The 72,089-nt window shown below is 37.8% G+C and overlaps 5 protein-coding genes across 12 annotated transcripts; 3 read left to right on the top strand and 2 right to left on the bottom strand.

The window, feature by feature from the left end:
- Nucleotides 1-4,280: 4,280 nt before the first annotated feature.
- Nucleotides 4,281-4,727, top strand: LOC142165240 (putative mitochondrial protein AtMg00860). Its single transcript, XM_075223837.1, has one exon. It carries the CDS (start codon nt 4,281-4,283, stop codon nt 4,725-4,727), a length of 447 nt encoding a protein of 148 aa, XP_075079938.1.
- Nucleotides 4,728-9,748: 5,021 nt separating this feature from the next.
- Nucleotides 9,749-17,071, top strand: LOC107801416 (DEK domain-containing chromatin-associated protein 4). Its single transcript, XM_016624746.2, has 12 exons — nt 9,749-9,909; nt 10,328-11,083; nt 11,204-11,237; nt 11,555-11,634; nt 13,647-13,706; nt 13,907-14,017; nt 14,287-14,367; nt 14,455-14,535; nt 15,305-15,773; nt 15,891-16,003; nt 16,360-16,390; nt 16,595-17,071. Exons 2-12 carry the CDS (start codon nt 10,343-10,345, stop codon nt 16,753-16,755), a joined length of 1,962 nt encoding a protein of 653 aa, XP_016480232.1. The 5' UTR covers nt 9,749-9,909; nt 10,328-10,342; the 3' UTR covers nt 16,756-17,071.
- Nucleotides 17,072-18,090: 1,019 nt separating this feature from the next.
- Nucleotides 18,091-19,330, bottom strand: LOC107801440 (nuclear transcription factor Y subunit B-3). The gene has a single exon (XM_016624768.2). The coding sequence runs from the start codon at nt 18,981-18,983 to the stop codon at nt 18,435-18,437; it is 549 nt and encodes a 182-aa protein (XP_016480254.1). The 5' UTR covers nt 18,984-19,330; the 3' UTR covers nt 18,091-18,434.
- Nucleotides 19,331-20,457: 1,127 nt separating this feature from the next.
- LOC107801425 (uncharacterized) lies at nt 20,458-24,499 on the bottom strand. Of its 2 annotated transcripts, none has more exons than XM_016624753.2 (3): nt 24,357-24,499; nt 21,961-24,213; nt 20,458-20,844 (listed from the first exon to the last, which is right to left on the bottom strand). In XM_016624753.2, the coding sequence occupies exon 2, from the start codon at nt 24,202-24,204 to the stop codon at nt 22,162-22,164; it is 2,043 nt and encodes a 680-aa protein (XP_016480239.1). In that variant the 5' UTR covers nt 24,205-24,213; nt 24,357-24,499; the 3' UTR covers nt 20,458-20,844; nt 21,961-22,161. The 2 variants fall into 2 exon arrangements, with proteins under 2 accessions (XP_016480239.1, XP_016480246.1); XM_016624760.2 differs by having other exon boundaries at nt 21,961-24,217; nt 24,357-24,494.
- Nucleotides 24,500-40,022: 15,523 nt separating this feature from the next.
- Nucleotides 40,023-68,097, top strand: LOC142164705 (uncharacterized). 7 transcript variants are annotated; one of them, XR_012695629.1, is made up of 3 exons: nt 40,023-40,579; nt 60,612-60,692; nt 67,915-68,097. XR_012695629.1 is itself a non-coding variant. In XM_075223117.1 (2 exons), the coding sequence occupies exon 2, from the start codon at nt 49,192-49,194 to the stop codon at nt 50,092-50,094; it is 903 nt and encodes a 300-aa protein (XP_075079218.1). In that variant the 5' UTR covers nt 40,023-40,579; nt 47,810-49,191; the 3' UTR covers nt 50,095-50,757. The 7 variants fall into 7 exon arrangements, 2 of the variants coding, with proteins under 2 accessions (XP_075079218.1, XP_075079219.1); XR_012695627.1 differs by having other exon boundaries at nt 58,941-60,692; nt 67,915-68,071; XR_012695630.1 differs by lacking the exon at nt 67,915-68,097 and having other exon boundaries at nt 60,612-60,760.
- The last annotated feature ends 3,992 nt before the right edge of the window (nt 68,098-72,089 follow it).

Raw genomic sequence — 72,089 nt, 5'->3', positions numbered from 1 at the left:
AACAAGTTTAAGGGGTAGTGTATGTATTTGGCCATATAGTTATGTCATATAGTTATGTCATATGTAAGATAGTTATTTTTAATCATGAAATTTTGTACCAACACACGTTAATCTTAGCATTAGCATGTATGTAATACTTATATGAATGTTTTGCACTTTAAATGCTCAATATTCTCTCACCATATTTTATAACTTTGCTAGTCCTATAATTATGTCTTGTAATTTTTTTTTTTAAACTTTAGCAGGTATTCTTCATGTAATGAACGCAACTGAATTAGGAAAGGGGAGTGGAAATATCTAGAAGAAATGGGAAAGAGGCGTGTATATTAGGGTTAGCTGGGGTAAATCACGTGAGTTACACATGACTACTAGAAGAAACGGATGGGTCCGGTCGGGCTAGCCCAGCCCAGTCCACGTGGGCTTTAGCAATTGACGAGTTGGGTTGGGCTGGGCTAGCCCACCATTTTGATGGGTCTTATAATGGTCAGCCCACCCCAGCCCTATGTGGGCCATGGGCCCCCACGGGCCGACACATCATTTTTAAAAATATAATTTTATATTTTTTCTTTAAGTTCTAACCTAAAAAAAAGATAATTATTTAAAAGTTAAAAAATATCTTATTGGAAAAAAATCGCAAAACTTAATAACTTTTTATATTATTCCAATATATCACAATAAATACTAAAAAAAAGTAAAAGACATGACTATATTACATTCACTAAAAGTCAAAACTTAAAACAAACTATTCAAGAGAACGTTCGTGATGCTTATGAGATATCCAACACATCATCTTCATCAAACACATTTGAATCCGCTTGTGACAAGGTTGTCTTAACATCTTCACTTTCATCTACAATATAACGTAAAAATGGCGTTATTGAATCAGTTAGGCAAAAATTGACTAAGTTCCTTATTCATAAGGTTTTTCGTCAATGATAAGTTAATCGGAATCATGTAGTTAATTTCAGTTAAAACATGAATTAGTTTACGAACAAGTATTAGGACATGATGTGAATTAAAACAAAGTTAGTTAAGGTTAAATTGTTTAAATTTTTTAGAAATATGGTTTAGTAATCATATGCAATATTAATTAGTTAAATATTAAAAATAATTAAATTTTAAAAATTAATAATATTTAAATTCACATAAAAAAATATTACCAATTTGAGTTCGGGAAAATCTGTACAGCCAATTTCAAGTAGTAACAAGTGTTTGGACATTGTCATAATAAATGCAACTTCTGTACTTTGTAAGAACACACCACTAATGCTAAATGTTGATTCCAATGGTACAATGGTAATAAGAATGTTAAGTACATCATGCACCATCATTGAAAAATCGGGATTTCTAGAATGGTTCTTCCAATACATGACAACATCATCTCTTGAAACTTCTCAAGATCAAGTTTTCCTCTTAGTAAAGATCCAATTCTGACTTTCCATCTCTAAAGGCAGTATACTTTTTTATTTTTTATATATTTTAAATAAATATTTTATTAGGCCCACGGCCCGGCCCGGACCAGCCTCAATCAAGGCTCACGGACCACAGGTTTACTCGGGTCGGGTTTAAAAGCCTCGTTTTTAAACGGGCTCTAAAAACTCTAGCCCAGTCCTACTAAATCACGGGTTGGGCTAGGCTGGCCCAAAGGGCCAAGCCCATATTGACGGCTCTACGTCGTTGCATTCAATAAAGGTAACGGTCGAGATTTAAAGCTATAGTTACAATCCAAGGGCTGAGATTAGACTTCAACACATCAAATAAGTCGTTGAAGGAATCCCAGAGGCAGTTATGATTTTGGTAAATTCCTAACTACCTCTCTCACTCTCTCTTCTCACTTCTCACTTCTCTTTCTCTCTCTCTCTTCTTCCTTCTCTACTTTCAGGTAAACCGCCATTGGAGCAGTTGATTAGGGATCCATAGTTTAGCTGCCATATTACATTCTTTTGTACAATTTGAGTGTAATTTGGTTTCTTCATATCAATAACACAAATTATTGTTGCCTCTATAATTTTCCTATTCTAGTATATTACAACTTGGTATCAGAGCATAATCCTGGCCAAATGACAATACCAGAAACTCGTTCAAAAGCTACAGAAGAAACAGTTAAGAAGATCGAGAATCAGCTTCAAAATTACATTGAGTCTAATACTCAAAAATGGAGGAACTGTGCAGAAAATTGGACTTGTTAATGGAGAAAATGGTTCAACACCATGATGGGATTCTGGGCAGTGCATCCAGGGATGGACTTCAGTTGGATAATTCAATGAGTTGACCATATAAAGGGGAGTACAATGAGCAGGGCAGACCTCAGAGCAGCAATCATCGTGCTAACTATGAATTTCCCTATTTTGATGGAGATGATCCCTGTTCATGGCTGAGAAAAGGTGAAATGTACTTCCACTATCATCACATCCTTGATCCAGAAGAAAATTTGGAAGTGGCAGCTATTTATTTGACGCGTAAGGCTGAATCCTGGTTTTTCTCCTATCAAATTAACCAAGGTACAATCAAATGGCATGCGTTCACTGAAGAAATTTGTAAAAGATTTAAGGGAGCTAATAATAGTAAATTCAATCTAATGGGAGAATTTGAAAATATTGAACATAAGGGGTCAATTGTTGAGTATTTGAATAAATTTGAAGACCTTAAGGCATGACTACTGATTAGGAATCCTATTATTCCTGAAGATTTTTTTTAGAATTCTTTGTGGAAGGGCTAAAAGAGGAAATTAGGCATACTGTTAAAATGCTAAATCCATTCTCTTTAAGCCAAGCTCTGGATAAGGCTAGACACCAAGAAAATTTACTAAGTGCATTGAGTTGGGAAGAAAAAGAGTTGTGGAACAAATCCACTACTTCAAACTACCAACAGAATACTAGAGGAAGAGGGTTGTCAATAGGAAATACTAGAAACAGATTGTTTGAAACTAGGAGAGCTCATGGATTATGCTATAAATATAGGGATAAATATCAGCCAGGACATCAATGCAAGCATAAACTGAATGTCATATCTGCTACAACTGAACAACATGAGATGGTGCCAATTGGAGAAACTGAAGTGGATATTATGAATTATGATGTAGAACCAGTTGAAGAACCAATTGATGAGGCCATTTGCTTAAATGCCCTATCAGGGACTGAGGTTCCTAATACTATCTTACTAAGAGGGGAGGCTAAAAGGAATGGGATTACTATTCCCTTAAACTCAAGAAGCACTCATAGCTTCTTGGACTTAGAGACTGCTCAAAAGTTAGGGTGCACCATTAATGATGCATTCCCTATGAGAGTTATTGTGGCTAGTGGAATTATATTTTTAGTATCCACACTTGTCCAAAGTTAAAATGGAAAATTCAAGGAGTAGAATTTGAAGACTCAGTAAGATTGGTGAGACTACGAGGCAATGACATGATATTAGAAAGAAATTGGATGAAGGGACACAACTTTGTACTCTTAGATTTTGTAGAGTATAAGGTGCAGGTTACTCAAAAGGGTAAAAGGGTGGAGTTGAAGGGAATCTACAGTCAAGCAGAACAGAAGAGTATGACAGTTACAGAAGTTAAACAAATGTTGAAAAAGGGTCAAGCTGTATGGGCTCATTTGTTTACCATAACATCCCAACCAGAACCAGGGAGTGTAGACAAAGAAAGGATACCTGCAGCAATCTCTGAAGTCATTGTTGAATTTCCAGATGTTTTGCTGAACCCAAAGGACTGCCTCCTAGAAGAGCTCATAATCATCACATACCCCTGAAGAACAATGTCAACCCAGTCAGCTTGAGACCTTACAGGTACAATTACTTTCAAAAGAATGAAATAGAGAAACAAGTTAATGAGATACTAAGTAATCAAATCATACAACCTAGCCATTCCCCATTTTCTCCCCAGTTTTATTGGTTAAAAAAAGGATGGTAGTTGGAGAGTTTGCATTGACTATAGAGAATTGAATAAGTTGACTATTAAAGAAAAATTTCCTATTCCACTGGTAGATGACTTAATGGATGAACTGAGTGACTCTTCCATTTATTCTAAGATTGACCTTAGGGCTGGTTACCATCAAATCAGAATGAAGGAGACTGATATCTATAAGATTGCGTTCAGAACCCATCTAGGTCACTATGAGTTCAAAGTCATGCCCTTTGGCCTAACTAATGCTCCTGCTACATTTTAGAGTCTTATGAATGATGTGTTTAAGCCATTTCTCAGGAAATTTATTTTGGTTTTCTTTGATAACATATTGTTCTATAGTCACACAGTCTATAACCATATAGTACACTTAAGGAGAATGCTGGAAATTCTGAGGCAAGAGCAACTCTTTGCCAAGCTATCTAAATGTTCATTTGGACAGGATAAGGTAGAGTATTTGGGGCACATTATATCGGGAAGTGTGGTAGCTTCAGATTTTTCCAAAATTGAGGCCATGACCAATTGGCCAAGGCCTAAATCTGTCAAGGAATTGAGGGGTTTCCTAGGGCTTATAGGGTACTACAGGAGGTTTGTAAGGGCCTATGGCACTATTAGTAGGCCTCTTACTTATCTCTTGAAGAAGAATTCATTTCAGTGGTCTGATGAAGCAGAAGCAGCCTTCCAGGAGCTTAAAACAGCTATGTCAACAGCCCATGTGTTAGCATTAGCTGACTTTACTAAAAACCTTCATTATAGAGACAGATGCTTGCTCCACATGAATGGGAGCAGTTCTATTACAGGAAGGCAGGCCTATTGCTTACTTTAGCGAGGCATTATCACCTAGGAATAGAGGCTTATCCACCTATGAGAAGGAATATTTGGCTATACTAACTGCAGTTGAGAGGTGGAGACACTATCTAATGGAGGGAGGCATTTCATTATAAGAACTGATCATCAAAGCCTCAAATACCTATTGGAGCAGAAGATTACTACATCACTACAGCAGAAAGGTCTAACCAAGTTACCGGGCCTAGATTATGAGGTTCATTATAAAAGGGGAACAAAAAATAGAGTAGCAGATGCTCTATCAAGAAGACAGGAAGGTGACTCTACTTTGTGTGCCATCACCTCATCAGATCCTACATGGATGCAAAAAGTATACCAAATCTATGAAAGTGACCCTAATGTACTACAACTGATAGCTGAGTTGATAGCAGACCCTTATGGTAAACCTAAACTCAGTCTACAATGGGGTATTATCAGGTTTGACAAGAGAATTTGGGTGGGCAAAGGAACTAATCTGAGAGCCAAGATATTTGAAGCACTCTATCAATTTCCCTTGGGAGGACACTCTGGTAAATTAGGAACCTACAAGAGAGTTGGGATGGTATTCTACTGGCCAAACATAAAGGCTGATATTTGCACATGGGTATCTGAATGTGACATATATCAGAGGATGAAGAATGAGAATGTCCATTCTCCTAGTTTGCTCCAGCCATTGCCCATACCTGAGCTACCATGGCAAGACATAGCTATGGACTTTGTAAAATGTTTACCTTCTTCTAACCATAAGGATGTAATCTTAGTGGTGGTGGATAGGTTGACCAAATATAGTCATTTATTGGCTTTAAAACATCCTTACATAGCTAAGGAAGTAGCTGAGGTATTCCTACAAGAGGTTTACAAATTGCATGGGTTGCCTAAGTCTATAGTCACTGACAGAGATGCTGTCTTCACCAGTCAATTTTGGCAGCAACTTTTCAAAACTATGGGTACCAAGTTGAACATGTCAATAGCCTACCACCCTCAATCAGATGGTCAAACAGAACGACTCAACCATTGCCTAGAAACCTACATACAATCTATGGGTTTTGCCAATCCTAAGAAGTGGCTAAAATGGTTACCTTTGGCTAAATGGTGATATAACACCAATTATCACAGTTCTCTACGAACTACTCCCTTCCAGACACTCTATGGGTTCCCTCCTACACAAGTACCCCTAGGGTCACTGCGTCATCCAACCCAGACAACAATTGGAGCTAATTTAGCTCTAAGGCAGCAGATGTTACTCAGCCTCAAAGACAACTTGGTACAAGCCCATGCTCGCATGAAGTTTGATGCTGACAAGAATAAGTCTGCGAGGGTCTTAGAAGTGGGAGACTGGGTCTATCTCAAACTACAACCATATAGACAGTTGTCTATTGCAGTTCGAAATAATCTAAAGCTTAGTGCGAGATTCTTTGGGCCTTACAAGATTCTACAAAAGATAGGCAGTGTTGCTTACCGTTTGGAGCTACCAACGACTTCCCAGATTCACCCTGTTTTTCACGTCTCACAGTTGAAGAAACGAGTAGTCCCAGAGGTGGATCCCCAACTTCACCCTCCGATTTGTGATGTGCATGGCAGGATACTGGTCCAACAATTAGCAATTCTTGAACACCGTATGGTTAAAGTCAATAATGTTGTCCAGGTTAATGTGTCAGTCCAGTGGATGAATCTCATCCCAGAAGAATCCACATGAGAGGATTGAGGTTATATATAAAAAGTCAATTTCCTGACTTTATAGCTCAGCTTCGACCTTGAGGACAAAGTCAGTCTCTATGGGGGAGGTATTGTAATGAACGCAGCTGAATTAGGAAAGGGGAGTGGAAATATCTAGAAAAAATGGGAAAGAGGCGTGTATATTAGGGTTAGCCGGGGTAAGTCACGTAAGTTACACATGACTACTAGAAGAAACGGCGTTGTTGCGTTCAATAAAGGGAATACTCGAGATTTAAAGCTATAGTTACAATCCAAGTGATGAGATTAGACTTCAACACATTAAATAAGTCGTTGAAGGAATCCCAGAGGCAGTTATGATTCTGGTAAATTCCTAACTACCTCTCTCACTCTCTCTTCTCACCTCTCACTTCTCTCTCTCTCTCTTACCTTCCTCACTCGTCTTTTTCCTTCTCTACTTTCAGGTAAATCACCATTGGAGCAGCTGATTAGAGATCCATAGTTTAGCTACCATATTACATGCTTCTGTACAATTTGAGTGTAATTTGGATTCTTCGTATCACTAACACAAATAATTGTTGCCTCTATAGTTTTCCTATTCTAGTATATTACATTTTAATCACATGAGTATGATGTATTCTTGTAGCAGATTTTAGAGAGTTTTCTAATGTTAATGAATTAAATTAATTTACCATAAAAATATATTAATAGATCAAGTTTACACATGGCTTCACTAATTTTATCACCTCGGGTGAAATGACAAATTCTAGAGTTAGCATGTCCAATTAAGAAACACATTGAAAACTAAACTTAAAAATACGATCTCCATAAGTCCTATAGCACAAGTGTCTTCATAAACCCATAGTTAATATGTTCATTAATATCAATAAATAGATATCAAAAAGTTACAATTTCATTATCTTCTTTTGGGAATCAAGAACTAATATAGTTAGAGTTTTTGGCGAAAAACGTCCTTTAACTATACCCGTAACCTAAACTACATCCTTCACATATCATTGTAAATAGAAAATATCTTTGTTATATCCCATAATTGACAAGTTGCATCCTTCCGTTACTCTAAAGTTATAAAACTAACAGAATAAAGCTATTCACATGAGTTGCACGTGACGTCCCACACCACCCAAAGTATTTCGTCGCTCTCCCTTTGTCCTACCTTTCCACTACAAAGAAATCCAAACCATCATTAGACCTTTGCACAGTATTTCTTTTATGTTCTTTGCAACCAAAAGATGGTACAAGTAAATGGTAGTAATATCCAGTGATCCACCAACCAAATACAGTCAAAACGCACATGCAAGTTGAGTTCACGATAGCGAAGTCTGCAATCTCACCATTATAATACACTCAACATTACATCAAATGAAGTAGCGTACTGCTACAACTATGGAGCTTTAAACGTTAGAAGATATAATTGCACTTACAAAAAGTAAATCTTGGTAATTGTGTACGCGTAAAACCGGGCATAAAGCTACCCCGATTTTCCGGTAAAGAAATGAGAGGATAGCCCGATCCAATATGACCTCGGATAAAGTCGAGGGCTCTTATGGATCTGAGCCCGGAAAGGATGAATGATGCGCTAAAATCCGGACACGGCCAAATATGGGAAGAATCGGTTCGAGCAAAATAAAGAATCGAGACTAAAGGAAAGCCGGTTGGAAAGGACAAACAAGGAGACGTCATATCCGCCCTTAACCGAATATTATGGCGCAAATCTCGCCAAGTATCAACAATGTATCACGGTTTACCAGAGAAAAAAAAAGATTTTTAACTTATTTAAACTTCTACTAAGATTGAAACTCACCTATTATATAAAGAAATAACCTTTTTATTTTTAAGACCACGGTTGGCACACATATCAAAACATTAAAGTCAATTTTTGTTCGTTAATTACTGTTCAAAGTGTTCTTCCGTTGCTTATTTGTTTAATTGCAATCGAGCCCGTTTCCCGATTTAATCTAAACCAACTTTCAGTGTTCGCCATAAGTGAGGCTTAATCATCCATTGTGTTTGATTTGATTGTTTTATCTTCCTTTAATTCAATGATTTACCATTCTTAGGTCATTCGTGTTAAATTAAATCACATATACTTTAAACCGTGTATAAATTCAATTGTTATTCATTTTAAGGGTAAACACTAATGTAACTATATAATTGTAGTAGTAATTTTTTCATCATTATTAGGCTGAGAAATATTAACAATAATGAAAATGACAAAGCTTATAGAGTATGTTCCTATTCCGATCAAAGAGAGTCACGAGGAGCCTAGTGACAAGATAATAAGTTGTATTGCATTCCATATATTTTGCAGCTAAAGCTTGACTGGTTGTCTCTATCATCTGAGTGATTGTAAGTTGTATTTGGTTTGGCACATACGTGACAATTACCTGGTTGCGTCGTTATTTCCTTTTGATTTCTTTGGTGCAAAGTAGTTTGATTTCCATTTTTAATTCTTTTTAATTTGTTTGCAGAGTGCTGTAATGCAAGCCCTTTCTGAGACTTAGTTTTGACTTCTGAAAAGAAGAGAGGCTCAGTTAGTTGAGAAGACTTTGAAATTTGCAGACGGCAATGGTCGTTGAAGCAGACTTGGTATCTCACGTGAATAACTTTATTCCGTTAGTTTTATAACTTTTGAGTAACGGAAGGATGCAGCTTGTTAATTCTGGGATATAACAAAGATGTTTTCTGCTTACAATGATATGTGAAGGATGTAGTTTAGGTTATGAGTATAGTTAAAGGACGTTTTTCGCCAAAAACTCAATATAGTTATGTCATATGTAATATTTAAGGGGTTGTTTGGTTCAAAATCACATTTATCCTAGGATTATCTGGGATTATAACCAGAGTAACTAGATGTTTACATAAGATAGTTAATCTTATGATTTTGGTATATATTTTATTTTAATTTTGAATAATTCACACAATCAAATATTATATAAATTTGATCTTAAATTTTATACAGAATAACCCCCTTAATCCCTATAACCAAACAGCCCCTTGTGTTTGTGAAATGTGTTAAAAAATCAAGAGTGTTTTTGGAGGGAAAGTGTCGCGGGAAAAGACCAAAAGTGAGAGATAAAAAAGAAAAAAAGAAAAAAAGAAAGAGGAAAAGAGGGAAGGTAGTTTGTTAGTCAACGATAATTAAAGCAATGTAGCGTAGAAAGACATTTGCAGGTCCAAAACGAATATGCAATCTCCACCGTTCACCACAAGATGCCATCTACAAACCGATCATACACCGTTAAATTAAAAGTCCAGCGATAGAACAGTGGCTCTGTCACAGTTATCCGACATGGCATTTAACCGGTTTTAAATCCGGAATTGGAGTCCGCAACGCATTTTAGTACACAAAACACAAAAAGTGCTCCCTACTGTGTGTGTGTGTGTGAGCGTTGAAACGAAGAGAGAGAAAAAGAAGAGAAACTCAGTTAATGAGAGTGTAACTCGGCGAGGTGAGCACTAAAATCCCCAATTAGAGCTCGCAAATCTCTGTAAGTACTCTTTAATTGTACATCAATTTTATGCATATTTCACAAAAAATCGTGCTTTTGTTCTGTATTTGTACCTCGCTATGTTTTATTTGTGTTAAGAGATTTAGTTTTTGCAGCTTAGGGTTTCGCAGATTTCATAAAAAAATTGGATCTTTATTCTTTTTCCTTTTTCTTTTTCGCTTCAGTGTGCTAAATACTTCGAAGATATAATTTGCACTTAATTCTAGACAATGTTGCTTTGTGTTTTCTAGCTTAATATTAAGCTGCACTAGTTATGCCAATTGCTGCAAATTACGACAAAAATACTGCCAATTGCTGCAAAAACATTGCTTATATGTTTTGCCTGTTACAATTTTGCATATTCATATGCAGTTTGTTCCTGCTACTTGCTAAAAGTTTTAATCTTTTCGATTATTAGAGTTGAATATTAGTTATGGGAGAAGGGGACGCAGTGACTGAGGTAGCGGAGGCGCCTGCTAATGGGAATGTGGCAGTGGAAGATAAGGGTGACGCTATTACCAAGGACTCGAATGTGGAAAAGGATGGAAGTAAGGAAGTGCAAGCAGAGAGCAATGAGACCGATAAAGACGATGCTGAAAAGATGGATATAGACAGAAAAGAGGCAAAAGAAACCAACGTAGAAAAAGAGGTGAAAGAAAGCAAAGAAGAAAAAGAGGCAGAAGAAAGAAAAGAAGAAGAGGAAGAGGTGAACAAAAGCAACAAAGCTGAAGAAGATGAGAAAGCTGACCAGGAAATTGAAATGGAGGAAGAGGTGAACGAAAGCAATAAAGTTGAAGAAGAGAAAGCTGACCAGGAAGTTAAAGGGGAGGAAGAGAAGCAGGAACCCAGGAGCGACACAATGGAAGAAGATATAGCTGAAGAGCCAGATAATAAGGATGATGAGGAGGTTAAAAAGGAGGCAGGTGGAGAGAAAAAGGATAAAGAAAGCAGTGAAGAGCGTAAGGATGAAGAAGGGTCTAAGAAGAGTGTTAAGTCGAAGGGGAAGAAAGACAGGAAAAGGAAACGAGAGGTTGTAAAGAAGAAGGAGAAGGAAATAGAGCCAAAAACTCCTGCACCCTCAACAATTGACCGTCCTGTACGTGAACGCAAATCTGTTGAAAGGCTGGTTGCATCTATTGACAGAGAATCCAACAAGGAATTCCGTATTGAAAAGGTATGTTATACTGTTAATGGCATTTATTGTGTCTTCCTTTTTTGCTTATCCAGATTTTAGGCTCATGCTTCACGTTTATTGTTGGTTGTGAGATGAATTCCTGTTTTCTGTGTTCTGCAGGGTCGTGGAACTGCACTGAAAGATATTCCTAATGGTATTTTACTTGCTAATTCCCTTGGTTTTAATTGGCTCTGAATGAGTTACTTGATGTTATTTCAGGCTTGCTTTCTTTTCTTTGTGCCCAGATTATCCTAATCTATTTCTTGGGATTTTCACATGTAGATGGTCTGTGAGGAAAACCTTATATGTAATAAACTTTGATAATGGTCAATGATATTATCTTTTAATTCTAGTGTGATATCTCTATTGTAAAATCTCAGTTTGGTCCCTGACCTCACTCGATTTCATATAGCTGCAAATTAACATTGTCAGCGGCTCAACATCTTTACTTTTTTTTTTTTAAAACTTCAGTTGCATACAAATTATCCAAAAGGAAGACTGAAGAAACATTCAAATTGCTGCACACAATTCTCTTTGGAAGGCGCGGAAAGGTAACGTCCTGACTTAGTTCCTTTCTTTGTAAGATTTGTCTCTGAATTGTATTCTTTATCTTACCCTTGGTCTTCCTAGTGAAGAACTAGTCATTTCCCTTAAATTCTCTGCTTGACAATGAATATGTATCTTTACCAGTTCTATTTAACTTTTATCTTATGAGTACATTAAAGAAAGCCTTATAAGTTTTTCAGCGTATATTTTGATTACTCTATTCTTCAAATATGTTAAACATGAGCTATTTTACCAATTGCATCTTTCTAACTTCCATTTTTTCTCCTCAATCTATGCAATTATTAAACTTGTTCCTAACACTAAACCTTGCTATACACTAATATCTATTATTGTAGCTTTGCTATTTGTAAAAGAAACAAAATGTTACAAGTGACTAAAAGTAGAGGCTTCTTGGCTTTAAGCACCTCTCTCCTGTTGGCGGATACGCTCCATCCTCCTAGCTATCTCTACAACCTACTAAAAGTAGTCCTGTCTCGATCTCTTGTGCCATCCCAAATCTATCACCATAATTAAGGCCTCGAAGAACCTTCTTTGTCTCGGTAGGAGTCAAGAAAGCTGCACGACGAGACAACCTTAAAAATCTCATTTAGAATTTCCTTGTAGCTTTTGGTTGGTCAAAGTACCCAAATTGATTGACCAGATGCAATATGTATTCCACACCTACACCAGTGTCGATGTCGTGTCGACACGGGTGGGTATCGAAAGTGAAAAGTGTGAGCAACTTTGATATAAACTTGTCTGTGACATTTTACTTACTGGATAAGAAAAACATAAAAGAAGATTTAAATTTTTTGGAACTTTGGTATGTCATGTTGATGTTGAGGTCAGTGTAAAAATTGAGTTTCTCTTGTTTATGATGACGCTATATCCCACCCAAGGGTGTGATCTAGTGGTCAATAAAGTGGGGGAGAACCATGAGATCTCAGTTCAAATTTCAGTGGAAGCAAAAAACACTAGGCATTTTCTTTCCTTTTGTCTAAGCCTTGGTGGGTAGAGTGATTCGATGTGTTGGTGTGAGATAGCAGGCACCTTGTGTAATTAATCAAGGTGTGAGCAAGCTGGCCCGGACACCACCGTCATGTAAAAAGGATGAGGCTATATCCTTCAAAAAGTAGGAAGTATAATTCCTGTAGGGGAACTTTGAAGTCTGCTCTTTATGATCCACTTATATCATGTGATAGTCTAAATGGATTGGTTTTACTTGATGTTAATTGTTCCGCAAAATAGTCATCTTTCTTCTTCTCCTATATTTTACCCTTCGAAGGAAGATAGAATATGTATATATAATCACTGAGAAGAAGTAACAATTATTTCACCATTTATCTTGAAGAAATCACTTACATCATTTTATGTAAGAACAAATCTTGTTGTACTTTATTATGCATTTTGGATTTCATCTGAGCAACATTGTTAGTCTACTTTTCTTCTTTCGCAACTCAGAAGCAATGTGAGAAGTGAAGTGGTGCAAATAATTTTGAGATCATTTGCAGCTTAGTCTGTGAACAAGTTTGTATTTCTTAGAAAAGAAATGGTTTGTTCATTTTTTTCTAGTTTCTAAGAAGTCACATCATGCCACGTAAGCACCATATGATTTCTTCTATTTAGATAACAATATAAGGTACTTTTTTTTTCTTTGCCAGCATGCAGTTAAAGCTTTATTCTCAAGAAGAGATATATTCCTTATTTGAATTAAGATCTGTGAGTAATTATTACCAGAGTATGCTTGTCTACATTGGATTCTAAAGTTTAGGAGATTGCTCAACCATTTTCTTATACTCGGAATTTCCCCTTCTTTTTGTCTGGCAATGATGATGATTGAAGCACTTAGCGTGATTCTTCTACTGATAACTTGATTAGGACTATCTGCATGTTACTAGATCCCCACTTATGGAACTAGTCAGCTGGCTCACATCCGCTAGAGTGCTATTCAATTATGATCTCGTCTTGCTACTTTCAACATTTTATTCATTTTGCTTATAGTTCTTGTCCTTTGCAGGCAGCTCAGATCAAGAGCAATATTTCACGGTTTTCTGGCTTTGTGTGGCATGAAAATGAGGTATTGACATCCATGTTTCAAAATGATGACTATACGAGTAAATGACTATCCCATTGCCTTTCCATCCCTGGGATGGTGGTCTGGGAAACTTGAGTATAAACCTCTCTTTGCTTGCTCATACTGATTGTTTATGTATCTCAGTCATTATCTTATCATTATGCTTTTAGAAATGCTAAACTTTAGAACATTGTATATTGCAGGAAAAGCAAAGGATGAAAGTAAAAGAAAAGCTTGACAAGTATGTAAAAGAGAAGCTGTTGGAATTCTGTGATGTACTAGATATACCTGTTTCAAAAGCTACATCAAGAAAGGTGAGTTCATTTGTAGCTGCATGTTAGACCTTTTTATTTCACATAAATAGTTATTTAATTCGTCACATGCAATTTGCCCTACCAGTGAATTACATATCAAAAAGGGAAAAAATTATCTTACTGAGAGAAGGCCAAATAGGCAGTTGATAATTTGCTTTTGAAAATTGACTCTGAAAATTGACTCGCCTATTTCATAGTATGAAGATTGCATCTTGTATTTAGTCTTTCTCTCAAGTGTTTTAACTAATTAGGAGCTTTATATGCATCAGGAAGACATGGTGACAAAGTTGTTGGACTTTTTGGAAGCTCCTCATGCTATGACTTCTGAGTTGCTTGCTGAGAAGGAACAGGTTGGTGACTTCTGATTGTTGTAAAAGCATATGTGACTTGTTGTATTTGTTTATAGTGTGCTGACACTTCTCTGGTTGAATGAACAGTCAAGTAAAGGAAAAAAGCGTAAAAGAGAGAGCAAAAAAAGTCCCTCCTCGGCATCTGTTAGCTCGAAAGGTTCAACTAAGGTATTTCTCTTTCTTATTAACATTAATTGAGATTTAGTAGTGCAAGACCAACAAAGAGAGAATTTTTTGCTTGCAACTGGCAACTTGTATCTGTGGACTTTATTATATTTCATGACAAAATTTGATTAAAAAATTAATTAAATTTCATTGCACAAACTATTTGGTTTTAGTTTTACTTGTTCTCACATTTTATTCTTAACTTGAGTTTCTGCATCCACATCCTATGATCTAAGTGGGTTAATATGCCATATGACTTAACAATGTAGTTCCCAAATTGTTTGCACAGTTTTCCTGGTGTTTTAAAGTGACTTTTTCTGGGGATTGTCCAGAGTTATAGTCTGACTTGAATCAGTTAAAGCCATCGCTTTGTAGCTTAAAGCAATGAGTTATCACTTCTCAAGTGAAGCCATGCGCTTCAGAGAAGTGTGTGCTTCGAATGCTGAAATAAACAGTCTGTTATTTGAATCTCAACTTTGAGGAGTAGGATTGTTGAATGCTGAAATTAGTCTTTTTTCTTTTCTAAAATGCAATTTGATAATTATATTACTATATTCGTAAATGTGGTATTTTTAACTTCATAAATTGTGTGCTTCACTTCTGGCTTTTTGCCTCAAGCCCCATGGACCCATTAACCTTTTCTTTGCGTTTTTCGCTTTCAGAAACACTGATTTGTATAGAGGATCTTTTCTCCTAAGTAAAAAAGAAGAGAGAAAGTTATCAAACAATTAGCTAAAATTTTGCTGTCTGGATACTTATACTTTATTTACAGAGTGGAAAGAAAACTGAAACTGCATCTCAAAAGGCTGAGAAGAAGAAGACTGTGCATGAGTCAGAAGATGAATCTGAGCAAGAAGATGACCATGAGGAGGAATCTGAAGAGGAAAAGGCTAATGGTGTTCCTGAGAAATCTGATGATGAGATGTCAGAGCAAGCTGAAAGTGAGAAGGAGAGTGAATCTGAAAATGAGTCTGAGGAGGACAGGAAAAAGCATAAGCAAAGTTCAAATAAATCTTCAACAAAGAAAGAACCTGCCGAGAAAGCTAAGACCAAGAAACCTGCAGTCGCTAAACTGCCTAGTCCTGCTCCCAAAAAACCCCCTTCAAAATCACCAAAGAGCTCAAAGCACAATGCCAGTACTGATGCAAGTCCTAAAGTGGTGTCTGCAAAGAAGAAAAAAGCTGAAGTAGTTAAAGAAAAATCTTCAATACCAAAGAAGTCTACTTCCAAGGAAAATACTGGTGAGAATCTTTTATGGATTGTTATGAGGTGTTCAAGGATGGTTGGTTTTGTCATGATGATTATCAAAGGTATTTTTAACGTGCTTTTGTGCTTTGCGAGCTTTTCTATTTGTGCAGGGAAAAAGATTGTAAAGGGAAAAGACAAGAGCAAAGAAGATAAATTGAGACCAAGTGATGATGAACTCAGAAATGCAATTTGTGAAATTCTTAAAGAAGTTGACTTCAACACGGTGAGCATTGAACCGTAATTAGGTTGCGTGTTCCTGCTGTGACAATAAATGTTGTTGTACTTTCTGCAGTTCATGGTCATTTGGACGTATATTCTTCTCTGTAGCCCTTTTGCTATGATGCAGAAGTTTTTCAAGGTTACTCGTGGTCTATAATGGAACACAAGGGAAAGATCATTTTTCCCCCAGAAAAGTATTTGCTTAATTAGAAGCTTGCATAATGCTCTTCATCCGCCCATTCCTCAGTGAAGCTCTTAGGCCATTGCATATTTTGAGTGATAATATTTCCAGAGTGGTTCTTTACGTTCCAAATTTTGCATTTCCTGAATTGCTAACAGTGTTTTTGTTTGTGCTTGCAGGCCACCTTCACTGACATTCTGAAGCAACTTGGTAAGTGTGTATTTCTCTTTTGGCAGTTTTTTCGGGGAACAAAGATAAAAAAAGATGCTCGGTCTTGTTGATTATTTTCTGGTAGTTAAGTTATACTTTGAGAAACATGATACTCCATGAGGTCATAGTAGCAAGATATTTGGATGCCAAAAGAGCACTCACCTTTTTTCTAACCAATGCATGGCAATTTTTTTTCTTCTGCAGCCAAGAGGTTTGATACAGATCTCACACCCAGAAAATCATCTATAAAGATTATGATCCAGGACGAGCTGACTAAACTAGCTGATGAGGAAGATGACGAGGAAGAGGAAGGTGATGCTGAGAAGGATGTAAAAAAGCCTTCTGGCAAAGGTGTGAAGGCCTGAAAAAACATGGGTAGAATGTAATCACAGGAAAGGTACCCTACACTATCGATCAATATCCAACCTTTCTCTTCCTCGTGAATTTGTGCCTTGTGAGTTCAACCAGCTGTAATCTATTCTTAATGTCTCGTTTTTCAATTAACTCTTCGAGTAGGATATTGTAGAGCTATAAGCGCCTAAGCCCAGTGCCAGATTACTGCTTGTATAAACACATTTGTAGTTTTAATTTTAATTTTTCTGTTAACTTAATCGGCTGCCCTGATCATGTACTATAAATCTACAAGTATAAATTGTTAGAATCAACATGCATTTGGGTCTACTTGGGGCTGTTTTCGTTTCCATTTTTTATGGTGAGGAATTTTCCCTTTTCTTTTTGGTTGCTTAATGACTTGTTTCTCTGCCTGTTAAATTGTGCTCCTGTTAAGGAAGCCTGGAATCTTTTAGAAACTTGCTATATCTTGCCTAAGGCTAACTAATGTTTGAACAAGCTGTGTTAATAGATCAGCTATTGGCTAGTGGCCAATTGGATGGTGATGTTTGCCCATGCCTTTTAACTTTTCCTACAACGTAAAATTTGTGGGCGTTTGGATTTAGGAATTGAAAATGTTTAAAGTGAGGTGGAAAAGGAATCATCCCACGTAGAGAATAATTAAGATTTAGACTTTAGAACGGTAGGCCTGTCAAGTAAGACCATGTTGTACCACTTCCTGGTGGAACACCCACTAAACAAGAAAGTACAATCACTCTAGTGCCTCTTATTGTTTGATGATAACACTGTGATTTGTTGAGTTCCAAACTAGTGATGAGTGCCCCGTTTCTTTTTGCACTCTGCTTTTTTCAGTAATACCATGTCATTGGTGTTCTTGAGCTTCCAGTCATTTTATGGTCTCATCTTTGTATCACCAGTTAAAATGAAGACGGAAAGAGCCAAGGACTTTATTACTCGAGTGGTTGTCATAATATGCTCACAAAGACTTATTTTCAGTTCATTTGTATCCGTGAGTTCTATAAAACAACATACCCAGTATTATCCCACACCGTGGGGTCTGAGAGGGTAGTGTGTACGTAAATTTTACCCTTACCTTGTGAGGATAGAGAGGCTGTTTCCAATGTATCCATGAGTTCTACATGAATGAATATTGTTCGCGACATTTTAATTTGATTGCATAAACAAGACTTTGTTAGATATTCAGCAAGGAAAACATATTCTACTCTATTGATCCTATATCAAACTACTTTAAGTGAGGTTTTGTAGCTTGGCATGCGATGTATCAACATCCCAACTCCCCTGGTTGCTGCTTAAAATCAGATCTCACGTAAAAAATTACTAAGGCGTTATGATACAAATATGTTATTTTTAGGTATTCAACCTTTTGGTGAACTCAAAATAACACACTTGAGATAATTGTGGATTGTTTCCTTATATTTAAATTGTAAGTGGACATCGGAGATCATTTCATCTACCAGACATGTAGTGGACACTTAACCTATTTACATTGACACAGGAGAAGTGTAAATCTTTTGTTACACAATCAAGTTACTGACAGAAACTATGATGTAGACATCCGTTTGCTGCCATGTTTACACCAAATTGGAAAATGTACACACGTATTTACCAATTTACATATTTGTAGAACAAAAGTAAGTATAATCATAGGCTTCAATAGTTGTAGCCTGTAGCGCTACCTTGGCCTCCCAACATCAGGAAATCGAGACCCTGCATTACCAATCCCTGCATCATTTCCAGCCGTCTGATTGTATACTCCGGTACTGTACGCGTGTCCTTGATGATGCTGACCCATCATCATCATGCCATAGTCCTCAACATAACTACTCCCCATATTCACTGATCCACTATTCTCTTTGTCTTGTATTCCAGCCATGGTGCTCTTTTGCCCTTCTAAGTCCCTGAACCTCTGCAGATAAATCTTAAGGGGCTCAATGTATTCTTCAAAACCAAGTGTTGTCATTGCCCACAACAAATCATCACCGTTGATGGTCTTCCTCTTCTCACGCTGACACTTATCTGATGCTTCCCCAGTAATGAAACTGATGAATTCAGAAACACATTCTTGAACTATCTCTTTAGCGTCCTTTGATATTTTTGCGTTTGCTGGTAAAGCTTTCTTCATGATTCTGCTCACATTTGCTATTGGAAGGAACCTGTCTTGCTCTCTTAGTGAACTCTCGCTCTCTCTCTGCCCTCCCGATTCATTGTCCGAATCTGCCATTCGAATTGCTTATGCTATATATGTTGTTTTCTTAGGCTTCTAGATCAGTATAAAAAGTATCTGTAAACGTGAACAAAAACGAAACAGGGCAAAATATGTTGTTGAACTTGGTAAAAGACTCAAACTTTATGAATCTGTTTCTATCATTCTTGATCAAAATGGGATTCTTTTCCCCTAAAATACAAAAAACAAGAGCTCTAATGGTGTACTTTGTAGAGAACTGAGTTAGAATTCTGAACTGCTGACACAAAAGCTTCAGAACAAGAAAATGGAGGAAAGGCTGTTGGAGAGGTAAGAGTAGAGAGTGAGGGGACAGAGTTCTAACTTCTGAAGATAGGATAAGATAGGAGATAATGAGGTTCGTTGGATGAAATAATGGTTAAATAACGGTATGAGGGTGAGTACGTGGAAGCATATGATTGGTTTGTTGGTTTTGCCGAAAGATCTGAGACGTCTGTGTCGTATGTGGGGCATGGTCGGTTAGGATAGGGTATTTTTAATGGACAATGGAGATATTATCATTGCTTACGTGGATCATTAGCCTTTTTCTTTTCGTTGTTATAATAATCATAATCATAAACATATTATACTCAAGCTCCTACCTGTCATATGTTTCAATACCGTGTCATATTTCTTCCTCTACTCATTATGGGTGTAATAAAACTAGTTATATCAGGATAGTTATTTCATTTTTAAGGTTACTAGCCTATGTATTATGGATGTCTACTTGTAATCACATTTTAAATAATTTGATGATGTGAAAAAAAATTACGCTGTTAAGGAATAAAGTTGAACTCCTGATTATTTGTTGAAAAATAAGTTACCGAGATAAGCCTGTTTAGGAATGAAGGAGAAGATTAAAGGGAGCGCAATATTTTTGGGAAACACTGACAGTCTGAGAGCTCTTATGCATGAAGTTAATTAGTGTAAATGTAAAAGGATCTATCATAAGAGAAAATCATTTTTCAAAAAACTTACCTGGAAAAACATTTCCAAGAGGCATTGGAAGAAGAAATATAAGAATTTAAAGCATAGACAAAATGTACACAATTATCTGTGAGGAGTAAACGACTTTTTAGGAATACGTAAAAAGTCTAATACTACCACAGTGCTTATCCGCTGCGCATGTGAAACAATATTTTGCCAATTTAAACAGAGACGGGAAACATACAATTAGACGCAAAACGCAAGTAGATAGTAAAAAGATGAAGAGTTCATGTAAAATGACTGAAACCATGACTATGTCATAGCTAGTATTTCATATACACTTTCACAAGCCTATAAAAGGAAAATTTTATGTACACTTGTAACAGAAGAAGAGCTCTAAACATCATATGGCCAACAAAAAAGCTGGGTTAAAAAAAAGAGACCAAGCCTATAAAAAGAAAACTCTATGTACACTTGCAGAAGAAGAATGAGCTCTAAACATCATATGCCCAACAAAAAAACTGGGTCAAAAAGAAAACAAAGATGATACAAGAAGAAAAATGATTACTACAACAAACGCCCGAGCAAGAAGGGTGCAGATCGGCGCCAACCTGTGTCAAAAATCCTAACACATTACATCAAATAGCAAATTTCTAGGATAATCTGTCACTCGACTTACAGAAAATTGAAGTCTGAAGTCACCAAATGTTGGATTATTCAAGTCACATTCAACTAAAACATACATGAAACAGAGGCTAAAAACTGAGACATAACGTTCTATTAGCAATTCAATCTTCACTAAGAGGTAAAGCCATGTAATATAACATGCTCTCTCAGACAGAGCTTCAAGGCATTTTGAAGATATACCATACTTCGTCCAACAGCTTGCTCTATCTCCTCCAGGCTATCATCACAAGAAACCAAAGAACTACATCTGCAATCAACAACTTGCAGAAATAAATAATCAAGATTGTAACTACAAACAGTATCATGTGATAGAGATCAAACTTCAAAGTCTAAATTAGCACACAAATTCTACTAAAACCATTAAAGATCTTCAGCTTAAATTGGAATATGGATCACTTTCTATTTAGTATCTCTACCTAGTGAAAAACCCATCGAACTTGGGATGGACTAGCTAGTGTCAACCAGAATCCGAGAGAAATGCTAACTATAGCCTTTCGCAGCGAAGGAGTGAGTGGCAGTCAAACGCTAGGCATCCCAATATCCCAAAAACAGTGTAAATAGAAAACCTGATAGGGTTCTTTCTGAATAACTAAGAGACAAGACATGAAATTTGACAAAGCCTGGGGTGTCCCGAAGGCCAATATATTTTCCAAGTTCCCACAATTCCAATAGCTAGACATATCAGGTTGAAAGCTACCACATAACAAGGGTGCAAAGACAGAGAGATTTAGAAAAGATATATATTTCTGTTTACTTATGGAATTGAATGAACAACTTAACACATTCCCTAAGAAACATCCACTTTCCTATGAAATTAGATTCTAAATACAACAACAATAACCCAGTATAATCCAGTATAATCTCACATGTGGGGTCTGGGGAGAGCAGTGTGTACGGAAACCTAAGCCTGGGGGATAGGGGGGCAAAATTAGATTCTAAATAATATTAATATAATCTTTAAAACTGGTTTTAGCCCAAAGATTTTTTATTTATTCCCCTCCCCTTTGATTCACCTTTAATCCCCTTGTTCGAGCTATTGCTCCTTTGGTGACTTGAACCCACGACCCTGGGGTTATAGGTGGGGGGTTTTTAGCTCATAGAATTATGCAGCAAGTCCTAAGAGAAACAATTCCCATGACTGACCAGTGTCAAATGATGAAAATTTTGGTAAGATTAAATTCCACATATAATAATAACAGTCACCTTCCAACTAGCCCAGACAAGCCCAAACAAAAGAGAATATGAAAATGATCGAGCTTGAGAGAGGTTTTCGAACAATGAAAGTTCATCAGGGGAACAACAAACACAGATAGCATTCACTACCAAAAGCACTAATTAAACATAAGATGAGTTGTGAACTTACTTCTTAGTGCTGAGAGACCAGAGCTCCTTCAAAAGGAACACTGAAAGAGCATCAACTAACCATATCAAAGAGCAACTATCTGATGAAGCAGGTGGTGAGAAATCCTCTTAGTAGAAAGCTTAATACACATGGCAAACTCTCAGTGGATTAGCTCCTAATCGATTTCATTCTAAAGTATCCTTGATATTATGCAGCTGCAGATCACTCAGAAGTTATACGCCGCCTCTTTCCATAATCAGCATCCCTTGATCTTGACCGATGGTCTTCCTCATGTGATAATCGTGATTTGCTGTGTCCCCTTGATGACCTTCCTCTCTCATCATCATCATATTCTTGCTCACGGTCCTTGTACCTGTGATGATCAGCATATCTATCTCTATCATCCCTATAACGATCTCGATCACGATCACGCCCTCGTTCTCGAGAACGTTCACGATTCCTGTCCCTCTCCCTGTCTCTTGCGACATCTTTATCATCTCGGTATCTCCTCTCTGAATAATCATGATCATTCCCTCTATCCTTTTCACGAGCCATGTCTCTATCATAGGAAGGTTCTCTGCCATCTCGATGTTTTCTATCTGTAGAACCAGACCAATCACGCTCTGATCCCCTGTCTTTATCTTTCAAGTTATTAGGCCAAGCCCCTCTATCATGAGTTACTTCTCCATACTGATGATCAGACCCAGCTTCTTCCGCATAACTTGACTCTCCCACTCTACCACCATGCTCGTCGCCAGCCCATGCACCCGCATTAGGATCAGACCACATCCCCATGTTCGGCCCCTCCATACCAGCACCTGGCATCATTCCCATGCCATTCATTGGCATTCCCCTGCCAAAGAATGCAGGATTTACATGAGGAGCTACACCAGGCATCCCAACTCCTCCAACAGGTGGAAAAGATGACAACATACCAGGAAATGGAGGAGCTGGACCACCAGGGAATCCTCCGTAACCACCCATTCTCCCCATAGGCCCTCCTCCAAAAGCAGGATCAAAGCCCTGACCCATCATTGATTGAGGATGCAAAAGTGGAGGTGCACCACCCATACCTTGTCCAAATCCACCTCCACCATTTCCCATCAACCCTCTTCCTCCAATCCCACCAGGCCTGTTTCTCAAAGGACCCACAGGCCCCCGATTTCCCATACCTTGAGGGCCTCCTCTGCCCCAATTTCCTCTACCATAACCCCTGTTGCCATCCCCACCACCTTGGTAATTGCCACCAGTAGCAGTGTTGTTATTTCCAATTTTATTACCAGCCACATCAGCAGGCCCCCGCCTTGCCTGGGGAGTAGCAGTCTGGGCAACCTGTTGATTTCGATTCACCTGAGCTTCACCCATCCTCTTCACATTATATGGTGATGATGCAAAGGCAACCACACATGGCCTCCCATTGAAAACATGTCCATTCATCCCTTCCTTACAAGCTGAGGCAGCAGAGGAATCATGAAACTCAACCTGGCAATATCCTTTAGACTTCCCACTAGCTTTTTCTTCGAAAAATTTCACCTCCTTCACTAGTCCATACTTGCTCAACTCCACCTCTAGCTCAGCATCCGTTGTCCACCAATGTAAATCGCCAACAAAAAGAATCGCCCCTCCACCACCACCTCCTCCTCCACCACTAGCACCCGCACCTCCACCAACGATATTACCTGCCCCGTTCCCATTAACCCCTCCTTGCCTCACAAAATTGCCATTCCCTGAATTTCCAACATTACCAGCATTTCCAACAGCAGCAACACCACCAGTGTTAGGCTGTTGAACCATCACCGGATTCGGAACGTTACTACTCACCATCCGCTCCACTAAATCACCCATCTTACCCTCCGATGAGCGATTTAACTCAACCCTAAACCCACCACCAGCAGAAACCCCAGGCCCAGCTGCAGCACCTACTGACCCTCCTCTAGCAGAAACCCCAGATGCTACATCCTCCTCTTTTATGGGTTTCGTCTCAACCTGAACATTTCCACCTCCACTTTCCGCCACGGCCGGCGGCGGAAATGTTGCCGCCGGAGGGGAAAGTTCAGGTTTTTTCTCAACCTCATCATTTTTAGATACTACTAAATCTTCATTTTTACGAAAAGATTGGAGAAAATTCTCACCAACATTTACGTCGTTATAAAGATCTTCATAATCATCATCTTCTTCAACAAGAAAATTATCATCGGCAACGGCGGAGATTGCTTCGTTCCTATGGAACTGCTCGATTGGTTCCCCACCTTTATTTTCGTCCATGGCTTTTATCTATCTAAAAAGCTAAGGTTAGGGTTTCGTAGTTATGAACTGTAAGAAGCTGAAATTCTAAATTTTTAATTAACTAGCAAATATTACAAGAAAAATATTCAAAAACGAAGTGAATAGCAAATTCAGATTGGGGAAAATCTTACCGGAGAAGCTGTTTGAAAAAAGTTCGAAGCAGAGAGAGAGAGGGAACTATCTAGAGAGAGAGAGCACAAACCATAATCTCTGGAAAGTGGTGAGCTATTCTGACAGGAAGCTTTGAGAAAGAGGTAGTAATATTAGGCGTGGCGAATGGTTACTTTGCGCGGAGATGCGTATCCCACACTTCTAACATTTGCCTCTATTGACTCACCACGAGCTAACCAAGCTGGGTCCAGTGGTTAGTACTAAGGGGTTAATGGTTTGGTTTGGATTATTTTTAAAAGAAATTAAACTAAATAAGTTGATTTTTTAAATATTAAAATCAAACTAACCCAATTAAGTCGGTTTTTTCTCGATTTGGTTTATGTCGGATTTTGTCGGTTTTTTCGGTTATTTGTCAATTTTTTCTTAAATATAAGACATACACTACCAAACACATATTCCGGCGACCACATTTTCAACTTAACAGTATCAAATCAATTGCCCTTTTATAAATCTATTATTTACTAAAATATATTGATGATAATTGAATCAAATAGTGATGAATAATTTAAGGACTCAATTAAAAATATATTTATTTTAACATGAAATGGATTCTTACACTTAACAAAAGAAAACTACCAATCAAACTAGAATATAAAGGTAAAGAACTGTACTAAAAGTGCAAATGATTAACATTCACCATAAAATTTTTGAAACTTTGTATAAAAATATACATATATATAGGTGTAATAATAAATTTTAAATACTCCTATAGTCGGTTTGGTTCGGGTTTTTTTCGGTTATTTTTTTATTAAAACCAAACCCAAACCAAAACCAAACCCAAACCAAATTTGATCGGTTTTTAAAATTCAAAACCAAAACCAAACCAAAACAAAACAAGAGTATTGATTTTTTTGATCGATTTGGTTCGATTTTTCAGATTTTTATGAACACCCCTACTTAGTACTACTAATACTAAAACTGAGATGACAAGATCCTTTATTCGTGGTAAAATCAACTCATTTTTTTGTCACCCCTCCAAGCTTAAACATGTTAATTTATAACTTGTTTTATTGACTTGAGCTAATGGATGTATGAGTCAAAATCTGACCATAAGATGGTTGTTCCGGAATCGAACGATAAGGGGTCGATCAAATCGTAGTCATGCCCGTGGGGCGTGATAGCAAAAGAGCACATCGGCCATTGCCAGGGTCAAGCCGTCGGAAAACTTACATTGCAGAATAAGTGTAATGCTTGGGCAAGTAATGAAGGATACAATCATAAGAAAGTACACCGGTCAAAGACCATTAGACAAAAGGGAAAGTTGTTAATATATATACGGGGAGCTGAGCCCAGATCTAGTTTTTTTTTTTTTTTTTTTTTTTTTTATGGTCATCACTATGGAATCAACAAGGAGAATCCCTTAGTCATCAATAGTTCCCACTTTTCTCCTTATTTGCTTCCGCGATTATGGTACAAACATGTCATAGATGTAAGCCTATCAGTCACATTTGATGTACGATAATTATTTTAAGAAATATTACATGTTCTTGTTCTTCTTCAATTTTTGTACTCAATATATTTGGATCTAGAGCTAATTATGTTTGACTAAGATTTACTTTCTGTATCTCTGTTAATTAATTTAACAAAAGGGTTTAATACTTTTTTGGTCAAACAATGGATATATGGATTGAATCCAAAATGCAATGATTATGTTTTAAGTCCGAAATAAGTTAGGTCAGCTATATGAATCTTCAATGAGGGGCATATTTATCGTATTGTAAAATTATTATGAATTTATTAATTTTATGTTGGTTGTTAGTCTATCGCAATCAAAGGCCGATCTATCGTTATATTTATGACTTTGACTGAATTTACTAGTAGAAACATATATGGGTCTAAAATACATAAACTTAAAATTCTAGATACGCCTTTAAAATACATAAACTTTAACAGTCACATTTTTCTTAATCGGTATGCCAAAGCGAACAAGTTTACATGGTCAGAGTTGGGGTGAATACGAAATGTCAATTCAAAATGGATCAAAATAATGTAACTCGAGGGGTTAAAATCCGACACAAGCATAATAATACACAATCAATTTCTAAAATTAAAAATTGATAAATTTGGAAATTTTGAAATTTGTGCAAATTTGGAGATTGAGAATTATGTCAAGATGGAAGAACTGTTAGTATATTATTTGTGTAAAATAATTTTGGAGAAAATAAAACAACATATAAACAGAAATATAAACGAAGCAGAAGTTAATCCGAGCCCACTGAATTCACAATGTTTCCTTAAGAAATTTAACCCCCTCCTCGTACCCAAGATTGTGGATTATTTTCTCCCAGGATAGAACGAATTACAAATTGGTGTAGTGGTACTTCAAACCCCAGTGTTTCAGCGAACACAAAGTCTGGTAGAAAATCATACTTACTGTTGCTTTCTTTGAAGTTAAAACAATGCAGAAGAAAGGAGGAGAACTCAGAAAATCGTATGGAAAATCTGAGAGAATGATCTGATATATATAGCCAATATGTTGACATTCTTCAGAAGGGCTATCATAACCGTTTAAGCAAAATGATCATAACGTAAATGACTATTTACGCAACAATTAAAACGGAAATTCTGTTACGACCCGGATTTTCTACTCTCGAGAGTCGTGATGGTGCCTACTAGTGAAAGCTAGGCAAGTCAATTATTCCACTTATTTAACCCTTTTCATTTTTAATCCCTTAACAATTGTGAGTTAATATTTTATAAACAACGGAAATAATAAAGCGGAAGAATAAAGTGTAACAATTTAAAATAGTACTGATACAAATCCATAAACATAAGCTACCCAGAACTAGTGTCACAATCTCACAGACTATCTAAGAATCCTACAAATAGATTTCGAACAAAATAGATACATGTCTGTCTCTGAAATAGTAAAGAACAGAAGAAAAACTAGATAGGAAGGGGACGCCAAGGCCTGCGGACACCTGCAGGTCTACCTCGGGTCGCCTGATGGACTGAAGGCAGCAATCTCACTGTGGTCCAAAAGTTGCAGCACCGGGATCTACACACAATGGAGAGTGTAGTATCGGCACAACCGACCCTATGTTCTAGTAAGTGCCTAGCCTAACCTTGACGAAGTAGTGCCGTGGCTAGGACAAGACTACCAAATAAACCTATGCAGTTATACCATATACCAGCAAGTAATAATGACAAAATCTAGAAGTTAAAGATGGGAAGGGGAAACATGTTGCGGGGAAAAATAGGTACAAACAAAATTACAGTAAAGAAGCATAAGGAACACCAAAATTCAACTGTAAGCAAGAATAAGGAAATCAATCACAAGTGCACGACATCACCCTTCATGCTTTTATTCTCGCCCTCACCATAAGAATCAACATAATCAGCACGACATCACCCTTCGTGCTTTTACCTCACCTAATCATGACACGGAACTATACTTCGTGCATTATCACTCATATCATGGCACGCCATTTTACATCGTGCGGCACGGCATCACCCTTCGTGCTTTTACCTCACAATATCGGTACGACATTACCCTTCGTGCATTAACACTCTCAAAATCATGCACGACATCACCCTTCGTGCTTTACACTCTTCCTCACCCAAGCAACAATCACAAAGCAATTTGGGCAAGGAAATCAATAATATCACAATAAAATCCCGGCAAGGGGACAATAGCATAACAACAATATCCCGACAAGGGAAACAATATCATAAGTAATAACATCTCGGCAAGGGAGATAATATCAAAGAAATAACATCCCGGCAAGGGAGACAATATCATAAACCTCTTCTCTTTTCCACAATTACTTCACAACTCAATTCTCAACTTGAGCCAACGTTCTACAATGTTCAATTACCAATAATACTTCCACAAGCCTTGTTCAACAATAGAAATCATCATATAAAGCAGGAACAATACAAAACATAGTCAATTTAATCATAGTATAAGACTCACGGGCATGTTTGACACCGATGTATAGATACTCGTCACCACACCTATATGTCGTACTCAACAATTAACACATAGCAAATAATACACAACTCTTAATCCCTCAAGCTAAGGTTAGACCAAACACGTACCTCAATGCCACGAACACAATTCAAGCCTCAACTACCGCTTTACCTCTTGTTTCCACCACCAATTTGCTTGTATCTAGCCATAATTTACTTAAGGATATCAATAAAAGCTAACTGAATCAATGTTAATGCATGAAAATAGATTTTCCAATGATTTCTCCAAAAAGTCAAAAATCGACCTCGGGCCCACATGGTCAAAACCCGAGATTCGAACCAAAACCCGATTACCCATTCACCCACGAACTCAAATATATAATTTATTTTGAAATCAGACCTCAAATTGAGGTCCAAATCCCCAAAAATCGAAAATCCTAAGTTCTACCCAAAACACCCAATTTCCCCCATGAAAACCCTTGGTTTTGAGTTGAAATCATGTGAAAAGATGTTATAGATTAAAGAAAATGAGTTAGAAATGACTTACAATTGATTTGGAGAAGATTCTTTAGAAAATCGCCCAAGAAAGCTTAAGGTTTGGGAGAGTTTGAAAAATGAAGAAAAATCTGTCTAAGTCCTAATTAACTGGTCGCAGATGTCGCAATTGATTGCGAACCCCTTCAGGACCTGTTGCCTTCGAATTTGCGAGGGGTTAGTCGCATTTGCGATAAAAGGGTCGCATTTGCGACCATGGCCTACCCAGGCTAGGTTCGCATTTGCAACGCCTGGGTCGCAATTCCCATTCCTGAGATCCTCGCAATTGCAAAGCCTGATCTCACAATTGCGAGATCAGAGGCATGGACAAAAATATCATATACCAGCAACTTTTCCTAAGTCCAATTTCACTCTGTGGCCTATCCAAAACTCACCCGAGCCCTCGGGGCTCCAAACCAAACATGCACGCAAGTCCAAAAACATCATAAGAACTTGCTCGTGCAATAAAATCATCAAAATAACACCAACAACTATGAATTAAACCTCAAATTCATGAAATCACTCAAGAACATTGAAATTACTATTTTCTCAAATAAAGGTCCGATTTATACCAAACGAACTCCGATTCTTACCAAACTTCACAGATTCAACTTAATTATTATTTCAAACTTATACCAGGCTCCGGAACCAAGATACGGGCCCGATAACATCAGGAATTTACATCAATTCACTTCTAAAAGCCTTTATATTTTCCAGAAAATAATTTTCTTTAAAAATTTATTTCTCGGGCTTGAGACCTCGGAATTCGATTCCGGGCATACGCCCAAGTCTTAAATTTTACTACGGACCCTAAGAGACCATCGAATCACGGGTCCGGATCTGTTTACCAAGAATGTTGACCAAAGTCAACTTTATTTAATTTTAAAAGCCAATTTCCTTATTTTACTTAGTTTTCACATAAAAAACTTTCCGGAAATGCGCCCTGACTGCGCACACAAATCAAAGTGAGACAAAAAGAGGTTTTTAAGACCTCAGAATACAGAATTTACTTTCAAAACGGGTCATCACAAATTCAAACCTTATTATTCAGTTACAAAAAACGGAAAATGGACAAGAAGGGAACTTAATTTCCCATTACAAAAAATGGACATTCATTCCGTTACAAAAAATGGACAGTCAATAAAATGGTTTGGATTATTAATCTTTCGTTATAGACAAAGATTATACCAATATTTACTATTAACAAATAAATTTGGTCCAAAAAATTAATCAATCAATCGATCATTTGACTGAATCCGAATTCGAATCCGAAACCAAGTCGTGCAAGCGACGACGATGACGGCGCGAGGCTTGACTTCTTCTTAACTCTTTAAGAGCTACAAGAAGAGCAATTATATATATACTCATCAAACACCTTTCCTCTTCCAATATGGGACAATGTCCCTTTGTCAAGGAGGGAATCTCAAATGAAACTCAAATATTTCATTTTCCATCCATTTTCTATTCACCCTCTTTTAAGCCTGTTTTAGCTTAAAACTCAACAATCCCCCACATGAATGGGGAATAGCTATATCACGGAAATATGCATGAAAAATTGTGTGATTCGCAAGCAAGGATTAATTGCATCTGGATAAGTAGGTTTCCCTTTGAACTTTCCGTAGTGAACTTATGCCGGATATACTCAGTCAATCGGTAGATTTGATATCTTTAAACCATCGAATTTTGGTCTATACCTAGACAACCATAAGTCACACAATCAACCCTTAACCGTCTTTGGTTCTCATTGTTGTGTTCGTTTCAGCCATGAACACCGCCTGATTTCATAAGTGCGTAGAGAACTGACCTTACAAAATTCTCCTTGAAGCGGCTAACACTTCACACTTATATAGGTGATTCCTAAACGTGTCATCCCGTAGATGCACTATTTGATATACCCTGTATCACATTTAGAAATCATTAAAAACCTTAATGTTTTATCCTTGGTACTGAACATTATCTTATCACGAGAATGGACCAAAATTTTAGTTGACAATGTTGAACTGTCATTAATGAGTTTGTTTGATCTCCTTGTATCTAGATCTTGGGATCTCCAGTATTATAGGTAGAGTTACCGCTACAATGACTTGTTCTCGGCCATAGTCCCATTCCCCTCAATGATTTCTCAAATACCTCTCTAGCTAGGCTTTTTGTAAGTGGATTCGACACATTATCACTTGACTTTACACAATTAATTGTGATAATTCCTCTAGAGAGTAGTTGCCTAACGATTTTATGTCTTCGTCGTATATGACGAGATTTAGCATTATACATAATGCTCCCAGCCCTTCCAATATCTGCTTGACTATCACAATGTATGCATATTGGTGCCAACGGTTTGGGCCAAAATGGAATGTCTTCCAAGAAATTCCGGAGCCATTCAGCTTCTTCACCGGTTTTATCTAAGGCTATAAACTCAACCTCCATTGTAGAGTGGGCAATATAAGTTTGTTTGGATGACTTCCAAGATACCGCTCCTCTACCAATAGTAAATATATATCCACTTGTGGACTTAGAATCAGTTGAAGCGGTGATCTAATTTGCATCACTGTATCCCTCAATCACTGCAGGATATTTACTGTGGTGCAAAGCAAAGTCCTAGGTATGTTCTAAATATCCCAAAACTCGTTTCATTGCTACCCAATGAGATTGACTTGGATTGCTCGTGCATCGACTCAATTTACTTATAGCACAAGCTATATCTGGTCGTGTACAATTTATGATATACATTAAGCATCCCAACACACGAGCATAATCCAATTGTGATATACTTTGGCCTTTGTTCTTTGCTAATGCAAGATTCACGTCAATTGGAGTCTTTGCAATTTTAAACCCTAAGTGCTTGAATTTTTCAAGTATTGTCTTAATATAATGAGATTGTGAAAATGCCAGACCTTGAGGAGTCTTATGGATCTTAATCACCAAAATTAAATTAGCATCTCCCAAGTCCTTCATATCAAACTTGCTAGTTAGCATATGCTTAGTCGCATTTATGTTGGCAATGTTATTACTCATTATCAACATATCATCCGCATATAAGAAAACAATGACTATGTGATTTGGAACATTTTTAATGTACACGCATTTATCACATTCATTTATCTTAAAACTATTTGACAACATTATTTGTTCAAATTTCACATGCCATTGTTTAGGTGCTTGTTTTAGTCCGTAAAGGGACTTAACAAGTCTGCATACCTTCTTTTCTTTGCCTGGAACCACAAACCCTTCAGGTTGTTCCATGTAGATTTCTTCCTCCAAATCTCCATTCAAAAAGGCCGTCTTAACGTCCGTTTGATGAATTTCAAGGCCATACACTGCAACTAATGCTACTAACATCTGTATGGACGTAATTCTTGTAACTGGAGAGTATGTATCAAAGTAGTCAAGACCTTCTCGTTGTCTATACCCTTTGACTACAAGTCTTGCCTTAAGTTTATCAATCGTACCATCATCTTTCATTTTCTTCTTAAAATTCCATTTAGAACCCAAAGGTTTATTTCCAGGAGGAAGATCAACCAATTTCCATGTATGGTTGTTCAATATGGATTCTATTTTACTATTGACTGCCTCTTTCCAAAATAATAATTCCGAAGAAGACATATCTTCTTTAGATGTTCGAGGCTCATTTTCCAATAAGAAAGTCACAAAATCTAATCCAAATGAATTAGACGTTCTTTGACGTTTACTACGTCTTGGATCCTCCTGATTAAATGTACTTTCTTTTGTTTCTTCCCGAGGTCATTTAGATCCTTCACCAACGACTCATATTCCTTTTTATACGAATATATATTTTCAAAGAACTCACCATTATTTGATTCTATAATTGTATTATTATAAATGTCGGAATTTTCTGATTTATTAACCAGAAATCGGTATGCTTTACTATTGGTCGCATATCCTATGAAAACACAATCAACGATTTTCGGTCCTATTTTTACCCTTTTGGGTTTAGGAACTTGCACTTTTGCCAAACACCCCTACACTTTAAAATAATTCAAGTTGGGCTTCTTTCCTTTCCATTTTTCATATGCAATGGATTGTGTTTTGCTATGGAGTACTCGATTTAGTATCCGGTTAGCCGTAAGAACGACTTCCCCCTACAAGTTCTGTGGCAAACCAGAACTTATCAACAATGTGTTCATCATCTCCTTTAATAAACGATTCTTTCTTTCCGCAATCCCATTGGATTGGGGCATGTAATGGACCATTGTTTGATGAATAATTCCATATTATAAACATATTTCTTCAAAAGGAGATTCATATTCACCACCCCTATCATTTTTTATCATTTTGATTTTCTTGTTAAGTTGCATTTCAACTTCATTTTAGTATTGCATTAATGTGTCTATTGCTTCATCTTTACTATTAAGTAAGTAAACATAGCAATATCAAGTACTGTCGTCAATAAAAGTTATGAAATACTTCTTTCCACCGCGAGATGGTATTGACTTCATGTCGCAAATATCTGTGTGAATTAAGTCTAAAGGATTTGAATTCCTTTCAACTAACTTATAAGGATATTTAACATACTTAGATTCCATACATATTTGATATTTTGATTTGTCGCATTCAAACTTAGGCAATACTTCCAAGTTAATCATTTTTTGCGAAGTTTTATAATTGATATGACCCAAACGTATATGTCATAATTCATTTGACTCAAGTAAGTAAGACGAAGCTGAAATTTTATTATTATATTCAACAACCATTACATTCAGCTTGAAAAGGTCCTCGGTGCGGTAACCTTTTCCTACAAATATTTCATTCTTACTTATTACAACCTTATTGGATACAAAAACACACTTAAAATTGTTCTTAACAAGAAGTTCAGCAGAGACTAAGTTCTTTCTAATATAGGAAATATGAAGGATGTTGTATAAAGTCACCACCTTTCGAGAAGTCATTTTCAGAAATATCTTCCCACATCCTTCAATTTTGGCCATTGCAGCATTTCCCATAGAAAGCGTCTCTTTGGGTCCAACATGAGCATATGTAGCAAACGCTTCCCTAACAGCACAAATATGGCTAGTGGTTCCAGAATCAATCCACCACTCCTTAGGATTGCCCACCAGGTTGCATTCAAAAAGCATAGCACATAAGTCATCAACATCTTCGTGCTTTTCAACCATGTTTGCTTGACCCTTTTTCTTGTCTTTCTTTGGGGCACAACAATCTGTAGATTTGTGTCCATCTTTCCCACAGTTGTAACAATTTCCGTTGAACCGCTTCTTGTTTGGGTTGCTTTTCGGTCCAGAAGACTGCTTCCTCTTTCTCTTATTTTGAGAAGTATCCTCAATAATGTTTGCTCCCGTTATTATTGAGTTTTCACGGCCTCTCTTTTTAGTAACTTTGTTTTCCTCTTCGATTCTCAACCGAACAATGAGATCTTCAAGCGACATCTCCTTGCGTTTGTGTTTCAAGTAGTTTTTGAAGTCCTTCCACAAATGAGACAACTTCTCAATCATCGCTGCTACTTGGAATGCTTCATTAATAACAAGACCTTCAATGAAAATTCTGTTAGTAAAAATACTAAAATTACTACTTTCAACATCAATATTAATTCGACTTATACCTTCAACATGGAGTTCGTGAATAATCACTTGCAATTCCTGGACTTGGATAATAACATACTTGCTATCCACCATTTTGTAGTCCAAAAATTTAGCGGCAACGAATTTGTTTAACCCGACATCTTTAGTTTTGTATTTTCTTTCAAGCGCAACCCATAGTTCTTTTGGCATTTCCACGTTATTGTAGACGCTATACAGAACGTCCTCCAGTCCGCTAAGAATATAATTCTTGCACAAAAAATCAGAATGCTTCCACGCCTCAATCACGACAAAGCATTCATTCTCTGGAGTTTCATCGGGTAGAACATGAATATCTTCCTTAATGAACTTCTGTGACTTAAGGTAGCCAAGTAGAAGAACATCTTCTGCTGCCACCGTTTGAAATGAATCCCGAAAAACTTTCCGGATTTTTTCGCCGGTGCCAACGGCGATGTTCGGCTTGTTGATACATTGGCAGTCACCATTGGAATAGCCTGGTTCCCGTTGTCATCAGTCATTTCTGTAAAAGAATGACACAAACAAATGTTAAAATCACGTAGATTTAAATCTCCAACGGAGTTGAAAATCACAAAGGTTTTAATCTCCAGAACAGTGAATATCAAACAAATACAAAAAATTAAATTCCTTAAGCCTGTTAGTATAGTATATTTGTAAAATAATTTTGAAAAAAATAAAACAACATATAAACAGAAATATAAACGAAACAGAAGTTAATCCTAGCCCACTGAATTCACAGTGTTTCCTTAAGGAATTTAACCCTCTTCTAGTACCCAATGTTGTGGATTATTTCCTCCTAGGATAGAATGAGTTACACACTGGTGTAGTGTACTTCAAACCCCAGTGTTTCAGCGAAAATAAAGTTCGGTAGCAAATCATACTTACTGTTGCTTTCTTTGAAGTTAAAATAATGCTGAAGAAAGGAGGAGAACTCAGAAAATCGTATGAAAAATCTGAGAGAATGATCTGATATATATAACTAATATGTTGAGATTCTTTAGAAGGGCTATCATGACTGTTTAAGCAAAACGGTCATAACGTAAATGACTATTTATGCAACAATTAAAACGGGAATTCAAACCTTATTCTACTGTTGCTTTCTTTGAAGTTAAAATAATGCTGAAGAAAGGAGGAGAACTCAGAAAATCGTATGAAAAATCTGAGAGAATGATCTGATATATATAGCTAATATGTTGAGATTCTTCAGAAGGGCTATCATGACTGTTTAAGCAAAACGATCATAACGTAAATGACTATTTATGCAACAATTAAAACGGGAATTCAAACCTTATTCTTCTGTTACAAAAAACGGAAAACGAACGGGAAGGGAACTTAATTTTCCGTTACAATAAATTGACCAAATCCGAAGCCGAGCCGAGCGATGGCGCGAGGCTTGCCTTCTTCTTAACTTTTTAAGAGCTACAAGAAGAGTAATTGTATATATACCCATCAAAAATCTATTCCTCTTCCAATATGGGACAATGTCCCTTTGTCAAAAAGGAAATCTCAAATGAAACTCAAATATTTTATTTTCTCTCCATTTCTCATTCACCAATTTTTAAGCCTATTTTAGCTTAAAACTCAACAAGAACTACTACGTCAAAAAGCAAAACAACAAATAGAAGGAAGAGGTTGCATCATGTTGCCCATGTTGAATTATAACAAGTTTATTTGACCCATTTTAACCTACTCAAGCAAAGATTGGACTGAGTCGGGTTATGACATATCTATTAATTTGGTTGTTTTTATCCATTTAAATTTGATTTTACCTACCCATTTGCAACCTCTATAATTAGCTACAATTAGATAACAATTTGTCTAAAATTATATGTAATATATTTATTGAGTTGGTGATATATTGAATTTAAATAAGTTTTTTCTTCTTCGAAACTCCCCATGAACTATACATCCTAATTTCTAGCAACGTATTTGCGACCTTATTTTTTGAAGTTTTTACATGTATCTTTACACTTGGCGTAGTTTTGAACAATATATAGTACTTGTATTAGGCCAAAAGATTGGAATAGATGATTAAATATATACATACGTTTTATTTGTAAAAATATAGAGGATTACCGTATAATATAAGATATAAGTATATAGCTGATGAAGGAAAAGTAATTTTGCAGCCATACGCCCATACCTACTGAAAAAAAACTTGATTTACCCCTAATACCTGTAATGTCGCTGTTTACGCTCATTTGAATAAACTCATTTTGATGGACACGATGCTGGTATTTTATGCATATTGATTGATATATAAGTGTCTTAAAACACTGTGGCCTATGTTAAGATGGTTTCATTTGTACTTGTTATTGCTCCAGACAAATTAAAGCTGTTTATATTATGAAACCCAAACGCATGTAATTTTAAGAGCTATGTGCAACGAGAAAAATAGGTATATTAAGTTCGTATCACTCCCATATAAAGTCTTGTTGGTGATTAAATAACAACAAGATATAGCACGTATCCAAGTCACAAATATTTCATAACGAAAGCACAAATAACAGAAAAACAAAATCTGTTTGAATTAAAGTAGTTGCATATATTAACTATCATCGCTAACTTATATGCAGGCAAAAAGATTTCAACACACTTCAGCTTTATTCAAAATTCAAAAGTTCCTAAACTTAGTTTATACTCACATTAATTAGATTACAAATTTGAAACAAAAGCTTATCTGGCGATATCACTACTTTTAGAGGTTCTAATACAATAGGGGAGGTCAGTATAATATAGATAGAAGTGAAGTTAAATATTTCTCAAAATAAATGAAGGTTGATTAGTTATTTAACTAAACTATACTGCAAGTGTTAACAAGTAAAAGAAATTCATTATATTGCTTTGGTGAAACCTCATAATAATTGATGCTCTTTGAATTGTAATTTAGTTTCGTCATCAAAATTTATAATGTCTTATATATTAAGTTACTATATATTTATTTTTTCATTAAAAAGGAACTGTATAATCTTCAATATTTTGGTTTGAAATGGGTCTATCGAAAACAGCTCCTCTGCCTCTATCGGGGCAGGGGTAAGGTCTGCGTACACATTACCCTCCCCAGACCCCACTATGTGGAATTTTACTGGATAGTTGTTGTTTTTGTTATTTGTAGTTGCTTCTGAAAGTACGATCCTAGGTAAATAGTAGAAGACACGAATTTTCTACGAACATAATTCATTGATGCCGTAAACTCCAGTGCCCACTGTTGTGAAAACATGCACTAATACCACGAAATTTTTGATTTATACTGTAATTTTATGTATATTTTAAATATGTAAACTGAGGCAATCTACATAAATACATTGTGTTTAAGTTCAAAAGATTCATCATAATTAAACAACTTTTATATTCAATACTAGACGATTTTCAAATTGACCATCAATCTGTGGCACTCGTCTATCTTTTGATCGAGTTGGATTAATGATAATGTTTCATGTTTGATGCTCACATAGACAAGTTTATATAAGTATATATTATTATTTCAAATAAAAGTTAAGATAGCTTATATAAATATATAAAGCTGGGAATTGCCAGGACAATTGTCAATCCTCTAAGTTAATATTCTTATTTATTTATTTTTCAATTTTTATTTCATGTTTAAAAAAATTGTAGAAAACTAAAATATTATATTTATGTCATTCCTCAAGTTTGCAGTTATTACTTTTTCTTGAAACGTTTCTAAAGAGACGGTTTCAAGCATTGCAAACTAATGGCTGCAAATTAAAGTTACAATGGTCATGTTTGAAATGTTCGCAGCTAACGCCTACCTCCACAACAAGTAATGTTTCAAGAGCAATTTATGCAAATACGCATTAAACTTAAAATAATTATCCTTCTCTTCCCATTTGAAAACTATTTATAACATATAGCTATCTAAGCAAAACTAATTATCTAACCTACCTACCTACCCACCCATCCCAATTTTTTTCCCATTTGGCTTAGCTTAGCTTGATTTGGCTTGGCTTGGCTTGACAATTTAATAGCTTAGTCATTTGGCCGGGTTAAAAAGAAATGGGTAGGGGAAAAAGGCATGTCACGACCCAAAATTCCAACTTGTCATAATGACATCTAACACACTTGTTAGGCAAGCCGACAATCACATAACAACTAAACAATAAAATGGAACATGCTTTAATAAACTCAACAACGGAAAATCTCTAAATATATGGTAAAATAACTGAAACTCTACTACAACCATCCTGAAGCCTGGTGTAAACGAGTACATGAGCACTACTAAGTATCATAAACCAAAATTCTAGTACAACTGTCTGAATAATAGAACAATGCTGAAGAAAATAAAAGGAAAGAGAGTCAAAATCTGCGGACGCCATAACAGCTACCTTGAAGTTTCCAAGCAAGTACTGACAACGATCTAGCAATCATCGCGTCCAGATGTACCAGGATCTGCACACGAAATGTAGAGTATAATATGAGTACAACAGATCCAATGTACTCAATAAGTAACCAGATTAACCTTGGGCTGAAAACAATGGCGAACTCAGAAGGATACAGTCAGAACCAATATAATGACAACACAGGTAAGATAATAACAATGATAATAAATAATTCAGAGAATTTCCATAATCAGCTCGTTCAGGGTACATAAATTTAGGCATGCTTTCAAGTTCAATAATTAAAGCCCAACACTGATAAAAATATGTCAAGTACAACTAACATGAGAAATATTACATCTCTATGCCTACATGTCAAATATGCATGTCAAATATAATGTATCACAGTGATATTCACAGGTATTGATACTCTAAGATTACTCATTTTGTCTATCTCAGTTACCCACTCATCATACACACAATCACTCAGCACTGTACGAGTGCCTGACATCAATGCCCCTTACCAAAGCACGTGTAGATATCACTGTGCCTGTGCTCACTACTGGTATGTCAGACTCCGGAGGGGCGGATACTGCTTAAGCGCTAATATAAAGCCTATAAGGCCTGCTGTGGCGTGCAATCCGATTAACAAAATAAATAAGCCAATAAGACCTGCTACGGTGTGCAACCCGATCTATAATTATGAGCACCTAATTTTTGGCCCGCATGAAAATAACTCCTAAAAATAAACCAAAAATAATTTTTGAGGGACTTTAGAAATTTTTCTTTATTTAGTTGCATTTCATGCATTTTTAGTATTTTTAAATCATAGAAAAATCATAAAAATTTATCACATTTTAATTTCATGCCTTCTTAGGTTTAATTTTCATTTAGGAATTTAATTTCATAGTTTAATTGCATTTATTGAAACAAAAAATCACAAAAAATTACTGCAATAGTCATGTCCACATTTTAGCTTTTAATTTTAAATTAATTAGTTTTAAATTAGTAAAAATAAGTAAGATTAACTTTACAAAATAATTTAAGGTAGAGCCTAATTTAGGATTTTATTTAGCTTGTTTAGTTAATTTAATTAGATTTTTGAAATCAAAAGAAAGACAAAGAAAAAAAGTAGATTTGATCTTTCAATTTCGTCTGGGCCAGCTTAATTTGAAGTCAAAAAATCCCAAATTACCCAAGCCCATACAATCTCAGCCCACTACCCAAATACTCATTCTCCTTTATTAAAACCCTACCTCCTACACTCTAATATAAAAAATACATGAAGAGACCTAAAACAGGGAGAGGACCTTCCGAATTCCCTTCAGCAACGGCTGAGAGACCCCCCCTCCCTAGAGAGAAAAACCTCGCAGCTCTTTCCCCTCTCCAAAACAGACAAAAGCCTTTCCCATTTTTTTCGGCATATACCTTGGTACAATCATTTGGATTTATGGAACTATTTGAGGATTCAGAAGATCCACAAGAGCAAAATGTTGCTTTTTCTTGTGTCAACCTTATAGCTAGAGTTCATTCAAAAATATTTGGCAATGTGTTCTGGTCTTTTTCCTCATTTTGGATACAAATGTAATCCTTTTCTACTGAAACTTTAGTTATCAAGTTCTTCACCCCTACAGACAATAGGATTTGAAATTAAGCGTTGGTTCCCAATTCGACTTTAAGCTATAAACATTAGAGAAATTTTTGTTATTTCTGTGTTCTTGGCAAGCCAATTTGGTCTTCAATTTTGCGGATAGCTGTTGGAATCGTTGCTGAGCTCTAGTCGAGGCTATTTCAGATTTGTTTTGGGGTCGGTTCCTGCCGATTTTCTATTATCGGGTATGTCAGATTCTTGTGTAATTATATACCAAATCTATAAAATAAAAATCTGATTGTTTGGTGTTATATATTTATATGTTCTCGATTTTTTGAACTAAAACTCTGTCATGAAATTTGAGATTAGTATACTTTGAATGCCAAGTTTCTTCTGTAGTGGGTGTAAATAATGTATGATGTTGTTCATCTATGAAATAAGTTGTTAGAAAGTGAAGATGTAACTTGGTTTTGAACTATGGGAGTAGTAAAACAATAAAGAATTAGATTGATTTTCCGTACTCAAAGTCCATAGCTGCCATCTTGGGCGCGTGAGAATTATTTACTGCTGGTGTTGTAAATTTCTTATAAAGTTGAACATGTACCAATAGATTGAGATGTAAACTAGCTGACCTTGCTTTTCCTTGTAGTAGACCATTTTGTAGGTGTGAGTTGTTTGTCATCACAATATTATTTGCTGATTGTTGCATATTTATTGGAGAGTCCAAAAAAAATAAAAATATTTCGAAGTGCAACTATATCGAACAAAAAAAATTGCTTTGTCTTTGTTATGTGTTAATATAAATTAAGGACTATGTGCTCTATTATCTAATAATTACAGAATATTGTAGTAAGTCTCATTCTTTAAACTGCACAATCTTTCCAAAGTACATGTAGTTAGCCCATCCTTGGCATATTAATGGACATCAAATATTTCAATCGCTAGAAAGCTTTCGGCGCGCTGCTTAATCTATCATCATGATTGTGTACACGTTCGCGTGACATAATTATGATTCTAAAAAAACAAATCGAGGTATGCGTTCGCGCAACTTCAATCAAACTTTCTTAATATTAATAAAGCGTGATTAATTGTGGACACGTACGTGTGACATGATTTTTTACGTGTCAAACGAAATGAGTACACGTACGCGTGACTCGTTTTTTTTAGATAATTCTTTAATTACGAATAATCAAGCAACGAAAAGCGGTTAAAGGGATAAATGCGCATAGGTCCTAAAATGAGTAGTTAAACAATTTAAGCCAAGTATAAATTGCTAAGCGACCGTGCTAGAACCACGGAACCCGGGAATGCCTAACACCTTCTCCCGGGTTAACAGAATTCCTTATCTAGAATTTCTGGTTCGCAGACTTTTAAATAAAGTCGAAAATTTCCTCGATTTGAGATTTAAAAATAAATCGATGACTTGAGACACCAAAAATAAATTATTCCAAGTGGCGACTCTAAAAAATTTAAATAAAATAATTCCATTTCGATTTATGTCACTTTAATTGAAAAAACTCCCTTATACCCCCTCGGGTGGTAAAAAAGGAAGTGTGACAGCTCTAGCGACTCTGCTGGGGATAAGAACCCAGAACTTCTGGTTCAGGGTTCAAGAATTCGAGCTTGCTAATGTGATTTTTATTTGGCTTTATTGTTGATATTATTGTATTTTGTGAACTTAATGTGATAATTTTCATTTACCGCTTTGATATTACTTTAACTGTATTTAAATGTCCTCTTACGCCTCCCTTCTGAGTCTTCTAAAAACGGTGCTCACGTTCGCGTGACCCACTTTTCTGTTAGAGTTTTACCAAATAGAACGGGGCCGGGCAAGCAACAAGGTCGGGCAGACTTTCGTGCTCCCGGTACATTGCCCCCTCCTCGACTCGAATTTGTCCATCCGGGTAAGCCAGGTCTGGAACACAACCTCAGGTTTTACACCTAGAATAACATAACCTCATGCCGGATCCCTAGTAGAAACGTTTATTTGCATCACGTGCATTTGACCTTGGGGACTCAACACAGGGGTTCGATCCGTCTAGGACAGATGTACCCAAAATAAAGACCATCCTGTTGCATCCTACGTGCTATGTGAATATTTATTTGTTTCGGCTTGCATGCTGATCAGTTAGGGAAAGGAAATAAAGAGAAAAACCAAGAGTGAGGTAGGATAGAAAATTCTCTCGGTTTTGAAAATTTCGGTATTTGAAAATGCCTCGAAACTCTACCATTTTTTTTAAAAAAAAAAGATAAAAGGAAAATGTATTTAAAAAAAAAGTGAGTCAAATATCATGTTTTTATGTCAAAATTGATCAAGGTCTAATTCTCACCGGATGTGGAATACGTAGGCAACCCACATAAAGTTCGACCTCATTTTTTACAAAAATAATCAAGTAAAGTGTAGTTTAGGGCTTTGGTCAAAAGAGTAAGCCGACCCAACTTCAGTTGTATTTTTAAGTCGTTCTTACCGGAATAGCCTTAGATTATCTTTTAATTGTCGAAAGGCAATTTTCGGGAAGAACGGGCAAGTCTGTCTGTAAGGTATCTTTTTCCATAAAATACTTTCCCCCGGACTCAAAATTTGTTTAGAATTATGAAGGGGCCATGTTTACAAAAACGACCATTTTTACTAAAAGTAGCATAAAAGGGGTCTTTGTCCATTGATTTTATTTAGAAATTAAAAACTTGTTTTGCAAAAAGAGTCCACAAGAGTCAACCCTAACCTTAACCCCCCACAGGTACAAATGAATACTGTCCAGAACCCGTCACAAATGAATACTGTCCAGAACCCGTCACAAATGAATACTGTCTAGGACCCGTCACAAATGAATGTTGTTCAGAACCCGTCACAGTTGGTCATAGAACAGGCTCAGCTGCAGCTTCGCATGTGGTGGAATGATTTAGATAAAGATGGCCAGAATTGGGTAAAAAAGCAGTTGGGTCCCCTTATAGACATCATGAGCATCAAACCCCGGGAGGATTTAATCAAAGCCCTGGTAACCTTTTGGGACCCTCTCCACAACGTGTTTTGTTTCTCGGATTTCGAGCTCACCCCTACTCTGGAGGAAATGGCCGGATGCATTGACTTTGGCTAGGACTTGAGGAAACAACAACTTATATTCCCGAGGGCTCCCTCTATGCACAAGTTCTTTGATCTTCTGAATATAAGGAAGCAAATGAAGAAGGCCCATGTAATCAACGAATGTTGTTCTTTCTACTTTTTGTACTTCAGGTTCGGGCACTCAGCTGGGTTTGAAACGCATGAAAAGGGGTTAAACAACAAACAAGATAAAAGCACTTGGCAGATTTATCGTCAGTTCGCTTTCATCGTGGCATTCTTGGGAATCATGGTCTTTCCAAATGCAAAAGGGACAATAGATACTCGCATGGCCAGAATTGCACAAATCCTCACTACCAAGAAAGATCACACACTTGTTCCATTAGTGCTGGCAGACATTTATCGGGCATTGACTTTGTGCAAATCCGGGGCTCAATTCTTTGAGGGTTGCAACATTCTTCTTCAAATGTGGTTGATCGAATATCTCTGCCACCACCCCAAGTTCATGAGTTATAGTTCGGACGGGAACAACTTCATCAAGAATTATGAGGAAAGGGTGGAAGACTACAAATCTCCTAAAGGGTTTGAGGCCTGGGTATCCCATTTAAAAACTCTAAAAGAAAGTCAAGTTGAATGGACCATAGGGTGGCTTCCGATAACGGAAGTCATATACATGACAATTTCAAAATGATACTTAATGATGATGGGCCTGAGAAGTATTCAACCATATGCACCGCAAAGAGTCCTAAGGCAACTCAGAAGGTATCAAGTGGTACACGAAGATATAGATTTAAGTACCCAAGTCATTGAGCTACACCCAGAAGCAACACTACCTGAGGCTTTAGTCCAACGAGCTTGGAATGGTTGCCGATATCTGAAAAGTGACACCCAGGTACCGGATCTTACAAAAGGAGAAGTGGATCCAAATTATGCTGCATGGTTTGAGAGATGGTTTTGTGCGAATGATGAGCCCGAGCCTGAGCCTGAGTGTCACGACCCGAATTTTCTACCCTCGGGAGTTGTGATGGAGCCTACTAATATGAGCTAGGAAAGCCAATTATTTGCACAATTTCCCTTTTTACCCATTTTATATTCATTAACAATTTTGAAGTAATAACATTTAAATAGCGTAATTTAACATAAGCGGAAGAAAAAGCAATAAGCTATCAGAACATGAATCCAATACAACTATTTGAATCTCGACTACCAAGAACTGGTGTCACAGTTTCACAGACAGTCTAAGAACACTACAAATATAGGTCTGAAAGAAATAAATACAAAATTGTCTCTGGAAATGCATGAAAGAAACAGGAATAGTAGATGGAAGGAGACGCCAAGGCCTGCGGATGCTTGCAGGACTACCTCGGATCGCCTGATGAACAAGAATTAGCAATCCCACCGCGGTCCAAAGTCTACAACACTAGGGTCTACACAAAAGAGTGCAGAGTGTAGTATCAGCACAACCGACCCCATGTGCTGGTAAGTGCCTAGCCTAACCTCGGCGAAGTAGTAACAAGGCTAGGACCAGACCACCAAATAAACCTGTGCAGTTATATAATATAAAGCGAGAAGTAAAGCAAAAATAAACAAGTAAAGATAGGAGGGGGAAACATGCTTCGGGGAATAACAAGTAAAAACAGAATATCAAGAGAATTATTGAGGAATCAAAATCCAACCACTAACATGAATAAGGAAAACAAAGGCAGATTTCACTTTCTTTTCACATTTTGTTGCAGGCGTGCAACCCGATCCCATTTCCTGTATCTCGTGGTAGGCATGCCACCTGCTCCCATTTCACTATATCTTGTGGTAGGAGTACCACCCACTCCCATCTCATCATATCTTTGTTGCGGCGTGCAACCCGAACCACATATAATATTATTGCGGCGTGCAACCCGATCCACATATAATATTGTTGCGGCGTGCAACCCGATCCATATATAATATTGTTGAGGCGTGCAATCCGATCCATATATAATATTTACAATTATAACGAGAGTCCCGACAAGGGATCAATAAGGTCTACACTATCCCGGCAAGGGATTCGACAGCATAAGTAAATACGTCCCGGCAATGGAGAAACAACTATAACCAAACTTGTTACAACATCTAACTACCTCAGCTATAATCAAACTTATTACAACATCTAACTACCTCAGCTATAACCAAAATTGTTCCAACATCTAACTACCTCAACTATAACTCAACTAGTTCCAACATCTAACTACCTCAGCTATAATCAAACTTGTTCCACGAGAATAACCATAATCCTTACCCAACACAAAGAATCATCAACCTAAGCATCCTTAATATACATTAAGAACACAATGCCAGGGAACCACAACTAAACAATATCCCGACAAGGGGGCGACATAATGATCTTTCCTCTTTCTCACTTTTACTTCACAATTCACTATACAACTCGAGCCAACGCTCTAGAGGTTCAATTATTACTTATACTTTCATAATTCGTTCCTCAATGTTCATAGGTCACAATTTTTTTCACAACTTTACACAACAAATAGAAATCTTCACCAAGGCATGAATAATACAACGAAGTCATGAAAATCACAATATAAGACTCACGGTCATGCTTGACACCAATGTATAGATACTCGTCACCATGCCTATACGTCGTACTCAACAAGAAGCAAATAGCAAATAGGATACAACTCCTAATCTCTCAAGCTAAGGTTAGACCAAACACTTACCTCAATGCAACGAACATAATTCACGATTCAATTATAACTTTACCCCTTGATTCCACCATCAATTCGCTTGTATCTAGTCACAAGTTACTTAATTACATCAATAAATGCCAAATGAATCAATCCCAATGCATAAAAATGAGTTTTCTAAAGTTTTACCCAAAAAGTCAAAAACCGCCCCAGGCCCACATGGTCAAAACCCGAGGTTCGAACCAAAACCCGATTACCCATTCCCCCACGAACCCAAATATATAATTTGTTTTGAAATCAGACCTCAAATCGAGGTCCAAATCCCCAATTTTTGAAAAACCTAGGTTCTACCCAAAACACCCAATTTCCCACATGAAAATCATTGATTTTAAGTTGAAATCATGTTAAAAGATGTTAATGATTGAAGTAAATGAGTTAAAATTAACTTACAATCGATTTGGAAGAAGAGATGTTCTTGGAAAATCGCCCAAAGGAGTTTGTGTTTTGAAAAGATGTGAAAAATGAGTTTAAAATCGTCTAAGTATAAAGTTGCAGGTCACAGGTATGGGAAATGCGAATAGGGGTTCGCAATTGCGAACCCCGACCTCTGCTAACTTGGGAATTGCGATACAGGGTTCGCTTTAGAAAAATAGGATCTTCGCATTTGCAAACAGCTGGTCGCATTTGCGACTTGGGAATTGCGACAACTTCATCGCATTTGCGACTCAAGGCTGGGACAGGGATTTTCGCATTTGCAAAAGAAATCTTGCATTTGCGAGACTGAGCTGGCCTGGCTTCCTTCGCATTTGCGATCAGCCACTCGCATTTGCGATATCGCATTTGCGATTTGCGAAGCCTACAGGCCTGCTATGCACAACTGAAATATACAACTTTTCTAAGTTCAAAATGCACCCTGTGGCATATCCAAAACTCACCCGAGCCCTCGGGCCTCCAAACCAAATATACACACAACTTCAAAAACATCTTACGGACTTATTCGCGTAATAAAATCACCAAAATAACATCATGAACATCGAATTAAACCTCAAGATCAATGAAATTTCTCAAAACTTCTTTAACATCAAAATTTTTGCATTTAAGGTCCGAATCACGTTAAACGGATTCCGTTTCTTATCAAACTTCACAGAATTATCTTAAATCATATATAAGACCAGTACCGGGTGCCGGAACCAAAATATGGGCTCGATACCAATATGTTCTTATAAAATTCATTTCCAAAACCTTTAAACCATTTCAAAAATAATTTTCTTTAAAAATTCATTTCTCGGGCTTGGGACCTCAGAATTAAATTCCGGGCATACTCCCAAGTCCCATATTTTTATACGGACCCTCCAGGACTGTCCAATCACGGTCAGGGTCCGTTTACCCAAAACATTGACCGAAGTCAAATTAATTCATTTTATAGTCAAATTATAATTTTGCACCGATTTTCACATATAGGCTTTCCGACTATGTGCCTGGACTGCGCATACTTATCGATGTGATGCTAAAAGAGGTTTTTAAGAACTAAGAATGTAGAATTTCTTTTTAAAACAAGTGATGACCTTTCGGGTCATCACACCGAGTCTGAAAGGCTCGCTAAAAGACCTCATGTTCAAGCTTTTGATGATAAAATTCAGAAAAGGTTGGCTTGGGGAGAGAAGGAGAAACAATATCAAGCCATCATCTACTCTTTGCAAGAAGAATTGAGAAACGTCGTATTCAATAATGATCTACAGGCACAAGAAGCTGAAGGTGAAAGAAGAAGGTTGACCCAAGAAAATGAAGCTCTCCGAGCCCAAGTTCAAAAAATGAGAATAGTAGTTGAGAACCCGGGCAGAAGCAGGAAAGATGAAAGGCTTATTTACAGCCTTACACAAAATGTACGTGACTTTGAGGATGATTTGCAAAAGACTGAGTCTGAGTTAGTAAAAGTACGAACAAAGTTGGCCAAAAATGCAGAAGAACGAGCAACTTTCGTCCGACAGTTAAAGGAAAGATATGACATAGGGGTCATGGGCTAGAAAAATGAGCTTAATAGCCTTGAGGATGAAATGACTAAACAATCCAAGAGAAAATATTGCTACGCTTTGATGGCGCAATTAGAGGGAGACCTACAGCATTTGCAAGAGCAGAACCATACGACCACCCAAGTCTTGGAGGCTAGATCTCAGCAGATTGGGTGTTTGTTGCAAGAAAAGGGCATCATCAGGGAAAAGGTTAGAAGAATCGCCGACTACATTGTGATGAAGTGCATCGAGTACGAGGACATGACCAGGTCCACGTTCTTCTCCACAGTCATGATCTTTGTTCACCAGATAATGGATGATCTCTATCGCCTCCAGGATGACATGACGCGTAGGCCCGCAACAAGACCAGTTGGTGTTCCTAGGGTAGGATTGGAGGCATTGATGTACTCCTGATTGTTTTCCCGTTTTCGAGTCTTTATTTTCATTCCTAAAGTCTGTCTCAAGTCTGTTTTAGTTTTCAATTCTCAAGTATGTAGGATCGAGTCTTTGTAATAGAGAAAAAATAGAAATCTTGTTTTAATGAAAATTTGAAAGACCCAAAAAAATGTTTTATTTATTTCATTTATTCCTTGAACTACGTGATGATCTGATTCACGCGGCGTCGTGATACATAGGCAATCCTCATCGGATCCGGTCGTGGTTTTTAAATAACTCAAATAAAAGAGAAATTGATGAAAGGAGAAAACCAAGAATAAAGCAAAAAGAAAAAAGAGAAAACAAGAACAAGAGAGAAAATCGAGGAGATAAACAAAAGCTGGGATGAGACATGCAATCATTGCAAAACATAAGAAACACATTTAACTGTATAGGTGCATCACACCCCTAATGTGCGATTCCCTATGTTTTAATTGCTTCAAACTAACTAGTTTGTTTGTCTACTGTTGAGTATAAGATCTGTTTTAAGGTGGTTGGTTTGTGGTAACCTGGCTTCACACCCATACTTTACAGGATCTAAGGGCAGTGTAGAAATATCGTCAGAAGGTCATCCACCAACAATTCCCATCCCAGAAGAGAGCCCACTATCGGTTATCCCAACCTCAAAGTCAGCGGCAACTAAAGAGAATAGGGCACTGTGCCTCCGCGTGCTTGAAATGTGGGAAACCTGGTCGAATGGTAGAGAGCCGCCAAGTGCCATACCCAGTTTCCCCGAGTTACTTCCTAGAGCAAGTGGAAATTCCAACGTCCCAATAAATTACCCAAATACCCCACTTGGATACCCCACCATCTCAGCTCACTTCACCGGAACACCTTCTGAGGTTCGCCTCCAGGTGGTTTCGGGAGTGGCCTCCAATATATTTACCGCACCACCAACCTTGGTTGCGGTGCAACCCACTTTTCCCAGGCCAAGCTTTGATCCATCATCCTTCACTTTCCAAGTACCATCTTTTACACCAGAACCTACTCATTTCACCACCAATTCTTACCCTCAACAACCCCGGTACAAGTTTACCGCGGGACAGGAGAAGGCTACAAAGAACCCCGAGCAAGAGGAAATTACCCGGAAAATGAGGAGCATGGAACAGAGCCTTAAGAATATACAAGGCTTGAGCGGACAAAAGAGTGTATCCTACGCCGATCTATGTATGTTCCCACATGTGCATTTGCCCCTGGGTTTCAAGACCCCAAAGTTCAAAAAGTATGACGGGCACGGGGATCCCATAGCCCACCTCAAGAGATATTGCAATCAATTAAGAGGGGCAGGTGGAAAAGAGGAGCTCCTCATGGCTTATTTTGGAGAAAGTCTAGTGGGCATCGCGTCCGAGTGGTACATGGATCAGGACATATCTCGTTGGCACATTTGGGATGATCTGGCACGAGATTTTGTCAGGCAATTTCAGTATAACATAGACATAGCTCCCTACAGGAATTCTCTGTCGAATCTCAAGAAGAAGTCATCGGAAAGTTTCCGAGAATATGCTGTTAAATGGCGCGAACAAGCGGCCAGGGTCAAGCCCCCGATGGATGAAACAGAAATGGTTAGTGTTTTTCTATAAGCCCAAGAGGCTGACTACTTTTAGAATATGATGTCTGCAATGGGGAAACCGTTTGCTGAGACCATCAAGATTGGTGAGATGTTCGAGAATGGTCTGAAAACAGGGTGCATATTGAGCCAATCTGCCATAAGAGCTATATCCCAAGCAATTCAAAGCGGGTCTAGAGGTGTAACGAACAGAAAGAAGGAGGAAGAAGTAGCAATGGCGGCTTCAGGTATGAGAAACCCTCGTCCGCCCAGATGTTATTTCCCTCCAACCGCACGACAACATTATTATCCCACCAGGATGTGGCTTATGCTATTGACCCCCAGTCTTACGCGGTAATGAATGCCCAGCCGTACGCTCGGCCACAATAATAGTTTAACCAAAACAGAGCTCCACCTCCTAGAAATAACCCTCCCCACCAAGCTCAGTATAATCCCCGACCTCCATAAAATAACTTCCCCTACAATGCCCGTGCTCGGGAACCCCCTGAAGAACAAATTTCATGCCTATTGGTGAATCATACTCTAGCCTTTTCCCTAAACTGGTCCAAATGGGTTTGCTTCAACCCGTACCCCCGAATAAACAAAACCCAGAGTCACCTTCCTACCGACCCGGTACCCGATGTGCCTATCATTCTGGGGTGGAAGGACATGACACTGAAGACTGTTGGACTATAAAAAGGGCGGTTGATAATCTCATAGAGCAAAGTCAGTAGTACTGAAAGATGAATAGATTCCCAATGTGACCAACAACCCATTGCCGGCTCACAACAATGATCCAATCATTGGAATGATTTGTGAAGATAAAGAGTTTGACCCAGCTTTAAAAGCCATCATTGCCATAACCGATGTGGAAAATAAGCCAAAGGCTATCGTGAAGCAAGATAAGGGGAGAAGAAGAGTAACTCCACCCCTCGAAGTGAAGAAAAGAGTGTGGAAACCAAAATAGGGGCAGAACCTCCTAAAGACGCCATTCTTTGTGTTCCCCGAGCTAGCAGGAAAGAACAATTGGCGTTGAGTCCTCCTAAGAGGTTTGAACAGAACAAGGGACCCAAGATGTATGTACCCAAAGGGACTTATGTGGTACGAGGACCAGTAATTCCATCTAGTTTGAGCGAGCCCGTGATCATTAGCCGCGCACCACAAAGGCCTATGAAAGACCCCATTGCAGTCCCTTGGAACTACAACAGAGCAATTGTGACATACAAAAGGAAAGAAATTGTAGGGGAAGTAAATGAAACCAACCCATCCGGGAAATACCTCAATCTGGAGGAAGTGAACAATGACAAGCAGAAGCGCTTCCCGATCAAAAAGCTAGTTAGTGTCGAAGAAGTAGAGGAGTTCTTCCGAAAAATGAAAACTGCGGTCTACGAGATAATTGACCAACTCCGGAAGTCTCCTGCTCAGGTCTCGCTTTTGTCTCTGTTGATAAGCTCAACTGAGCATCAGAAAGTGTTGATAAAGATCCCTCAATGAAGCTTATATTCCAATTGAAACCACTTTTGCACAACTGGAAAGGATGGTAGAAAGATTCTTCGCCGTCAATCGGATTTCCTTTAGCAAGAATGATTTGCCCCCGGAAGGGGCCGCCCATAACAAAGCCCTCCATCTGATAGTTAAATGTGAGGGATACTATGTAAAAAGAGTCATGGTGGATGGTGGATCGGGTGTTGTCTGCCCTCTTTCAACTTTGCAAAGAATGGAGATTGAGACTGAGAGAATTAGGCCTAACAATGTATGTGTGCATGCCTTTGATGGCATCAAAAGAGACACCATAGGCGAGATCGATTTGATTTTGACTATTGGGCCTATGGATTTCGAGGTGACATTTCAGGTCCTAGACATGGACACTTCTTATAATTTCCTCTTGGGAAGACCTTGGATTCACGCGGCAGGGGCCGTACCTTCCACTCTCCATCAGATGGTGAAATTTGAATATGAAGACCAGGAAATTGTGATTCTTAGAGAAGACGAGCAGTTAATTTACTGGGACCCGTCAGTCCCATGTCTCTAAGCCAGGGAAGGTAGCGAGCATATAGTTTATCAAGCTTTCGAGGTGGTAGTCGCAAATCAATGTGAGGAGGGAAGCCCGTGTCCTCAGCCCTTTCTATCAAATGCGTCCATTATGGTCGCTACCGAAATGATCAAACATGGTTATAAGGGAAGGGACTCGGGGCGTCATTGCAAGGTATCACAGAATCTATCACTTTACCTACCAGCAAGAAGTTTTTCGGTGTGGGTTTTCATGCCACAGAAGCTGATGTGACATGGGCAAATGAATGAAAGAGCAATGGTTGGGTTTTACCTCAGTCGGTTCCGTATCTCTACAAAACATTCGTCAGGCCCAAGTACAACAAAAAAGAAGAAGATGAGGCCTTCACGATCGAGGAAATTGAAGAAATATGTGGGGCTGTGAGGCAGATGTTGTATGAAACCAACATGGTTCAGCCGGGAGAAGGCTCGAGCACCGCTGAGGTGCTGTATATGGGGCCCAATGCCAAGTTGCAAAACTGGAAGGCTACTCCATTCCCAGTCAGGCGAGAATCCCGGTAGTCCAGTCTTGCCACCTTTTCTATATCACGAGTTATTTCAGGGTGTAACTCGGATGTTTCTTTAAGTTTACTGTCTTTAAATTCCAATGTAAACCCTATTATCTTCAAAAATTCAATGAAATAAAATCAATATTTCATCGTTCATGAATCTCTCTCTTTATTCTTTCTGATTTTTGTTACTTTTTCTTATTTCTTCTTTCAGTTCTAATAATGCGGCTTTACATAACATGATATGCTTGCGAACTTCATGCCCAGATCCAAACACGATGTCTCATTGTAAAATAATGAATCAAGAACCGGAATATGATGAAGAAGAGACTTTTAGGGAAATAAATCGAGAATTGGAACAATTTGAGAATAAGCCTAAGCCAAATTTAAATGAAACCGAGCTAGTAAATTTGGGTAGTTAAGAAGAGGTCCAAGAAACCATGATAAGCATTCACACAGATGAAAGAACTAGGGATGTACTGATCCAACTATTGTTTGAATTCAAAGATGTGTTTACTTGGTCCTACAATGATATGCCAGGGTTAAGTGTCGATTTGGTGGTCCACAAGTTGCCGACTTACCCCGATCACCCCCATGTCCAGTAAAAATAGAGGAAGTTCAAAACCGATATCAGTAACAAGATCAAAGAAGAGGTCTTAAAACAGTTGAAGGCGGGGGTGATCCGAGTGGTTCGATACACCACATGGCTGGCTAATGTGGTCCCAGTGCCAAAGAAAGATGGGAAGACTTGGGTGTATGTCGACTATCGAGACTTGAACAAAGCAAGTCCCAAGGACAACTTCCGTTTGCCAAACATCCACATCCTCGTTGATAATTGTGCCAAACATTAGATACAATCTTTCATGGATTGTTATGCTGGGTACCATCGGGTCTTGATGGATGAAGAAGATGCGGAAAAGACATCCTTCGCCACACCCTGGGTCACCTATTGCTACAGGGTCATGCCTTTTGCTTTGATGAATGCTGCGGCAACTTATATGATGGCTATGACTACCATCTTTCATGACATGATACACCAAGAAATCGAGGTATATGTGGACGATGTGATCATCAAATCTAGGACACAAGACGACCATGTTCGGGACCTGAGAAAGTTCTTCGAGCGTTTGTGCAAGTATGATCTGAAGTTAAACCCGGTTAAATGTGCATTTGGAGTTATGTCTGGGAAACTTTTGAGATTCATCGTCAGTCGGAGGGGCATCGAGCTAGATCCAACAAAGATAAAGTCTATTCGGAATTTGCCTCCTCTGAGAACTAAGAAAGAGGTCATGAGCCTCTTGGGAAGGTTGAATTACATCAGTCGTTTCATTTCTCAATTGACATCCACATGTGAACCCATATTTAAGCTGTTGAAGAAAGATGCAACAATTAAATGGACAAATGAGTGTCAAGAAGCCTTCAACAAAATCAAAGATTATCTGTCGAATCCGCCAGTCTTGGTCCCACCTGAACCTGGGAGGCCTTTGTTTTTGTATTTGACAGTCTTGGAAAATTCCTTCGGATATGTCCTTGGGCAACATGATATGACCGAGAAGAAGGAGCAGGCAATATACTATCTGAGCAAGAAGTTCACTAGCTACGAAGCCAAATACACTTTGTTAGAAAGGACTTGCTACGCCCTAACTTGGGTCACTTAGAAGCTTAGGCATTACCTGTTGGCCTATACCACTTACCTCATCACCGGACTGGATCCTTTAAAGTACATATTGCAAAAGCCGATGCCCATAGGGAGTTTAGCAAAATGGCAGATCCTGCTCATTGAATTTGACATAGTCTTTGTCACCCGCAAAACAATGGAAGCCCAGGCTTTAGAAGATCACCTAGCTGAAAACCCTGTTGATGATGAATATCAGCCCTTAAGTACTTACTTCCCGGATGAGGAGGTGAATTCAATTGAGGTAACATCAGAAGACACCAATGCTTGGAAAATGTTCTTTGATGGAGCTATGAACGCAAAATGTGTCGGGATTAGGGCAATTTTGATCTCACCCACGGATCAACACTATCCAGCCACAACTCGACTTCAGTTTTTCTGCACAAACAACACTGCCGAGTATAAAGCCTGCATTATGGGCATGAATATGGCAATCTACCAAGATGTGGAAGAATTGATAATCATGGAAGATTCAGACTTGATTATCCGAAAAGCTCAGGGAGAATGAGAAACTCGAGATGTCAAGCTTATTCCATAGAGGCAACATATGGAAGATCTTAGCAAGCGGTTCAAGTCAGTCGAGTTCAGGTACATCCCTTGTTTCCACAATGAGTTAGCGGATGCACTCGCTACTTTGGCCTCGATGTTTCCATATCCAGGCAATGTTCACATTGACCCTCTAGAAATCCAAATCCGAGAAAGGCATGGTTACTGCCATACGGTTGAGGTGGAACCAAATGTTCAACCATGGTACTATGATATCAAGAGATTTTTGAAAATGAAAGAATATCCCGAGCAAGCCAATGGAGACCAAAAGAGAACCATTAGAAGGCTTGCCAATTGTTTATTCTTGAGCGGGGAGGTGTTGTACAAAATGACTCCAAATCTCAATTTGTTAAGATGTCTGGATGCCGAAGAGGCCGGAAGAATCAAGCATGAAGTGCACGCAGGAGTGTGTGGACCCCACATGAATGGATACATCCTGGCAAAGAAAATGCTTCGATCAGGCTATTACTGGATGACTATGGAAAAAGATTGCTTCAGTTTTGTCCGGAAATGTCATCAGTGTTAGGTACACGGTGACCTGATTCATGCAACACCTACAGAACTGCATCCTATGTCAGCACTGTGGCCATTCGTTGCCTGGGGTATGTATGTCATTGGGAAAATCGAGCCAAAAGCTTCAAATGGGCATAGATTCATATTGGTTGCTATCGACTACTTCACAAAGTGGGTTGAAGCAATTACTCTCAAAGCTGTCACTAAGAAAGCAGTAGTAGATTTCGTGCACTCCAACATTATTTGCCATTTTGGCATCCCTACAACTATCATTACGGACAATGCTGCGAACTTGAATAGTCATTTGATGAGGGAGATATGCAAACAATTCAAGATCACACATTGGAACTCTACCCCTTATCAGCCCAAAGCCAACAGTGCCATTGAAGCAGCAAACAAAAACATCAAGAAGATTCTTAGGAAGATGATCCAAATTTCCAGGTAATGGCATGAAAAGTTGCCGTTTGCATTGTTGGGATATCGCACAACTGTGCGCATATCAGTCGGAGCAACCCCATATCTATTGGTTTATGGCACTGAAGCCGTGATACCTATAGAAGTTGAAATCCCTTCTCTTCTGATCGTTGTTGAAGCTAAGATTGAGGACAGCGAGTGGGTCAAAACCCGTCTGGACAGTTAACCCCAATCGATGAAAAGCGAATGGCCGCAGTTTTCCACGGGCAATTGTATCAACAAAGAATGGCCCGTGCCTACAATAAGAAAGTGCGGCCTAGGAACTTTGAAGTGGGGCAACTCGTTTTGAGGCGTATTCTCCCTCACCACCAGGAAGCAAAAGGAAAGTTCGCTCCAAACTGGAAGGTCCATACATTATAAGAAAACTATTGCCAAAAGGGGCGTTATACCTAGGAGTTGAAGGAAATGACCCTGAAACAGCTATAAATGCAGACGCGGTCAAAAGGTATTAAGTTTAACCCTTTTTGTGGTACCAATACTATCCGATTGGGATGACAAAGGCTTTCATTCTCGCTACCCCAAACACTCCAATCCTTTGCCAACCCTTTGAGCCGGTTACTTTTCTTTGATTACCCTCTTTGGAATCCGAAAACGGATGTAAAAAAAAATCATCAAAAATCAAATCAAAAAATTAAGTTTTCCTAAACTACGTTCGACTTGATTCCGAAAGGATACGTAGGCAGCCTCTCTCTGGGGTTCAGTCACACCAAAATAAAAATCCAATTTTCCCCCAAAAGTGAAACTGGGGCAGATGTTATAATGGTTCGGCGACGGTTCGCCAGAAAGGTTCCAAAGTTGTAATTCAATCCAAACTCTTTTTACCCTAAATCCTGTTCAAGTCCTTCTGATCAAGCGGTGAGAATGTTCAAGAATCGGAGAATGTGGCTGCTTGGATCCGATACAACCAGATGAGAGAAATAAAATGAGAGAGTCTTATTGGTAAAAACCCACATGGGAACCGTAAGGCAATGGTGAGCAGAGAACTAAAAGTGAGAGAGTCTTGTTAGTGAAAACTCGCAAAGAGCACTATAAGGCGACGTTGAGAAGAGAAGTGAGAGACGTCAATTGGCGAAAATCCAAAAAGGGCGCCGTTGATCGAAAAGGAGGAATGCCTTACAACTATTGGCACTGAAAGAGTCCTGGTAAGGTTTTCCGGTTTTAAAATACGGGTCATAATGGGTTTATGAGAAGTTGGATAGTTGCACAGGTCGGGTATCCAGTCCAAGAAGCATGTCATGTCTATTGAAGTCTGCATGCACTCCACATAAGTCCTTTCTTTCCCCCGAAAGGGACGCTTGTTAAAATTCATTATCCTATCCTTTGTTTACTTTTCTTTGAGTCCCTTTCGGTCTAATCCTTCTTTGAAAACTAGTACTAAGAAAAGATGGCAAGATTGGTTTTATAGGATTCTGCTTGACAAAATCCGAATGCAAAGAAAAGCACCCAGCCTCAGCAGGTACATCAAGTCGATCTCGACTGGCCATGATGGCCGATGCTCTAGGTCCAAATTTATTGAAAAGGAAAGAAATCCAAAGTCAAGTACCCATAAAGGCAAAATAAGATGAAAAGGCCAAAGTCCCACACGAGTGAACCATCATGTGAAATTTTGGAAAGTCAAGATCCTTGGTTTTAGAAGAGAGATCGATCTCCAGAAAGCCAGCAAACAATAGAGGTTTTCATCAGAAGAGTTGGGCCAAGATCAAAACAATCAAGGCCATAAAACCAACCACCATTTCAAACTGACAAATTGTTCTTTGATTTGAAAACAGGTGCAATCTAAGATAACCTCCCAAGAAGCAGGTGCAATAGAAACAAGGTGCACAGAGACCAGAATGGTCCTACAGCAGAAGTTAACCCAAAAAGGGAAGTCCCTTTCAAACTCTTCATGCATTCTCTTGAATAAGGTATTAAAAATTAAATGGAAACAAGAAGAAGAAAGATTCAAAATCATGGTAGACTAGGGTCCCCAATCTCTAGTTACGTTTTCTCAACATAGGGTCCCATTCCCTAGTCGCTCCCAACATAACCTGGTAGTCTTTTCCATTACAGGGTTCCACTCCCTAGTTGATTCCCGGCATAACCCGTGGACCTCCCCGGCATAACCCGAGGACCTTTTTCTTTTCCGGCTTAACCCCATGACTTTCCCGGCATAACCTGTGGACCTCCCAAGCATAACCCGAGGACCTTTTTACTTTTTTGGCATAACCCGATGACTTTCCTGGCATAACCCGTGGACCTCCCCGGCATAACCCGAGGATCTTTTTTCTTTTCCGACATAATCCGATGACTTTCCCGAGATAACACGTGGACCTCCTCGGCATAACCCAAAGACCTTTTTCTTTTCCAGCATAACCCGATGACTTTCTCGGCATAACCCTTGGACCTCCCCGGCATAACTCGAGGACCTTTTTTCTTTTTCGGCATAACCCGATGACTTTCCCGGCATAACCCATGTACCTCCCCAACATAACCTGAGGACCTTTTTTCTTTTCAGGCATAACCCGATGACTTTCCCGGCATAACCCGTGGACCTCCCCAGCATAACCCGAGGACCTCCCCGGCATAACCCGAGGACCTCCCCGGCATAACCCGAGGACCTTTTTTCTTTTCCGACATAACCCGATAACTTTCCTAGCATAACCCGTGGACCTTTTTTCTTTTTCGGTATAACTTGATGACTGCCCCGGCATAACCCGTGGACCTCTATAGCATAACTAGAGGACCTTTTTCTTTTCCAGCATAACCCGAAGATCTTTTTCTTTTCCGGCATAACCCGATGACTCTCCCCGGCATAACCCGAGGACCTTTTTCTTTTCCGGCATAACCTGATGACCTTTCTCGGCATAATCTGAGGACCTTTCCGGCATAACCCGATCATTTTTTCTAGCATAACCTGGTAATCTTTCTAACTTAGGGCCCTCGATCCATAGTTGATTTCATTATAGATATAGGGCTCCACTCCCTAATCTCTTTTTCCCAAGGATACACAATCCCGATTTTAATTGCTTTCAATAAAGAAATAGTTTAGATTTTGTTACAATAACTCACAAAATTTTTCTAGTGAAAACTGGGGCAGAAAAGTTTGTTCGTTTGTTTGTTTTGGTGTCTGAGCAGGTTATACCTCAAGACACAAGGTTCGAGATGACCAAAAGAAGAAGTTTCAACCCAAATAAAAGAAAAAAAGAAAAGAAAAGAAGTTGAACTCTGAGTGTAGAAGCGGATAAAAATGCGGACTACTCAAAATTTGGTTGAAGTCACAAACTTCGCATGTCCCGCCTTGATCCGAAAAGCTGAAGAAGAGTGAACCAGCGGTTGCAGCTAACGAGCATCAAGATTCAGATTAGAGTCTGTAGGAAGAACCATCCAAGACTCAAGATCAAGCTTTAGAAGGTTTATAGATAGGAATCTTGTAACTCGTAGTTGATATACTTAGCTAGTTTAGATTCTCATCTTTTATTTCGGTGTAATAAGGAGCTCAGCAAGAAGAAACAATAGCAACAATAGTGAAATCACAGTTTTCCGGTAGTCCCAGCTACCAAAACTTCCAGAACTACACCGACTTGATTCTTTTATAGCCAAGGATATGTAGGCAACCTTCGAAGCAAGGTTCGGTCAAACTCTTTCAAAATGCTTCCAAATGGAGTTTCAAATGGGCAAAAATTGCTCGTAGTTGCTCACTTTATCTTTGCCCGAAAACTCTTCATGTTTCCGAGCAAAGAGGGGCAGCTGTGAGCACCTAATTTTTGCCCCGCATGAAAATAACTCCTAAAAATAGACCAAAAATAATTTTTGAGGGATTTTAGAAGTTTTTCTTTATTTAGTTGCATTTCATGAATTTTTAATATTTTTAAATCATAGAAAAATCATAAAAAAATATCACATTTTAATTTCATGCCATTTTAGGTTTAATTTTCATTTAGGAATTTAATTTCATAGTTTAATTGCATTCATTAAAAAAAAATCACAAAAAATTACTACAATAGTCATATCCACATTTTAGCTTTTAGTTTTAAATTAATTAGTTTTAATTTAGTAAAAATAAGTAAGATTAACTTTACAAAATAATTTAAGGTAGAGCCTAATTTAGAATTTTATTTAGCTTGTTTAGCTAATTCAAATAGATTTTTGAAATAAAAGGAAAAATAAAAAAAGAAGTAGATTTGGTCTTTCAATTTCGTCTGGGCCAGCTTAATTTGAAGCCAAAAAATCCCAAATTACCCAAGCCCATACAATCTCAGCTCACTACCCAAATACCCATTCCCCTTTATTAAACTCCTACCTCCTATACTCTTATATAAAAAACACATGAAGAGACCTAAAACAGGGAGAGGACCTTCCGAATTCCCTTTAGCAACGGCTAAGAGATCCCTCCCCCCCCTCGTAGAGAGAAAAACCTCGCAGCTCTTTCCCCTCTCCAAAACAGTCAAAAGCCTTTCCTATTTTTTCTTCGGCATGTACCTTGACAGAATCATTTGGATTTATGGAACTATTTGAGGATTCAGAAGATCCACAAGAGCAAAATGTTGCTTTTTCTCGTCTCAACCTTATAGCTAGAGTTCATTAAAAAATAATTTGGCAATGTGTTCTTGTCTTTTTCCTCATTTTGGATACAAATGTAATCCTTTTCTACTGAAACTTTTGTTATCATGTTCTTCACCCCTACAGACAATAGGATTTGCAATTAAGCGTTGGTTCCCAATTCGGCTTTAAGCTATAAACATTAGAAAATTTTTCGTTATTTCTGGATTTTTGGCAAGCTGATTTGGTCTTCAATTTTGCGGATAGCTGTTGGAATTGTTGCTGAGCTCTAGTCGAGGCTATTTCAGATTTGTTTTGGGCCGATTTCTGCCGATTTCCTATTATCGGGTATGTCAGATTCTTGTGTAATTATATACCAAATCTATAAAATAAAAATCTGATTGTTTGGTGTTATATATTGATATGTTCTCGATTTTTTGGACTGAAACTCTTTCATGAAATTTGAGATTAGTATACTTTGAATGCCAAGTTTCTTTTGTAGTGGGTGTAAATCATGTATGATGTTGTTCAGCTATGAAATAAGTTGTTAGAAATTGATGATGTAACTTGGTTTTGAACTATGGGAGTATCAAAACAATAAAGAATTAGATTGATTTTCCGTACTCAAAGTTCATAGCTGTCATCTTGGTGCGCATGAGAATTATTTACTGCTGATATTGTAAATTTCTTATGAAGTTGAACATGTACCAATAGATTGAGATTTAAACTAGCTGACCTTGCTTTTCCTTGTAGTAGACCATTTTGTAGGTGTGAGTTGTTTGTCCCCATAATATTATTTGCTGATTGTTGCATATTTATTGGAGAGTCTAAAAAAAAAAAATATTTCGAAGTGCAACTATATCGAACAAAAAAAAATTGCTTTGTCTTTGTTATGTGTTAATATGAATTAAGGACTATGTGCTCTATTATCTGAGAATTACAGAATATTGTAGCAAGTCTCATTCTTTAAACTGCCCAATCTTTCCAAAGTACATGTAGTTAGCCCATTCTTGGCATATTAATGGACATCAAATATTTCAATCGCTAGAATGCTTTCGGCATGCTGCTTAATCTATCATCATGATTGTGTACACGTACGCGTGACATAATTATGATTCTAAAAAAATCAAGGTATGCTTTCGCGGAACTTCGACCAAACTTTCTTAATATTAATAAAGCGTGATTAATTGTGGATACATACGTGTGACATGATTTTTTACGCGCCAAATGAAATGAGTACACGTACACGTGACTCGTTTTTTTAGATAATTCTTTAACTACGAATAATCAAGCAACTAAAAGCGGTTAAAGAGATAAATGCGCATAGGTCCTAAAATGAGTAGTTAAACAATATAAGCCAAGTATAAATTATTAAGTGATCGTGCTATAACCACGGAACCTGAGAATGCCTAACACCTTCTTCCGGGTTAACAGAATTCCTTATCTAGAATTTCTGGTTCGCAAACTTTTAAATAAAGTCAAAAATTTCCTTGATTTGGGATTTAAAAATAAACCGGTGACTTGGGACACCAAAAATAAATTATTCCAAGTGACGACTCTAAAAAATTTAAATAAAATAATCCCATTTTGATTTATATCACTTTAATTGGAAAAAAACTCCCTTATACCCCCTTGAGTGGTAAAAAAGGAGGTGTGACAATAATAACACTTATAATCCGGATCTTAAGCCCACCTCAGTCATCAATCTCTCAAGTCTCAAGGGCTCACAATCTCGTACCACTCAGTCCAAACAATGATAACATGTGATGCAGTAGTAAATGATAACAGAGATTGAGATATGATATGCAAATGAAGAATCATGACTGAGTACATAATTGCAGTTAAAGCAGATAACTCAATACAGCAGAAATAACCTCAGTGGGTCTCAACATAATAAGCACATAGCCTAAACATAATTTCTAACATGAATAAAAGTCCAATTACTCTAACAAGTAAGGATTTCACGGACGGGACACGACTATTTAACAACACAGTACCAAAGAATCAACCGGATCATAATTACCACGGTGCGCATCTACACGCATGTCATATAGCTTGTGCACCTCCCTAACATAATATAATACGTTTTCCAGGGATAAATACTCTCAATTCTAGTGTTACCTACCTTAGAAGGCGCAAATCACAACTCCAACAAGTCCTTTCCACGCCTATCGGCCTCAGAGCGACTCGAGTCTAGTCACAAACAACTCAATATCAATAAATAATGCCGTAAGAAACAAATTTATACAGTATAATTTTGATCTTTATCAAAATAAAAAAGTCAACCCAAAAAGTCAACCCTGGGCCCGCACCTCAGAACCAGATAAAATTCACAAATTTTGAACACCCATTCGATTATGAGCAACCATACCAAAATCATCCTATTTCAACCTTCAAACCTCCATTTTTCATTTTTGAAAAGTTTTCACAAAATCTCCCATTTCTTCACTTTAATTCACTAATTAAATGCTAAAAACGAAGATCGAATCATGAAATATTAACACATCCAAATAAAAAAAATACTTACACGGATCCAATACATGAAAATCCCCTCCAAAATCGCCCAAAACCAAGCTCGACAACTTAAAATATGAAATAATAACTCTACCCTCGATTTGGGTTTATAAATCTGCTTCCAGATGTTCCTCTTCGCGAACGCGGAAAATGCCTCGTGTTCGCGAAGCACAAAAGATACCAATTGATGAAACCTTCTAGGTGAACGCGATAGCCACATCGCGAACGCAATGACCAATACCTTAAAGCTTCGCGATTGCAGTCCAGTCCTCGCGACCGTGAAGAATAAACGTCTGCTAGTCACAAAACCTAATTTCCTTCTACGCGAACGCGACTCTCTTCACACGTTCGCGATGTACAAACTACTTCAACCTTCGCGAACGTGTCCCCTGTCCTACGAATGCATCCCCTGTCTCGTAAACGTGATGCACAACTTTTTTCCAGTCACTAAAGATCCTTCGCGATCGCGACTCTTCCCTCGCGAACGCATATAAGGAAACTAGAAACAGCGAAGTCAATAGTCCACAAAGTCCAAAATGAAGGCGAACATGATTCGAATCACATCTGAGTCCCCGTGACCTCATCCAAAGTCCAAACAAACCAACAGGTACTAAAACATGATATAAACCTAGCAGAACCCTCAAATCACATCAAACAACATGGAAATCATAAATCGTACCCCAATTCAAGCCTAATGAATTATTTAAATTCCAACTTCTAAAACTAATGTCGAAACATACCAAACCAACTCCGATTGAACTCAAATTTTGTACACAAGTCATAAATGACACAACGGACCTATTCCAAATCCCATAACTCAAATCGGAAACCCATATCAACAAAGTCAACTCTCGGTCAAACTTCTCAACCTTCCAAACCTTCAACTTTCCAACTTTTGTAAATTCAAGCCAAAACGACCTACGTACTTCCAAATCAATATCCGAACATATTCCTAAGTCCAAAATCATTATACGAAGCTATTGGAGCCATCAAAACTCCATTTTTGAGTCTTCTACATAAAAGTCAAACTCGGTCAACTCTTTCAACTTAAACTTCTAACCTTGGGACTAAGTATCCCAATTCACTCCGAAACATCTTCGGAACCAAACCAACCACTCCGGAAAGTCACATAGCCACAAATAAACATAAAATAAGCAATAAATGAGGGAACAAGACTATAATACTCGAAACGATTGTCCATGTCGTTACAAGGCATGGGTAGTGGCGGGTAATTATTTTTCATGGGATGGGTATTTGCTAAATTTCCCCGTGTTTCAATTCTTCTAGGCCGACAAAGCGTCTTATCCTCATCCTTTTTCACAATTTTTTTCCTTGAAGAAATTGGAACAACCAAATAATGGGTTAGATTTACTGGCATATCTTACTGCAAATTTGCCAGAGCTGACTTTAAAATGATTGTTGCAGAAATTAAAAGATGATTTCATACGAGCTCTGCCAAAAGGTTTCTTTACACATAATTTTTTTCACTTTCCTCACACATTGGCATTCCGTGCATTTCATAGGCAAAATTTTGAATCTGCCAATATAGATGGAATATATCTGACAGTGTAATTCCAGTATGTATGTCACGATCCGGATTTCTCACCCTCGGGAGTTATGATGACGTCTACTCATGAAAGCTAGGCAAGCTGAGTGTTATAAATTCATCACCCTTCTTCCATTTTAATCCATTAACAATTAAGAATCAATATTATGTAAACAACGAAATTTAATAAGCGGAAGAACATGATATAACCATTTAAATATTACCAATACAAATCCTTAAAGATAACTAACCAGAATTGGTGTCACAATTTCACAGACTGTCTAAGAATACTACAAATAAGGTCTGAATAGAAATACACGAATCTATCTCTGAATAAGTAAAAACAGAAAAAGAAATGATAGAAGGAGACGCCAAGGCCCGCGGACGCTTGCAAGACTACCTTGGGTCGCCTGTTGGACTGAAGGCAGCAACCTCACTGTGGTCCAAATGCTCCGGTACCACGATCTGCACATAGTATAGAGTGTAGTATTAGCACAACCTACCCATGTGCTGGTAAGTGCCTAGCCTAACCTCGGCGAAGTAGTGACGAGGCTAGGACCAGACTAACAAATAAACTTGTACAGTTAAATCATATGCAGCGAAAAATAAAAGCAGATAATTGTAAGCACGTGATTTTTACCCTAAATGAGAATCACTCCCAAAAAAATTCAAAATAAAATGATTTTCCTTGGTGTGCAATTTTGAGTATTTTGTGATATTTTTGGATAATTATTTGTATTTGTCTGTGTTTGCTTATTTGTTAAATTAATAAAAAATACAAAAATATGTCGCATTTTGCATGTAGGATTTAATTCTACAATTGTTAGTAATTAAAATTACTTTTACAAAAATCAAAAATTACAAAAAATAGGCATCTTTTGCATTTTTAGCATTTAATGTCCAAATGAACAATTTTATGTTTAATTATTACTTAATTGTGCGTTAATTGTTATTGGGAGTTAATTTGCGCTTTTATAACTTAATTTTATTCTTAATAATAATTTAAGTATTTTTATAATTTAGTTTTAGAAAATAAAAGAAGAAAAGAGAACAAATATACAAAGAAAAATCGGATTGGGCCACTTCTTCAATTGTAAGCCAAAGGCCCAAAAAATTGCCCAATCTTCTCCATAACCCAGTCCACTTCATACCGGGTCGACCCGGTCCGCCCCATTGACCCATTAACCCAACACCCTTTCTTCATTTTGTCAAAACACAAAACAAAAGACAAACGAAAAAACCGTAAAAAACCTAAAAAACTACCCGCCCCTTCTCTTACTCTCTTCTTCTCCATCTCCATTTACACAGCCATGGCTGCCCTCACCAAGCTTCATCACCCTCCACCTCCAAGCTCCTCATCGACGCACACACACACAGCTGCATCAACACATTCACACGAGCACATCTTCCCCGTCATCCACTTCATCGTCCCCATTCGAGCTTCTGCCATGTCCAACCATGGCTGAGCTTCGATGCTCTCACATGGTAGCTGCCAATGTTTCGTCATCTCCAACCAGCCGCAGTTGCCTTCTCATCGTCGTCGGCCTCCAACTGCTACTACCCGTCGAACCCACGTGGACACCACTCAAACCAGTCCGACAGTCCCCCACGCGTGCACAGTTTCTGTGTCACCTCCGAGCTACTGCTGTCCGCCATAGCCTTCCTCCTCGACGAGCAGCTGCTCGACGTCCTTGAGCCAAACGGACCCATCGAGCTGCTTCACCATGAACGATAACAAGCAGTCCGCCGTGGCTGCTGTCACTGCTCCGTCGTCACTGTAGCAGCTGCTACGTCCAACGCCTTCTTCATCTTCTTTTGGTCGAGTCCAGTCTTCAGTCCCAAGTTTTAGTCAAGGTCGCATTCAGTCCCAAAACATGATTCGACCATCTCGTTTGGTCGAGTTTTAGTCGAGGTCGTCGAGCGTAGTTTTGAGTTCGCCAAGTTTAAAAATCGTTGAGTTCGTCGTTGAGTCCGGACAAATTTATTCCCATCTGAGGTTCGTCGAAACAGTCCATACAATCGAATTCGTCGTTGTTTGATCCGGTTAGTAGTTTTTGAGTTTTATTTTGTCCATATTTTTGTTTTGATATTTTCGAATCTAAAATCAGCAAATGTTTGTTTTGTTCATGTCTATGTTTAGATATTTGATTTTTGGATTTGTTCATGTTCATGTGTTTTTGTTGAATTAATTTTCAGATTTCAAATGGAAGTTAATTAGTTATTTTTCATGTTTATTTCATGTTTGTATTATTGTTTAAGTGAATATTTGTTAGTTTTATGTTTGTTAGATTCAAATTGAAATTTAATTAATTATTTCTTTAATTTGTTTCATGTTGTTATGTATTTTTCAGAAATTATTAGTGTTGTTTGAGTCATGTGAATCCGTCATGTTTGTTGCTTAAAAATAGATTTAATTCATGTTCGTCTTGGTTTGAAGTTCATGTTTAAATCCAGTGATTTAATGGGAGTTTATCTTTGTTTGCGATTTGTTGATTTAATTTGAATCATGCATATTGTTGTTTGTATTGTTGTATCCTTGCTCATACATTCATGGTCTAAATTAACCAGGATTGGTTCCCGATATGGTTAATTTATTTCCATTAATTTTGAGTTGTGTTGTTCATCGTGTTCATATAACTGTTGTTGAAGATTGTTGAGAAATTGGTCATCTTGACTATATTTTGGTCAAGTTATGATTAATTGATTGTTCAGAGCAGAGGGGTAATTTGGTAAATTGCATTGCATTCGGGGGTAGATTTGTAATTGCAATAAGGTCGGAGGGGTAGTTTGGTAATTGAACATTATTTTGATTCTTTATGTTAAGCATGGGGGACAAATATAATGGGGTGGAGTTTTTGATGTACTTGTTTAATATAATGGGGGACAAGACAAAACATAATGGGGAGGAATCTTGTACTTGTTTAATGTAGGCATGGGGAACATATTGTAATGGGTTGAGAATCTTGTATTTATTTAATGTAGGCATGGGGGACAATATTTAAAATAAAGAAAACATTAAGTAGTGGGACAAAGCATGCCATTGGGGGAATAATTTGGGGTTGGGAATTGAAGACTTGTCTTGCTATATATAGAGTCATTTTTGACTTGAAATAGAGGACTTTAGAGAGTTTTTAAGTTGAACATTGAGAGAAAAAAGGTTGAACAGATTTGAGAAAAACTTAGAGGTTATTATTGAGAGACTTTTTACACTTGAGAGCTAGAAGGCTTGAAACATTTTGTGAGTCAAAGAGAAATGCAATTTGAACTTTCACTTGAATAATTTCCGTTTGCCTTTCTCAAGCGTCATTCAAAAGCAGTAAACTACTGCATCTTGTATCCGTCTCTCTTCTGCTTTGACTACAATTGCACTTTGGTATTGCTGAATTTTCAATCTGTTACTGGTTTATTCTACTGGTTGTTACTGGTTTTGTGGTGTTGCTGAATCTGCTGTTGCTGTGGTATTATTGCTGCTGACTCCTACTTCGTTTCTTCTTGTATTGCCGTTTCCAGGTACACAATTGTACACTCTCGGTTTGAAGCGAAAATGAAATATTAATCAGGCTCCGGTTCTTGTTGAATTCCTTTTGTTTGGATTTGTGTTTGAATAAAAATTTTCTTTCTTCGTATAAGATGTAGTTGAATGATTAATGAATAATGAGGTTGCATATGTATACTTTCTTCATCTAATAATGTTAGTTTAAATTAATCGGAGAATAATTAATTTGTTTTAATATTATGGTCAATCTCATGTTCTAGTATTATTGAATAACAGAATATAAAAATGATAGCAGTTTTTCTTTGTACAAACTCGATCACAATTTTCCATTTGCATTAGCCGTAAACTAATAACTAATAAGTTACGTTTTTCAGCATGTAAATAATTAAGAGATTTTCTTTTATTTTAGATACGAACTTAATAGAAAATATAGTCATTGTAGGTTTATCCTTTAAAATAAAAATGAGACGAGCCTCGCCAAATAAAACGTATAGATTGCGGGGCCCTCACAAAATGTATGGTTTAATTAGAATTCGGAAGGACCGTTTAGCGAATTTCACGGCCTTCCCAAAATAATAACGCGATAGTCTCTTTAGGCGCATGTTTAATATTTTACTTTCTTAAGCCTGGGTGTGCATTTCATGCGACCCATATCCAAATCTCAAAACATCAAATAAAATGTGTTCCGGATTGTGGGTGCATTTCATGTGACGCAGTCCAAAGATGTGTTTTAAGCGATGTTCACATTTCTTTTAAAAACAATAATAATAAAGCGGTTAAAAGATAAAATTTGCACATAAGTTCATATTTGTATAAAATCAGATAATCAAGCCGAATATAACAGTTGAGCGACCGTGCTAGAACCACGGAACTCGGGAATGCCTAACACCTTCTCCCGGGTTAACAGAATTCCTTATCCGGATTTCTGGTACGCAGACTGTAATATGGAGGCATTCTTTTCCTCGATTCGGGATTAAAATTGGTGACTTGGGACACCCTAAATCTCCCAAGTGGCGACTCTGAAATAAATAAACCAATTCCGTTTCGACTGTCCTTTAATTGGAAAAAACTCCCTTGTACCCTCTCGGGTGCGGTAAAAGGAGTTGTGACAGCTCTGGCGACTCCACTGGGGAATGTTTCCCTGAACCACTGGTTCAGAGTTAGAAATTCGAGCTTAGATAAATTGTTATATTTGGCTTTATCTGATTTTTACATGTTTTGAGCCTAATGTGCTAAATGTTGCTTTTACCGCTTTGATATTATGTGAACTGTATATAAACTGTGCCGAAACCCATCTTCTCTCTGAGTCTTCTGGATCATGAAGAAGGGTGTACTTCGTACGACTTCTTTTCTGTATAGTGTCAAGTCCCAATTTAGAACAAGGGTTGGATAAGTCGCAAAGCCGGTGAAGCTTCTGTATTCCCGGACTGCCGCCTCCTCCTCGGCTCGAGCTGTCCGCTCGGGTAAGCCAGGTCTAGAACAAACATTTAGGTTTTTAAACTTAGTATAACAAAGCCTCATGCCGGATCCCTAGTAGGAACGTTTGTTTGCATCACGTGCATTTGACTTTGGAGGCTCAACACAGGGGTTGGGTTTGTCTAGGACAGGTTTACCGAAAAATGAAAATGACCATCCTGATGCATCTTAGTTGTTACTACTTGCGCATTAATTTGATTCGGACTTGTGTGTTGACTGACTTGTGAATATCAGGAATAATATTTTGAAACTGAGAAAAAGAAATAGCGGTTAGGGAATTGATTGTTTATTTTTGAAAAAAAAACCAAATGCCCAAATACTGTCAAAACTCCGCCGAAATTTTAAGAAAATGAAAAAATGTCTTATTAGTTTGTTTTATTAAAAGCGAAAAAAAAGTCGTTGTTCTGTTTTGTTTTTCAAAAAAAAAAATAGAAAAAATATATAGTTTGTCTTGCCATAAAAATGAAAATGAAAAAGAGTCTTATTTTTTAAAAAAAATATTTCTTTTGTTATTTATTTGTTTATGAAAATGCAAAAAAATAAAAATAAAATATAAAAAGAGTCATTCTTCTTTATAAGTCTTTCCTTCAAAAAATAAAATTAAAAAAAAGAGGGGTTAGTTTATTTACTTTATTCGGGATTGCCCGAACTACGCGGGTTTGATTCTCACCGGATGTGAGATACGTAGGCAACCCTCATCGGGTCCAACCCCACCTTTTGCTAAAATAGCCAAAAAAAAAATAATAAAAAATGTCAAAATTTTAATTTTGTCATAAAGAAGTCGGGTGACGCTGTTTTATCAAGACATAGCTGAATGTTCCCGAAGGGGACGCCGGAAGGCTGACTTTGCATAAACAGCCACTTTCGGGTCATTTTTTAAGATTTGGTCCAGTTGACCCACACAGCCTTAAAAATCTTCGTCCCCGAGACGTTGACAGGCCGTGTTTGCAATATTGAGTTTCCTATTTTTGAAAAACAATAAAAGAGCCATAACTAAGTCAGGAGATGCTGTTTGTCATAAATAGCCGAATGTTCCCGAAAGGGATGCCGGAAGGCTGACTTGGCATAAACAGCCACCTTTTGGGTCATGTTTAGGAGTTTGGTCCAATTGACCCACACAGCCTTAAAAATCTTCGTCCCCGAGACGTCGAAAGGCCGTGTTTGCAACACAAGGTTTTTATCGTAATTTGAAAAAAAAAACAAAGAGTCAACGGTCAGGTGAATGCCGTTTGGATGTTTAGTAAAAAATAAAATGAAAAAATAAAATAAGCCGAGCCAGCTTCGGCCGCGTCTTAAACCGTTCTTGCCGAAATAGCCTTAGAGTATCTTTCAGTTGTCGAAAGGCTATTTTCGTAAAAGAACGGACAAGTTTGTAAAGTGTCATAAATAATCCTCCCCGGCCTCAAAATTCATGTGAAATTTGGAAGGGGCCACATTTGCAAAAATAACCGTTTGGTTGCATTTGTCGAACAGAGAAAGGGAGCTAGCCTTTTGTTTTTGAGTTTGTAAAGCTTTTGATTAGAATATGTGGGTTGTTTGATTTTCGAGTTTGTAGGTCATCTTCAAACCTTTGAAACCCAGTTTGTTCTAATATGAAAAAATGTTTAGTATTGTTTATCTTTTAGTGGCCCGAACTACGCAGGCTTGATTCTCACCGGATGTGAGATACGTAGGCAACCCTCATCGGGTCCAACCCCACCTTTTTGCTAAAAAGCCAAAAACAAATAAATAATAATAAAAAGATGTGTCAAAATTTTAATTCTTTCATAAAGAAGTTGGGTGATGTTGTTTTGTCATAAATAGCCGAATGTTCCCGAAAGGGACGCCGGAAGGCTGACTTTGCATAAATAGCCACCTTTGGGTCACATTAAAGATTTGGTCCAGTTGACCCCCACAGCCTTAAAAATCTTCTCCCCGAGACGTTGAAAGGCCGTGTTTGCAATACCAGGTTTTTATTGTAATTTGAAAAAAAAAAAACAAAGAGTCAGTGGTCAGACGAATACCGTTTGAATTTTTAGTCAAAAATAAGCCAAGCCAGCTTCGGCAATGTCTTAAACCGTTCTTGCCAAAATAGCCTTAGAGTATCTTTCAGTTGTCGAAAGGTTATTTTCGTAAAAGAACGGACAAGTTTGTAAAGTGTCGTAAAATAATCCTCCCCGACCTCAAAATTCATGTGAGATTGGGAAGGGGTCACATTTGCAAAAATAGCCGTTTGGTTGCATTTGTCAAACGGGGAAAGAAAGCTGGCCATTTGTTTTGGAGTTTGTAAATCTTTTAATTAGAATATTTGGGTTGTTTGATTTTCAGTTTGTAGGTCATCTTCAAACCTTTGAAACCCAGTTTGTTTTAATATGAAAAAATGAAAAAAAAATGTTTAGTATTGCTTATCTTTTAGTGGTCCGAACTACGCAAGGTCTGATTCATGCGGGGACATGATACGTAGGCAATCCACATAAGATTCGACCACCATTAAATAATAAAATAATAATAATAAAAAAAATGCGGGGGTTCCCTAAGTACTTTAGGGGGCAAGTAAGCAAGCCGAGATGACGCGTGCGTTTGAAGCATAGCATGTTAGAAACGGTTAACTGCCTAGGAGCGTTGCATTCTCAATGTGTTGTTACCAAATTTATTAATCTCTAACGCTACCAAAGTTTGTTGTTGTCTGAATCCAGATAGTTAGTTGTTAAAGAGTTCTGGCAACACACCCTTA

Source organism: Nicotiana tabacum, chromosome 10 (genome assembly GCF_000715075.1).
Source record: "Nicotiana tabacum cultivar K326 chromosome 10, ASM71507v2, whole genome shotgun sequence".
In the NCBI taxonomy this organism is placed as follows: Eukaryota; Viridiplantae; Streptophyta; class Magnoliopsida; order Solanales; family Solanaceae; genus Nicotiana; species Nicotiana tabacum.
The sequence above is the reverse complement of the archived record's forward strand: the minus strand, read 5'-3'. Positions and strand labels throughout refer to the sequence as shown.

Excerpts from the sequence above, each read along its gene's own strand:
- LOC142165240 (XM_075223837.1), top strand. The coding sequence starts at position 4,281 with ATGCTGGAAATTCTGAGGCAAGAGCAACTCTTTGCCAAGCTATCTAAA.
- LOC107801416 (XM_016624746.2), top strand. The coding sequence starts at position 10,343 with ATGGGAGAAGGGGACGCAGTGACTGAGGTAGCGGAGGCGCCTGCTAAT. Across the intron at positions 14,368-14,454 it reads TGCTTGCTGAGAAGGAACAG|TCAAGTAAAGGAAAAAAGCG; the intron begins GTTGGTGACTTC and ends TTGAATGAACAG. Across the intron at positions 16,391-16,594 it reads TGACATTCTGAAGCAACTTG|CCAAGAGGTTTGATACAGAT; the intron begins GTAAGTGTGTAT and ends TTTCTTCTGCAG.
- LOC107801440 (XM_016624768.2), bottom strand. The coding sequence starts at position 18,983 with ATGGCAGATTCGGACAATGAATCGGGAGGGCAGAGAGAGAGCGAGAGT.
- LOC107801425 (XM_016624753.2), bottom strand. The coding sequence starts at position 24,204 with ATGGACGAAAATAAAGGTGGGGAACCAATCGAGCAGTTCCATAGGAAC.
- LOC142164705 (XM_075223117.1), top strand. The coding sequence starts at position 49,192 with ATGTGGGAAACCTGGTCGAATGGTAGAGAGCCGCCAAGTGCCATACCC.